We start from the raw sequence: 72,089 nt of genomic DNA, 5'->3' as shown, positions 1-72,089 counted from the left end.
ACCACCACTATCATCACCAACAGCAATAAAGAATACTTTATCAATAACTATTTCTTTAGATCTTAGTAAATCATTTAACAAAAAAATCATTCTATAATTGTAGACCATTATATTCTGGGGAAATCTGATATGAAAGGCAAAAAGTGCAAATAAGAGGTGAAGGGAGCTGAAAGCTGCCTATAATTTTTAATTACTTTGCTATAAGAGAGTGCTAAGATATTTCCATTTAATACAATCCTACATTCATGTTAAGTGTCTATTCCATGTGAAGGTCAGTTAGACTGCACAGTGGATAGGGTGTCTGTCCTGGAATCAGGAAGACTAATCTTGACTTCAAATCCAACTTTGGATACTTACTAGTTTGGGTGACCTTGGGCAAGTCACTTAACCCTGTTTGTCTTAGCTGAAGAAATGGCAAAGTATTTCAGTATCTTTGCCAAAAAAAACCCAAATGGAGTCACAAAGAGTTGGACATGACTGAAAAACAACACTCTGTGTGAAGGATTTTCTTTGACATTAGTGATCATTGTTTGACATGATGGTACTAGAACTAGCCCGTCAATGTTTTTGGAATAATGTGTTATAAATGAGGTATGAGAAAAATGTAATGAATGTGGATAGATAGTGCTATGGTCAGAGAATGGACAGTGTTATTATTGTGGGAAATGTGATGGGATTGATGTAGAAAGTAGTCTTGTAAATCATAAAGTGCAATAGCATGATTGATTCAGTGCTATGGTTTGTGGTCATGTGCAGGTATGGTATTCTGGAGAATTGAGTTTTTCCCTAGTTTATGGAACTGCGGAGAATGTCTAATAAGATTGGGTAGACACTGGTTATATAAACTGCTAGTACCTTGAATCATGAGATTGTGGTTGTGGGTCCTGCTACTTTTCAAAATATCTTTTGGGGAGCGATGAAGAAAGACCCCTAGCAAATTCTTTATTGGAATGGTACGGTCTGAGTTGGAAAAGGGAATATCTGAAGGTGTGGGAAGGGATCATGGATCTGAAACTTATTGACTGAGAAAGGGTTAATTTGTGTGAATGGATTTGTCTGTAACAGGGATTAGATAGTGAGTTGTGACACAGATGACTTTAAGGTTATGAGCATCAGAGATGATTTTATGACTCAAGAGATTTAAGGACAGTTTACTGGAAATACTAGGGAAGGGTACAATTCTTATTTTAGATTAGTTATGGATCTGTTATTTATTTCTGCTGTATTTTTGTTCTACAAAACCATAAGTCTTTTTATCAAACTGACCAAGTTGTCAGGTTAGGACTAGACTTGGTTGTTGTGTCGGGTCTGTGGGACTCTCCAACCAATGTTTCTCCAACAAATGAGACTGCCTCAGGCTCCCTCCCTACTTTAAGCCTTTATTTCGGTAACTATTCATCCTGTCTCTCCAGCTGTTTTGGGATATAGAGAAGACATGACCTCAGATGGTGATTTTTGAAAGCAGGAAAGAAAACTGAATGTAACACTTCAGAGATCTGAATTATCTTCTGGCTAAGCACACTACCCATGCCAAAGGTTTCTGTAGGATGTTTTCATTTCTAGTGAAAATATTTTCTCCAAGAAATAAGAATCAACTTGAGAGAAACAAAGGAAAAGACAAAAACATCTGTCCTTCACCAAACCCTCATCTCTCTTAATCCTTTTTTTTAAAAAAAATATTGCTTAATTTGCTGTAAAGCTATGTCTTCCTGACTCTAAGTCAGTATTCCATCCTCTCTGTCATGCAGACTCTCTTATGCTAAAAAGGATTCTAGATTATGGGCAGGCAATGCTGTCTATTTATATTCATTTCCTCAATAAATATTTATTGAGTAGCCAGCAGAAGAATCCCTTGCATGTATTTAGGACTTTATGGTTTATATTTTTTCAGTCTCTATTTCATTTGTACCTGAAAACATCTCTGTGTGGGAGGCTAGACAAGTATAACTATTCCCACTTTTCAGAGGAATAAACTGAGATGAAATGACTTGCCAAAAGTAACAGTTAATCAGCTCTAGAATCAGGACTCTGAACCAGTTTTCTGACTCCAAGGATAGTTGTTTTAAAAAATTTTAACATGCAGGGCAGCTAAATGGTGCAGTGGATAGAGCATCAGCCTTGGAATCAGGAGTACCTGAGTTCAAATCTAGCCTCAGACACTTAATAATTACCCAGTTACGTGACCTTGGGCAAGCCACTTAACCCCATTGCCTGGGAAAAAAACCCTAAAAATTTTAATATGCTATTTCACAGCAAAGCACTATTTTGGCCACTTGAAGATAAAAAAAAATGAACAAAACATGGTCTTTGCCCTCATGGAGTTTATAACACAATAATAGAGATTTTTTAAAAGCCCTACAATATAAAACATAAGTATATAAAAGAAGTACCAACAAAGTACTATGAGAATTCATAGGAAAAAAGATTATATTTGATTGGCAGTCATGAAAGGTTTCATAGCATTTGATCTCAACTTTGAATACTATGTCAATAGCAAGAGATGATAGGAAGAGGAAGACATCCCAGGCATCTTGGTAAGAGCAGTGGGGAACTAGGTAGTTGCAGTCGATGAAAAGCAGGAGTCAGGAAGACCTGAGTTCAAATGTAGCCTCAGACACCTACTAGCTATGTGTCCCTGGGCAAATCACTTAATCTCTGCTAGCCTCAATTTTTCCATCTATTGGCAAAGAGGAACAAGAACCTATGACTTTTTGGAGGTGGGGCAGCACTGCAGCAAATAGTTTGGTTGAATGCTAGGATATGTGAATGGGAATAATGGAGAGAGAAAAGGCTGGAAAGATAGAGTTAAATTATGGAAAGGTCTGAATGACAGATTGAAGAATTATATTCAAAGTCCAGACCACATGAAAATTCCCACCATTGCTGATCTCAGAATACTCTCTGCCTACTAACAGAGCACCCCCATAATTGTCCCAATAGAGCTTTGGTCAGCTCCCTTAGGATGTGCTTCTGTAGGAAAGTAAGAGCTACTGAACATTGTTTTGGTCTACTGAGAATGTATAGATACTAGTATAGCAATAGGAAAGAGAAAAACACTACTTCCTAAAGGTATATCATTTGAGGAATGTTCTAGTGCCTAAAACCATACTGGAAAGCATTATTTACATGACTTAATGGAAACCTCATGTTTAACAACAGGGTGTATCTTGTCTGGCTTCCCCTAGTGAAAAAACAAGAATCATATTAATTTGAAAGCATAAAGGGGGAAGTCACACTCTTTGGAAGTACAATCTAGGTATTGTACTTCCTACAGACCTAATCCCTTAAACACTTGGATTTATTTTTCCTATATAAGTAGTGGGGACTAGGGAGAAGGATTAACTCTAATTACACCTTCTGTTCTTTTACTCATGAGACAGAAATCTCAGGTCCCTTCAAATTCTCAAATTCTGTGGTTCCATGATTCATGATAACAGGACACTTGCAATGCTCTTTAGGCCTTGAAATAAGAACAAATTCCATTTTTAAAGCTGGTGAGTCAAGGAATCATAGCATTGCTGAGCTGAAAGATACTTCAGAAGTCATCTAGACCAATCTTATCCCTGAGAAGGAATCCTTCTCTACAAGATCCCTAACAAATGACCATCTAGCAGCCGCTTTAAAATCGCTGAAATTTCCAGGATCAGGAAATTCCTCTCCAGACAATGCTACCGTTACATATCTCTTTCCATCTTCTCTGAGGTTAAGTAAAATAAATCTAATCTTTCTTTTACATGACTACCCAGCAAAAACTTTTCTAAGCTCAACTATTATGTCTAGTCTGTTTTCTCTTTTGCAGACTGAGAAAATCTCAATTCTTTCCATTGATCTTGTGCAGCCTGACTTCAAATTCTTTCCTCATTAGCCTTGTATGAAAACATAAAATGTGGATTCCAGACATGAACCCAGTATTTCAAATGTGATCTGATCAGGAGAGACTATAGTAACACTTTAATGTCTCTCACTGTGAACTCTATTTTATCAAAGCAGCCCAAGCTATATTAACTTTTTTGACTGCCATTTATATTAATGATTGGTAATGAATTTGTATATCTTTAGGTCCTTATTTTATGAAACACTATCAGGTTAACCTATTATGGGTTGTTGTGAGTGAGGCATTTTGTAAACCTTCAAGCACTACAAAATGTAAGTTGATGTTTTCTGTTTCTTTCATTTTGAACTTGTGTAATTGAGATTCGGAGCCATTTTTATTAAATCTCATTTTCTAAAAGTTGGTCCATCATTTTAATCTATTGAGATCTTTTGAGGTCTTGAGTCTGTGACATAGAATGTTGGCTATCTTTCTTAGTTACTACTTCTTTGAAAATCTGATAAATGTCATTTCTGTCTTCATCCAAGTCATTGGATACAAATGTTGAACAGAAAAGGGCCAATCATGCTTCTTCTAGATATTTCCTCTTTTCTAAATTGGTATCAATAAAAAATAATCATCTTTTGCCTCACATGTTTAACTAGTTCTAAATCTTTGTTATTCTTCAGTTACATTCTATTCTTCAAAATTCTGAGGATCATGTTGTTCTTGTGACTTTCTTGGCAAAGATTGGAGGGATTTTCCATTTCCTTCTCTAGTAGAGGCAAACAGAGGTTGTGACCTGCCTAAGATCACATAACTAGTAAGTGTCTAAAGCCTGATTTGATTACACACTCTAGATTTGGTGCTCTATCCATGGTGCCATTTAGTTTTTTTGTCCTGAATCTACCTAACTGTATTACATTCAGTTTATATCCCAGCTTTCCCCAAAGATAACATTAAAGACTATCATATTATTTACTACAATCCAGGCATACTATAGTTAAGGAATTTCTCTGAACTGACAGCTTTGTAAACTTGTCAAAAAAAGTGATATTAACCCAAAGAGCCATGTCTTTAAGAAAGTCAAATGCAGGCATCCTAAATGTCCTCCTTAATCTCTAGATTAATCTCTACCTAGAAGCCCCATAATACTATCAATAGGAGCAATGAATATACTTAAGGGTAAGTTTTCATTTAGATAACCTTCAAAACAACACAATTTCATATTTTATTTCTAATGGTGGTACAAATTCTCTATTGGATAGAGCATGACACACTAGGTTATCTCTCATGCATTGGTGTCCCCCAGCCAGGCATATTATGATGGAAGTTGATTGTCTATACTATGGACATTAGCCCCATATCCCTTTCCTAATCTTTATACTAATGCTCATTCTTACTTCATCCTAATTTACTCATCTCATTTCTCAAGGATTCCCAGGCTTTTTTGGGCTCTTTTCCCCTTGTTTTTCACTAAACTTTCTTTATTCTCCAAATAATATGAAAGAAAATAAATTTTAGCATTTATCATGAATATGCATCTAAAAAACAAATTAAGAATGTTAATTTTATATTAAGGAAAACTTTGGTATATAACTTTTTAATTTGCCCTACTGTTTTTGAAATAGGATAATATGGTTACTTATGAAATATTCTCCGTGCCCCACTGACAAAAATATTATACACACATAAATACAAATTTACATATATATACATACATACATATAAACAACCATATAGATCATAGAGGTATATATATATATACTCCAGTTTGGGAACTCTTTTTCTAACCTATTACCAAGATGCATTTTGGAATCTCCACTATGTTTTCAAGAAATTCATATATATATATGATTTTTCACCAACACATTTTCAATCTTCTTCTTTTAAATAAAACATTAAATAAAAAATTAAATCGCATTAAATGAAACTGTCCTCTGAAGATATCACATTTATGGACACCTTTCAATTGGAATAGATTCTTCCCATAATGATAATTTATAGGACTCAGAATAGGGTTTGATAATGCTCCTTGCTTTATACTATTTGTTCTAAACCGTTTCTCTATCTGCACTGCCCCCTGCACCCTTAACTTTCTTCCTATGAAATCCATTCACTGTATACTACCCTCTTCCCTTTCTTATTGCTGTTATCTGCCAAAGTTCAATTCACCTCCCAATTTTCCCAATTTAGCGTCTTGCTTACAGTTTTCATTTCCATTCCATTCACTGTCTCTGTCATCATCACAGACTAATACTAATTTTGACAATTCCTTTAACAACCTAACCTCTCAATTCCTCATTTTCTTCAATTCCTTCCCCCCTGCTTTATTGGTTCAGTCATACCCTAAACCTTGCCGCCTCCTAGAATGAAATCCTGAGTTTTGAAATTCTATTGTCTGGTAACAACCTCCCATTCTTCTACTTTTGACTTTAACTTAACTTACTTGTCTAGAAAACTCATTTCTATTTTTCAGTCTCTTCCGAGATGCTTTAGTTGTATCCATTGACAATTTAATTCTGGACTTTACTATTTTAATTTTTCAATAGTTAGGTCTCTTGACTCATTTGCTTTCTGCTGCTCCTAAATTTGTAATCTCATTTCTACATACTCCTATTTGGTTTCTCTGCTACTACTCTTGGGCTGTTGAATATTGTGGAAGAAAATAAAAATGCACCTGATCTGAATTACTTCAAACTTTATGCATATAACCGAATATAGGCTTGTACCTGACAACCCTTCTGCATCTCATTCTTTAGTAACTTTCCCAGTCATTTCCCTTTCCTCCTAAAGGCATGTAATGCCTCAGTTTTATGCCAGATTGAACTAGCCTGTTTCATAGGGAAGATAGAGGCTATTCAGTGGGATTCCTTCAGTTTTCTTCCATTTCAGAAAGGAGCTACATCATTCACTTTTTCACTTTTCATTGTCTTAAAAAAAGACATTTGTACTGAATCTTGTATTTGAATCTTGTACTGAAATTAAAAAGTTGCCTATTTACTGATGCCTCAATTTTTGCTCATTTTCTCTTCATTACCCTGTCATCTGATTTCACCCCAACTATTCTACTGAAATGCCCCATCAAAAGCTGCTAATGACACCCAAATCATCAAATCCATTTTTCTTTTGTCAGTTCTAATATGAATTAATTTTTCTCCTGTCCATGGGACTGCTGACCATCCCTTCCTACTGAATAGTCTCTTCTCCGGAGGCTTAAGACACATCACATTCACCTTTTCATTCTAAAGACACAAACCGTTCCTTTTCTATAGTTTTGCTTCCTCTTCTTGATAATTTAAGATGGGCAATTACCTAAGGTCCCTAAATCCCTTGAGATTTTCTCCTTTTCTTCTTTGCAACCTCACACCCACCTTTGGTTCTTTCAGAATTTGATTTGATCAACCTCTATCACAGACCTTGAGTGGAGATGCTTCAGCAGTGAAAGCTTGAGAATGGGCACACCAGCACATAGGGGACAAGTCCTGAGCATCTTATAAGGTGCTCTCGTCGGTGAGATTAAAACCTCCCTCTATCTTTCTCAGAAGCCATCGCCATGCAGAGAAAGCCATAGTCAGATCTACTGCCTGTCAGATTCAGAAAGTTCCAACTCACACCCTAAAAGAGCAGTCCTTTTTTGCAGCCGTTTCCCTCCGACCTCTAGTCGGTCAGGCCCCTTGCCTGGTCTCCAGCTTGCTTTGCAGAGCTGTTGGTGCCCAGCAGAGGCGCTAGGGACTTGGGAATGACAAGTCAGCATCGCTCACTCGAATTCTCTAGTCTCTCCAATGGGGCTGCAAGTCTTGTTTTTAAAAACTTTTCTTTCTGTTTGTAGGGAACTCTTGGATTTCAACACAGTACACCGAAACATCTTCTGGACGTTCAGTACTCCCCTCCAATGCTTTTTAGATGTCCCTGTCTCCCTACATAACAGGATCCCCTCTCTTCCCCTCCTCTCCCACCTCCAGAGCATGAAAGCAAGTTTTTAATCATAAACCCTTGGAGACTCCGGGATTGTAAACTCCATTCCTTCCTGCCCCATTTCAGCCCAAGAAATAACCACCTCAATTGGGGCTGTCCCAGTTCAACACAAAAATCGTAGAAGATCATCGTGGTGTCGGAGACACGATTCACTTAAGTCATTTTTCTCATCTGTAAAAAATGGAAATCATAATCTCTGAAGTAACTATCTTTTGGAATTGCCGAGGACCAAATGAAAAATGCGAAATGTCTTTTTTTTTTTTTAAAAAAAAACTTTAAACTTTTACTAAGAGACATCGTAGTTGGTGGATAGACAGCCGGCCCCAGAAGCCAGGAACACAGGTTCAAATTTAACCTCCATCCTGCACTGACCATGTAATTTTGGGCAAGTTAGCCTCCTCCCAGGCGACTGGTAGAGGGAATTTCCTCGTGTGGGAGGGCCCTCTAGCATTGAAATCACAGACTTATGTTGTCAGATATTAATATTAATATTTACAAGATGGGGAACTGAATCCCAGAAGGGAGAAGAGCCTTAGGTAATGCAGTGAGTTAGCAAACAGAATCCAGGGTGCTAGAATATCGCCTCAGAATCCCCCCCCCCCACATTAGACTCATCAGTTACTCCCTCTTTCCGCCCTTCTAATGTTGAATTTTGTGACCCTAATTCCAGGTCTGAAGGGAATTTAGATTGTTTAGGCCAACTCTTATTTTTTTTTGATAAGGAAACTGAGAACTAAGAAGAGAAATTAAGCTAATCGTGAGGCTACACAACGGCCAGGAAAAGAGCACGCTGCGATAGCATCCTTAAGGAGAAGCTGAGTCTTTTGAGTTCTTTCAATACCTCCTTGACTGTTTAAAGTCCCCTTCTCACTCAACCCTTCTCACACCTCAAACATAATAATTCCCATTTGTCTTCTCTACCCCAAAGCTCCTCTCATTCCTGTGGAGGGTAGAAATGAACCCAAATGTACCAGGGAAGGAAACACTTTGCGTTGAAAGGTGAAGCACTGCATTAGTGCTATTACCATCAAACACTTTACATGTTTTTTAAAAGGACAACTTTAAATCAAAATAACCTTCTATGGAAAGGCAGAGAAAACTGGGATTACAGATGCCTGCTTTATATCTGAGGGTGAAGAATGGACGGACCCCGAAAGGGTATAGCGGCTGTGGAGACAGAATGGGAAGTTCTCAGAAATCTGTTCCTCGCCTGGCCTACCGATGGTGAAAAGGGGGAGCCTAGCAAAAGTGGGAAAGGATAATTCCCTTCATCTTGGCCCTCTCATCACCTCCTGTCGCTCACCTTATCTCTGAGTCTCGGAGATCTCCGCTCCTTCCCACACATTATCTTTCCTCCACCTTTCCCAGTGTGATTGAAAAAAAAAAAGGCATAGTGCAGAAAACCTTCTGTGTGTGGTGTGTGTCGGCTTATACAACCTGTCTGCTTGGGGCTGCAATGACCAGTGTGGTCTGGGGCGGGGTGTGGAGATAAAGAAAGGGTTGCTAGATGCGTGTGTTCGGGCTCTTGGGAGGAGCACCTGGGAGATTCTCTTCCCACCTGCAACCACTCCCCCCCGCTCCAGCTTCATTGATTTGGGCACAGCAGGGACCCACCTTGTTTGGCTGTGGACTTTTACCCTGAGCCACAGTTGTCCCTCTCCTCCCTCTTTCACCGGTTCCTCCTCCCTACTCCAATTCACCCACATGCACACTCATGTACAACCTTCACACACGTCCTCAGATACACACATTCTATACTCACACACGCAAACACGCGCGTCCATATACCTAAATTTCATCCTCTTCCGCGCTCTCGCGCTCGTCCACACACCTGCACGCACGCGCTCACCCCCCCCCCCACACCCTGTTGTATGGGTAAAATCCCAGGGGACTCCCGGGGCTGTGGCTGGGGACTAGCCTCCAGGCGCCCCTAAGTGAGTGGAATTTCCTGGGTGGATTTCCGCGCTAGGCTCCAGAGCAGCTCCACCCCCGCTTGGTTGCTTCAGTCACTTGTTCAGCTCCTCCAACGGGAAGAGTTTCGCTCAAAAACACTTTACTCCTCCCCTATCTCAGCACTCGCCCACCCCCCTCACTTCCCACCGCCCGCACCCTCTCCTCCCTCGCAGCCCTCCCCCTCTAGCGCTGAGGGGGGAAACCCCACGGAATAGCACAGGAAGCAAGCTCCAAGTGTGTCGGGAGGGAGAGGAGTTCTGGAGCCTGGCTTAGGGGAGGGGGTGTCCCCGCGCCCGCTCTACCCTGGGCTCTGCTGCTGCGGGCCCTTATTTTCCTGCCGCTCCAACTAGCTGGGGAGAGTCTTTTTTTCCCCCTTTAAACACCAAGTAGCATTTATTGAAAATATTTTTCCCCTTTTTTGAGAGAGGGAACGAGAGAGAGAAGAGAGAACAGAGAGGAGAGAGGAGAGAAGGAAGAGGGAGTGAGAAAGAGAGGAGAGAGAGAGAGAAGAGGGAGGGAGGCAGAGAGAGAGAGAGAGAGAGAGAGAGAGAGAGAGAGAGAGAGAGAGAGAGAGAGAGAGAGAGAGAGAGAGAGAGAGGAGGGAAGAGTAGAGAGGAGCGCTGAGGATCTCCAGGCGGTGGGAGACACCCTCCTTCCCCCGCCTGCCCCCTCCCCCTCCCCTTCCCACTCCCCACACGCGCGCGCACATTTCTCTCCCCCCCTAGCCCCCACGCCGGACCCCGCACCTCGGCGCCAACGGACCAGCCAGCCCAGCAGCGGGAGCCGCAGCGGGATGGAGGCGGCAGCCACGGAGCGCCCCGCAGGCTGGCCGGGGGCGCCCATCGCCCGCACCGGGCTCCTGCTTCTGTCTACTTGGGTCCTAGCTGGGGCCGAGATCACTTGGGGCGGCGGCGGCGGCGGCGCCCCCGCCTCGCCGCCCGGGCTGCCGCTGCTCTGGCCGCGGGGAGTCGCGGGCCAGTGGCCGGAGCCGGCGGCGGGGAGAGGCGGGGGTCTGGGGCGCTGGCCCCGGGAGGAGATGCCTTATCCCGGAGGTGGAGGCAGCAGCCAGGCGGAGGAGGAAGAAGAAGAGGAAGAGGAGGAGGAGGAGGAGGAGGCTGGCCGGCCGGAGGAGAGAGCGTCCTGGGGTCGCGGGTTTCTGGAGCTCGGGGGGTCTGCCCCAGCTGCGCCAGGAAAGCTTGGGGTTAGGAGGAGTCGCCGGGCGCAGCCCCCGGGCTCCCTGGCCCATCGGGGCAGCCGGGGAAATGCCCCGGCGGACGGATCGCGAGGGAACCGGACCCCGGCCAAGAGCTCCCAAGAAGAAGGGAGGGGGCCCAGAGCTCGGGGGGCGGCGGCGGAAGAGCTCAAGCTGACCAGCACCTCGTTCGCTCTGACCGGGGACTCGGCGCACAACCAAGCCATGGTGCACTGGTCCGGATACAACAGCAGCGTGAGTACCTGGCAGCCTGTCCGTCTGGGGGGGTGTGTAGTTTGTCCGTCTAGGGGTGTGTGTGTCCGTGGGTCCGTGGGTCCGGCCGCGCGGGTGCGTGCCTGGCTCTTCACCTGTCCACGGGCGCACCTTTCCGCCCGTGCTCCTGCCGGCTCCGCCGGCTCAGTTACCCCGGGACGCGGGAGGGGGAGAGCAGAGACCTGCTCCCCCCACTTTGGGAGAAGCCCGACTGTCCGAGTCTTTGATCCCCCTCTCTCTCTCTCCCCCTCCCCGCGCCCCTCACAGGTTAGCTGAATTGGAGGCGAGAAGGCGTGAGTTTGTTTACCTAGGACCCCGGGGTGGGGGAGTGAAGTGGGTCCGGAGTGGGGTGGAGGGAGCCGGCAGGGAGGGGTGTGTGTGCGCGCGCGCGCACGCGGATGTGTGTGTGTGTGTGTGTGTGTGTGTGTGTGTGTGTGTGTTTGTGTATGTATGTACGCGCGTGTGATGTGTGAGATGCGTGTGTTTCCCTGAGTGTGTGGAATGGATCTGGAGGAGGCAAGGCTGAGTTGTGATAGAGCCGCCTTTCCCTCCTTCGGAGGGGCAGGGGTCGTGGACCTGGCCTTCTGTCCGCCTTTCTGATGCGCCCCCCCACCCCCAACCCCGGCTCCGGGGGCCAGGGTCACTTTGAAGAGACCTACCTGCCCTAGACAAAGCCGCCTTAAGCGCTAACCTAGCTTAGGCTACTTAGCAGCAGGCGAGGCAGAGAATAAAAGTTTGAAACACAAAAGGAAAAATACCTCCAATCTTTCCTTCCTCCCCGGGGGGGGGGGAGGGGGGAGAGAAAGGCAGGAAAAAAAAGAGCAACAAGGAAATCTTTTCACCTTTGCTAATTCCTCTACTCTCCACCCCTCCCCATCCGCTTGTGGTACTGGGGTTAGCGAGGAGGGAGTCTGGGGTCCTGACCCGCCAGCCCCCTTGGCTTTTCTGCGATAGCTGCGTCTTGCCAGACCCTGTTAGCATCAGGAGGTGGCGCCATTGATGTCGCTTCTGAGCCCCCTAGCTCTGTCTCCCCCTCCCCCGCTCACCCCACCTCCAGCCCATCCACACTTCCCTCCCTCCGCGACAGCTGCAGCGGCCAGGCTGTGTGCTAAGATGCTTCTAGTCCAGAGGGTTGGTCCTCCCAGCATTCCCGATGCTTAGAGTAAAGTCTTGGAGAATCTGGGGTTCTCAAATTCTATCAGACCCCTTCAAATTACACCCCCTCCTCAACCTGACGTAGTTCCCCTTCTTTCTGATTTCTTGATAGTTTTGTTTTTAAGATTTTTGCGGATGATTTGGGGTATAAACAGCGTCTGATGAAAACGTTTCATTTGCCGATTCCTGTTTTAGGAGGTTAGGACCGAGACGTTTTTCCCCTTCCTTAAATTATTGACTGCTTCCTTTAGGATTTTTTTAAATTTATCATTTATAATTGGGAATGGATGGGGTTGTACTGTTGACAGGAAAAGAAGAGGTTCCGCAGAGATGTTTACTGGAAGACTGATTTCCTTTGGAGCTGGATGCTTAATGATATATAAATGACCCGGGTTCGGATTTATGAAACAAGTGCAGTTTTAGAAGGATGGTAATCAAGCGGAAGGTCATCTCAATCTGGGTTTCCAATGAAATAGTTGGGTGTTCCTTTCTTTTTTTCCCAAACAGCGCTATCAAGCTCTTTCTTGTGGGAATTGGTGGCTCTTGAAGTTCCATGCAGGCTAAATCGGTTTCTCCAGGGGTTGGAGGGGGGACCACTGGCTACTTTATGGCTCCCTGATAATGAGAGTTACATTGACAATCAAAGCCAGCGGTGGTTCAGCAGGAGGGATTGCAAATCCAAACTTTCCCTCTGTTTGTATTAGAGGGATGTGTGTGTCTGTGTGTGTGTGTGTGTGTGTGTGTGTGTGTGTGTGTGTAATGAGGTGTAACAGTCTCACATAGAAGTCTAACATTTAAGTGCTATGCTTTTGGATGTGCAGACTCTTCTTTTGGGGGTCTATTTCCCTTAATACCTCTCATTGGACAAGCAAAACTACTATGCTGTTTTTCACTCACACCCACCTACCCATTTTTAAAAGCATGTATTGTTATTGGTGGGTTGATAAAGCCTGAAGGACTGCCATTTATAGGAAATATTTTCAGAGAAGACTGATGAAATGCCATACTGCATTCTCTCTCTGCAGACCTGTCTATCCAGCTGTGTAGCTGGTTAGAAAAAAGGCAGTCAAGCAGCTAGCCTGCATCAACCTGGGAAACCACCCTGGGAGATAGTTTTTGGGTCCAGATGCAGACCAAGGGGAGAATTTGACTGGTCTTATCAGTGAACAGTTCTGAAGAGTTTTATTCATTATGTTCTTCCTCAGCATATTAGGTCAGGAAAAAAGACAGACAATCATAAGTATAGGTTGGGACCCGAGGCTTACTCACCTCTGGGGTCTAGGAGTACTACTTGAGATGCTTTCAAGTAGGAATATGGTTTTCTGGGTCCTGCTTTTTAGGTACCACAAGTGCATACTTGTGGGAGTCTACTGAGACTAAGTGGATCTGAGAACAGTAAAACTATTCCCTTGCTTGTGGTAGTCTTCAGGAAAACAAAACTGGAAAGGCTGATTTGGATTGTTTAACAGAGTTTCTTTTCTTGCTCCCAGTCAGGGGAAAATAGATACTGTAAATAAAAAATCACTGTGAGCTGATGGATTATTATGAACCCACATGAAATTGCCTTCCTCATCAATATAAAAGGAAGAAGGAAATAGCACAGCAGGAAGATATTTTAGCCTGGCTATTTTCAAAGGGATTTGGAGAATTCTAGCTTCCATTTCAGTATTCAATGAGTTAAACGTTTCCTTCTCCAGGAGTCTAATTTTACCAACTGTAGAGACCTTTGGCCTCACTGATTTGACTTCCCATCTGTAAGGTGGGCATTTTAGGTTCCATTGTAGAAACATCAGTGTGAATGGTCTCTGAGTGGAAGAGAGAGAGAGAGGGGGGGGGCAACAGAGAATAGAAAGGAGGATCACTGCTGAATCATTGCTGTAGATCACTGGAGCTAGTTATGCTGGAGAGGGAACCTCAAAACCCCAGGAGAGGGAGCCTCTGCTTCCATTATTCAGGGTTGGCCTCCATTTGGGGGTGGCAGGAGAAAGGAGGAACGGGAAAGGTTGGCATTTGAAGGGGAATGGCCTTTGGACTTGGGTCTTATTTAAAAAAATCCATTATTAATCTACTCTTCTAGAGGGAAGTGGGAGAGAAAGGGAAAAAGAAGAGAGATAGAGGGGAAAGAGGCAAGAGGAGAGGAAGAAGAGGAAGGGAAGAAAGGAGGGAAAAAGGAGGAAGGAGGAATGAAGTGATGAAGTGTGTGTGTGTGTGTGTGTGTGAGAGAGAGAGAGAGAGAGAGAGAGAGAGAGAGAGAGAGAGAGAGAGAGAGACAGAGAGAGAGAATCATATTAGCTTTGTGGACTAAGGATATGTCTGTAGAACTCATATGGAAACCAAAAATTCACATTTTCCTCTTTTCTTCCAACTGGCATCTTCCTGCTCTATGGGTTAGCAAGTGACTAGAGAATGGGAAGCTATGAAGGCAAGCTTGGCCTTCACCTTTATTTTTCTTCCTAAAAACATCCCTAGCATGCTTGTTCTTTCCTCCTTCTATCCCTCCAGCCCTCTGGTGAGATTGCCATATTTTTCTATAATCATTGACTCTCACCTCAATGATAGTTCATTTCCCATTGCACAGTACTGTACACAGCTTTCAATTAAGACACTGACAATTGCACCTTAGTGGTCAAAATAAAAAAGATATTGATAATTACAAGTTTCTGTCAGGCCTCAGTTCCTCCTGGGAGTAGTCTCTTAGGAAGGTAGAGGAGATACAGTTGCTCCTAGTCTCACACACTGAACTAATTCAGCTGGACTGTGCTCTAAAATATTTACTTCTAATGTGCAAAATAGTGACAAGTTTGATCAGATTAATTGTATTCACTGGGTGAATATTCTAATTGCAACTCCCAAACAGATTTTTCAAATAGCTTTTGGCTGGATTATCCAGCCCTCCTCGCCCCTGTGCACAGTACTGATGTCACAATATCTTAATGCATTTTCCTTCTTGGAGACTTAATAATGAAGCCTGCCTGCCACAGAAACCATTCTTCAAGAGTTTGCCAAAAAAAATCTGTTTTTAATTAATATTACAAGCGGAGCCATTTCAGCTAAGATGTCTCTGGGAAATAAAGTGGGATATTGCATCACTAATTGCTCCTGATAGTTGTCTTCCCTCTGGTCAGGCAGAAAGTGAGGGGAACTGGGGTGGGGGAGTTAAGGGGGTGGGGAGTTGGTCAAAGCTAGTATGTCCTCAGGGCTGTCAGTTTTACCCAATGTATTGGCTTAATTTGAAAACAAGAATAATATTTCCTCCTTGATTTCTACAGCAATTTTAATGCAAATAGAAGTTGCAAACTACTTTAAGTGGGAGTCCTTGCTAATGGTTGCAGAAATGGAATAGCTGGAATCAGCTACATTGCTGGCAAAGGAAGGTGATTAGAAAATGGTCTTTCCAACATTGTTGGGTTAAGTGAAGGCTAGAGGTAGGGAGGGAAAGAAGAAGCTGAAGGGCTATTTTCTTGGGACTTCAAACATTAGTTAAAATGACCAGAGTTATTCTGGTGCTCATTAATCTGTGAGATCAGCTTCATTCCAGAAAAGAATGAAAAAAAAAACAACAAATATTCTGTGTGGGGAAAACTATCTAAGGTAAGCAGCTTATCTAAGGATGAACAAGGACCAGGAAAGTAAGCTGAGGATTCAGTTCCTATTTTACCTGCTGATTTTCTATTTATTTGAAGTTCTCTTAAAGGGTGCACAGGCAAGGGTTCTTCAAATGTTTTTTCATCAGTTTTTGCAAAAGGTCTGGTTGAAGGAAAATTTGAAATGTATGACCAATGAAAGATTTCTGGATGATTTTAATTAACATTATTGTACTATCCTGTTTTCACATGGAAATTGAGAAGTGGCAGCAAATGAGACTGCCTTATGCTTACAGGTTTGAGGGAAGTCTTGTGTATATTGAGTACTCAGTCATAGAATCTAAGAGTTGGAAGGTATCTTTGAGGTCATGGATGATAGATTAATATCTAATACAGCTTTCTTCTGGTCAGTCAGTGGTTGATTGAAAATTACCAGTAACAGAGGACTTACTATCACATAAGGTCACTCATTCTTTTTTTGGCTTTCCCCTTTAAGTTGGACAGCTCTACTTATTAAAAAGCTCTTCCTTATACTGAGCCAGAACCTACTTCTCTGAAACCATTATGGAATATTTCCTATTTCAGATTGCTGGGGCCAAAAAGAATAAATTTAATCCAGGTCCTATAGTCCTTTGAATATATGAAGACTGTGATGATGATGATAAAAATAGTAACAATAACTAACATTTACATATTGTTTACTGTGTGCCTACTGCTTCATGTCATCCCTGGGAAATAGGTGCTATTAATATCCTCATTTTGGGGCAGCTAGGTGGCTAGTGGATAAAGCACCGGCCTTGGAGTCAGGAGTACCTGGGTTCAAATCCGGTCTCAGACACTTAATAATTACCTAGCTGTGTGGCCTTGGGCAAGCCACTTAATCCCGTCTGCCTTGCAAAAAAAAAAAAACCTAAAAAAAATGGTAAAAAAAATCCTCATTTTACGGATTAAGTTACTGAGGCAAATGGAAGATAGGTAAAATGCCCAGGGTCATACAGCCATTAAGGGTGTGAGGCTGGATTTGAATTCAGGTATTTATTCTAGGATCAGTGTCACCTAGCTAATTCCAATGACAATGTATTCCACAAATCTCTTTTCCAAGATATACTTCTCTACTTCCTTCAAACTGCAGAAATAAATCACTCATGAAGTCACACTTATTAAGCCCTTACTTTAATGTCAAATACTGTCTAAATTCTCCAAGTTGCATCAACCACACTGGTCACAGATTGGAGGTGATTCAATTGTTTAGGGCCTTTACTAAAGTATTTGTTGAATGCTACATCCTTTGAACATAGTAGGTCAAGTCAAAAAACATTGATTAAGTACCTTCTATATTCTAGGCATGGTGCTAAATACTGGGAAGGTCCTCGTTAAGTATTTTTTTTTCATAGAATGAATGAATTCCTTTAATCAGAGAAGATAAACCTATTAGGAAAACTTGATTTTCTGAAATCTGACTGCTGACATCATTATTAATCTGAAACTGCTCCCTCTAAAGGTAACAGTAGTCTCTTAATTGCCAAATTTAATGCTCTCCTCTCAAACTTCATCATTCTTAAGTTTTCTGCAATCTTTGGTTTTATTGATCACCTTCTGGATACACTGTCTTTCTCTGGCTCTTCTTGCTTTCCTTTTGCTGGTTCATGACCACAAAGTGTAAGTCTCTCCGAAGATTCTATTCTGAATACTCTTCTCTTCTACCTCTATATTATTTTACTTGGTGATCTTATTAGTTTTTATGGATTCAGTATATATATATATATATATATATATATATATATATATATATATATATATAATATTCACATACTGTAGCTATACAGGCTTAATTTCCTTCCAGATCTTTAGTTTCAAATCACTACTTACTTTTTGTATATTTCAGACTGTTTGTCGTATTCACATTTTATCCTGTTCAAAACAACTCATCTTTTTCCCCCAAATGCTCTATTTTTCCAAACAGCCTTATTACTGTTGAGGGCAGTATCCTCCTCCCATTCATCCAGTATCACAGCCTCAGAGTTATCTTGGATTCCTCTTTATTTTTACTTTGCCTATACCAGAAATGTTAACCATAAACCCCACCATCACTCTTTCCCAGATGAAGTGTGAACCAGATTAAAATATAATTGGGAAATACTTAATAAAATAAATAAAAATACAATAAATCAGTTAATATTAATATGTAATTTTCTAAGTCACTATGGAGTCCACCAAGATCATTATCTATGGCTTAGTGGCTCCAGTTTCTATTAGAGTTTCACAGCACTGCTGTACATAACCAGTCAGCTGCCAAATCTTATATTTCTACATTCATGAGATTATATTTATCATGTCTATCTTTCTATCTGTCTGTCTGTCTCATCAATCAGTCTGTCTAGCGATCTGTCTATCATCTTTATCTCCTCTCCAATCATGTAGCTACTACCCTAATATAGTATCTGTTTAAATGGATTTCTGTAGTAGACTTCTAACTGGTCTTCTTACTTTAGCCCTCTTCCCCATTTCACTCTATCCTTTACTTAACTTGCCAGAATGATTTTTCTAACATGTAGGTCTGACTTTTCATAACAAGTAGCATATTTGCCACTCATCCCTGGCATCATAAATGCCATTCTTCTTATTTTTTTTTTCTGAGGCTTCAAATGAGTTCTAGGTTTCTCCTGCTTTGGGGATCAAATCAAATTGAAAACATTTCATTTGTTCCAGGAAGTCAATCTTTGGACAAGATTCTCCTTTTCCTTGAGTTAGGGTTTTGACTAATTCCTTTTCCTTCACCATTGACACCAAAGTTCTCCTCTCCTGTTACTGGAGTTGGTTCAAGTTGTAAGAATTATGGTCAGGAGAGGATTCTGAGAAGATGGTAGAAAAGGTCATAAAACTTTTGGCTTCCAACTTTCCTCAACAAAAAAAAGAGAGCATTGCCTCAGAGGGAACAGAGACCAGGGGAAATAAATAAAAGTGAAGGTAAAGCAATTGTTATCTTGAGGTAACTTGAGAAGCCCCCAGGAAAGACCTGAACTCCAGGGGTAGACATTCAACCTGAATGAAGTATAAACATGTCCAAATCAATTCTGTGGAATCAAACAATAACTGAGGGCAGTTGGGGTTGAGAGGTAACTTCAGTCTTTGAAACTTTCATCTACAGTATGGGGTTCTAACTGATGAATAGGAGAAGAGTAAAGGACCTTCCACTGTCTAGGGATACCAAGAATAACTGTGCTGACCAGATGCATCCTGGGCTGGGTTGCTGCTGTTGGGGAACAGCTTGCACATAGCTTTGTAAGGGAAGTAGAAGAGGAGTGGGGACCCTGTTGGCTGTGGGAACTTGAAGGAGATCAGAGACCTTGGTTTTAATTCTAGGGCAGAGAGAACAGCTATAGTTTGGAGCCACTGTATTGACCCCCAGGGAGCAAAATCTTTTGGGGGCCCTAACCGTGGCTTAGGAATGGAGAAAAGGTTGAGCCCTGGGACAGACCTCAGAAAATACAGTGAGAAGGACCTGAGCCTTGGAGCACCTTTCCCTATACCTTGGGACTAAAACCTGATTACACTGATAGCTGCTAAAAATAAAATAAATCAAAAAATGAATAAGAAAAGGAGAAAGAACCCAACCATAGATAACTACTATGGGAATAGAGAAGATCTGGGTTCATATTCAAAAGAAAACAATGGAGTTCAAAAAGTTATTCCTTCTTCAATAAGAAATGATAAATGTCCCCAAGTACAAAAAGAGTTCTTGGAGAAACTTAAAAAGGACTTTAAAAAATCAAGTAAGAGAGATTGGGGGGGGATTAGAAAAAAAGTAGAGCAAGCCAAGAAAATTGATAACATTATAAAATTACAACCAACCAATTTGAAATAGAAAATCAAAAACTTAAGGAAGAAAATATTTCCTTGAAAACTAGAATTGGGGGGGTGGCTAGGTGGCATAGTGGATAGAGCATCAGCCCTGGAATCAGGAGTACCTGAGTTCAAATCTGGCCTCAGACACTTAATAATTACCTAGCCATGTGGCCTTGGGCAAGCCACTTAACCCCATTGCCTTACAAAAAAAAAAAAACTAAAAAAAAGAAAACTAGAATTGGTAAAAGTAAAGTTAATGGTATTCTAAGATACCAAGAAAAAAAAAACCAAAACCAGAAGAATGAAAAAATAGAAGAAAATGTGAAACAACTCATCAGAAAAAGCAACTGATCTGGAGAACAGAGCAAGGAGAAATTAATAGTAGGACTACCTGAAAATTTCTATTAAAAATCTTGATATAATATTACATGAAATTATCAAGGAAAATTACCCTGAAGTTCTAGAACAAGTAGGCAAAGCAGATATGGAAAAAAAGATCAATCACCAGCTGAAAGAGATGCAAGGAAGAAAAGTTATAGGGATTTAATAGTAAGGTGGTGGAGAAAATATTGGCAGCAACAACAAAAACTCCAATTTAAATATCATGAAGCTACAATAAAGATTAAACAAGACCTCACAGCTATTATATTGAAAGACTGTTCGTCTTGAAATAGTATATTTTGTAGAACAAAAGAGCTGGGCTATGAGCAAAGATAACTTATCCAGCAAAGTTAAGTATAATCCTGAATAAAAAAAAATGGACATTTAAGTTCATTAGGAAAAAAACAGCAGAACTTAAGGGAAAATTTGACATATGACATACAGGAGAAATATAATGTAAATATTAAAGATCAATGCAAAGGGATTAAATGTTTTCTTCTTTTATGTGAAAATATTATCAGTTCTTTTATGACTGTCATCATTATTTTGATAGTTTGAAAGAAGGACTTGGGCTGAGCTGAGAATGATGGGTGACTCTAAAAAATTAAAACTGCATAGGAAAAGATAAAAAAGAGTAATTATCTCATAAAATGAAGCATAAAATTAAAAAAAAATTGATACAGAAGAAGGTAGTGAAGGTAGTGGGGGAGGGCAAGTAATGCTGACACCTTACTCTCATTGGGAATGGGTTAGAGGCAATAACATAAATATCTAGAAGGGCATAAAAGTCTTCTAAATTCAGAGAGAAATAAGAGGACACAGAGGTAGGGTGGGGAAGAGAGTCTTAAGAGGGGTGGGTTGGTTAAAGAATGAAAGGGCAAAGTAGCTGGCAGAAGTAAAGTAGGGGAGTGAAGAGGGAAAAGGGTAAATAGGGTGAGGATAGTGAGAAAAAATAAGAAAGAGGAAAATACAAACCAAGCAATTACAGCTTAGAATGTGAATGGGATAAATTTACCCACAAAACATAAATGGATGACAGATTAAAAATTTGAATTCAACAATATGCTACTTTTCAGAAAACGCAATAAAAATGAAAGATAAAATAAAAGACAAAAGTAGAATTTATTATATAAAAAGGGTAGTGATCATGATCTCAAAATTAAACTAAAATAGATTTAATCAAAAGAGAAAAATAGGGAAACTACAATGTGCCAGCAATATTGTTCTATATTGTTTTAGACCATTTGAAATGACTAGACATCATAGAACATCCCTGCTAAAACAGACATAGAGACTATATGAACATAAACATAAATAAAATCAGATCTAAATATTTGAAGTAATATTTAGTGTTCCTTGGTAGGTAAAACCAATTAATGACAGTTTTACCTAATTGATTTATTTATTTGATGCCATCGCAATTAAATTACCAATAAAACCTTACTGAGTTATAAAAAAAAATAACAACAAAGTTCATTTGGAAGAATGAAAAAATTAGGAATTTCAAAGAAACCAGGGAAAAATGATGTAAAAGAAGCAGATTCAGTAGTATCAGACTATGAAATGAGAGTATTGATGAAGTGTAAAATGGATAGTTTTCATTTCTTTAATATTTTCTTGAATAAATAAAATCTGTAAAGCCAAGAATAAAAGGAATGCAGAAAACTGGGGGAAAAAACTTTTGACAATCTCTCAGATAAGATGTGATTCATTTGAAATATCTGTTCTGGTATAGGAAATGATCTGCTGGTTAATTTAGAAAAACATGGAAAGACTTGCACTTATGAAGGAAGATGCTATCCACCTCAGAGAAACAAATGAAAATAAGCATAGCAGGATCTTACATATATATATATATATATATACATATATATATATATACATGTTTATGTATATATATATATTGTAAATATTTCTCTCTATATATACATATATAGTAATTGTAACCTTCTTGGGTGGGGCTGGGGGGGACAGATGGGGAAATAAAGTAAAAAGTGCACAGCAGAGAACAAAAGAAAATCTGCAAAGAAACAAAGAAAAGCTAGGCTGTCTTGAAATGGAAATTTAAAATAAAAAAATGGTTAATAAAAATAGAACTATGATCTATACAGTGATTCATGATTCCAGAGGACTGATGATGAAGCATACAATTTACCTCCTGATAGAGAGATGATAGATTTAGGATGTAGAATGAGACATAAATATTTTTGAATACAGCAAATAAAGGAATTTGTTTTGCTTGACTATGTACAGTAAATAAAGGAATTTGTTTTGCTTGACTATGTATTTTTCTACCTAAAAAAATTTGTTTGTCTTTTGTCTCTTTTTCAATAGAGTCCAGTTACAGGAGGGAGAAGACATAGATTTCCATCAATTAAAAACTATTAAAAATAGAAGGGTGAATGAGGTGCTAAACATGCAGAATGTTTAATGCACCTTCAGATGAAGTCATCATCCTGTTAATTTTACTTTTTTGTTTCACTTTCTATAAATGTCCTTTTACAAAGTGGGGGAAATCTGGAAATGTTTAAAGGTAAAAACAAAACACATCAATAAAACCTTAAAAAGAGAGAAAAAACAAGTAGTATGTGGCATTATGGATCAATTATGTTCTGCTTATTGCATTAATCAACAGACAGTATGGTTTGAAGAACAATACCAGATAAAGAGTGGGCAATCTATTTCTAGTCCTAGTACATTGGATATGACCACCATTATGTTCTGTTTAACACTTGATTATATACTGTCATATGCTCCTTAAAATTTTGAGGACAAGAATTATACAGTATTAGATGATACTTATTTCCCTCACTGCTTCACATGATGAACAATCCCTCAATAAATTGTTGAGGGGGCAGTTAGGTGGCACAATGCATAGAGCACCTGCCCTGGAGTCAGAAGGACCTGAGTTCAAATGTGGTCTCAAACACATAATAATTACCTAGCTGTGTGACCTTGGGTGAGTCACTTAACACCACTGCCTTGTAAAAATATTGTTTAATTACATTTAATTATAAGGTTTTTTCATCAACATGTGTGATTATAGTGGAAGGAATAAAGAGGTCATGGTCCTCAAGGAGATTATAGATGACTTTTTAAAATTGTACTTTATATAGCTCCCTTCTTACCTATAACCCTCTGAGATAGATAGTGGAAGTAGTTTACACTTGCATCCCTTTTTTAAAGATAAGAGAACTAAAATCCAGAGTAGTTGAGAGATTTCTTTACCACCATGGCAATAACAGTCAAAAATCAATAATCAAAGCAAGGCCTTGACCTCAGGACTATGTGGCTCAAAGTGCAGAACCCTCTCCACTACACATGTTATTTCTGCTCCAGGAAAATTTAGACTATCAGGCTTATTATTTTATTTATTTTTTTTCTACTGAGACAAGCAGTAGTAACTTTGATGACAGAGAGAGAAAAGATATTAAATCACTGCCATATCATTACCTTTCTCAGTGGTTGGATACTGAAGTAAAATAGGACAAATATCCAGCTCAGTTCCATTTGTAAGGGAGGCAACTTAAGCCTGGAGAGGTTCTTGTGGCCCACAGGAATAGTCTACATTCATACTTTACTTTCAGTACTTATCTCTTCTACACTCTCTTCCTCTTCTTTTCTCCTTTTGAACTCAGCCAATCCCTATTTTTCTATATTCTTTTCTTTCTCGGAGGGTCTCTCTCTTTTCAAGGTGAAAAGTAATGCTTTCAAAATCATGAGGCTAAATGCTTTTCAAAGACTTGGCAAAAACTGAGATGTAGAAAGGGTATTTTCAAGTTCTTCAAGGGAGGTTATACTACATTCTTTTTTTTTGGCAAGGCAGTGGGTTAAGTGACTCGCCCAAGGTCACACAGCTAGGTAATTAAGTATCTGAGGTCAAATTTGAACTCAGGTCCTCCTGACTCCAGGGCTGATGCCAAATCCATTGCACCACTTAGCTACCCCTATACCACATTTTTAATTGAAATTTCCAAATTTTGTTCTTTGGACTGCTCTGCCTTTTCACTCCTGTGCTTAAATCTTCATATTTAATAAATTAAAATCTTGTTAGCTTGCTCACTGCTGCTAATGTGGGCCTTGTGTGAGTCACCTTGCTTCTTGAAGAATTGAGTGAATCAGGGCTGGTTGCATCATGAGTGTTTTGCTCATTTATTTTGATAAGTGAAGTTTGGGTTTAATTATTTATGGTAATGTTCCTCATAGTACGTAACTAAATGTCAATAGTAAATTTGGAAAAAATTATGTCTGAGTAATGATTTCTGAGTAATAGAGATTCTTACTAAAGGGTTTATCTATGAACCCTTATTGAGGAATAGGATTATGGGATGAAAATTATAGGAATATCTGCGTGGAGTCAGATTCATATGACTCAAGGTACTAATTGAACCTGATTTAGTAAACCTTGGTCCTTTGCTTCATACTGCAAGGATTTAAAAAAATTAGCCCAAGGAAAGAACTGAAAAGACAAGAGAAATGGGAAACTAGGAGATTAAAATTTTAGAGGTGCCAATTTCTGCAGCCCCGGCTGATTGGTTGACTGATGTCATGGAATTAAAATTTGTGAAGTGAAAGGAAAACCTTCATATACAAGTAAGTATAAAGAATTGATTAAGAACAAGAACAGATTAAATGAACATTAGAGATGAATGGGATCTCAGAAATAATTTCATTTGATGGAAAAGGTAACTGATGCCTAGAAAGTGAAGGTGACTTGCCTAGGTTTCACATGACTTGTCAGTGACACAATTGAGTCTCCTGACTCCCTCCCTCTAAACTATTCATCTATTTTTTTTCTTGTCAACTAAGAGTTTATATTCATTCCATTTCTTATTCAATCTGGCACAAATCATGTGCCCAACATTTTTCTAGACCCTATGGGGAGATGTAGAAGCATGATAAAACATACTTCTAATCCTCATGGAGCTAACAGTCTATTTCTAAAAAATCTGAAATAGAATGCATTTAACTTTACTTTGCTCTTTAAATTTTGCTGGAAAGGAAAACTGAAAGATTGGGAGGAAATCCAGGTTGTCCATCTTGCTTTGGGTATTCCTCATTGTAGCTCATCAGAGAAAGGTTTTTTTATGTAGGTGAATGATGATATTTTTAAAGAAAAGAAACAAATAAATAAAAATTGATTTTCAGGCTCCTTTGACAAGGATAGTGTATAGTTGTCAGCAGAAGACTGTAGAGATAATAGGATAGGCCCCAAAGAAACTATTTTTGCCTTTATTCATTTTCTCTGAGTTTTCCCTTAATACTTAAATATGAAATAGGGCTGGCATCCAGAACAATCTGCAGAATATATTTAGCCTACTGAAAGGGAGGATACCTGCCATACTGGCTAATTAGCTTTGGAGTAAGACACAACCCCCTTTAGCCCAAAGCTCAAGTTTTGCTCCAGTAGGGAGGGAGTATGCATGGAGTGTGAAGCTTCAGATCCTTGACACAAACACTAGAGGGAGTGTTGCCTTGGGAAAAGAAGAAAAATAAACAGAATAAAATAATAATGATAAAAGGAGGATGGCACTTGGTTATTTTCAAAAGAGAATGGTGTTTGTGAAACATGTTATGGAGTTATGTGTTTTATTGTATGCATAAATCTCTGCCATCACATAAGAATAAGAGAGAATATAATATAGTTATGATAAACTCTGCCCTGGTCAGACAAAAATTGGAACATCAGACTTAGTTCTGGGTTCCATATTTTTAGGAAGTACAATATCAGGCTTGCCTAAGGGACAGTGATTATTACTAGATAAAACTGAGGTGAGGTGGTGAGTCTTTAGCTTAGAGAATATAGTCTTAGGGGAAACATGAAACTGTTTTCAGCTATTTGAATATTATATGCTATAGGGAATAGACTTGCTATGCTTGGCCCCAGAGGATAAAAACTGAGCAATGAGTAGAAATTGAAACTTCTTATGATGGAAATTTTTGACAATACTATCTTAAAATAGAATGTGCTATGCTTTGAAGTGATAGTGGGTCCCCTCCCTCATTAGATATTTTTTAAACAAAGGACCTAGATAACCATTGGTTATTTATATTGTAAGAGGGATTTTTTGGTCAACTCTAGGTCAGACTAAATGACTTTTGAGGTCCTTTCCAACTCTGAGATTGTATAATTCTGACTTCATACCCAGAATGCTTTTTTCCTCACCACAAGCCTACCCGATAAAATCTTCCTAGTGATTCTTAAGATCATGGAAATGAATCTATCTTGTAAATTGAAAAGTGAATAGGAGAGTGTGTGTGTGTGTACATAAACATTTATGTATGCATGTTTATACATATATATGTATGTATAGCACACACATAAACATACATGAAGTTTCTGGATTAAGATAGGTATTTTTTTAACCTCTGCAGCAGATAAAAATAAATAGATGCTCCAGAACCTCGGACAGCTCCCTGTCTTTTTTTTTTCCCCTTTTTCCCTGAGGGTAGCACTGCATTTTACCTTTTCTCCCAGGACTGATCTGAGTGCATTTGAGATAAATAATATTGAGGTACTAGTTACAAAGGCCTAAATTTGAAACAATGATCCACTTCATTTCATACTAGATAATTCAGATTCTCAGATATTAGCATGATGTGGATGATTTCTTTTAGTTTTCCATTGTAGTATTGAATTTCAGTGTCCCTATCTCATCTCATTAAATTCAGTTCAACACTTACTATTCACTCAGATATCTGTGCATGATTCTTGGATTGGGGGGAGTTGGGAGATTATCATCCTCACTCTCAAAATTATATTCTTTTGAAAAACTTAGAAAGTATGGAACAATAAGATCAGTACACAATTATATTTACTCATCCTTTTACTATATAAAATGCTTACTAAGGAAAAGATACTAAGCTAGACCCTGGAGAAAATAACAAAATAAAATGATAGAGACTGCCCTTAAGAAGCTTATGATCTGATAAAATGCAATACACATAATAATCGCTAACGTGGTATTTTAAGATTTGAAAAATGCTTTACATATATTATCTCATTGGATCTTCATAACAGACTTGTGAGATAGGTGCTCTTATTTCCATTTTACAGATAAGAAAACTGAGGCTAAAAGAGTTAAGTGTTTGCCTAGGGTATTTCACAGCTAGTAAGTGTCTGAGGAAAAATTTGACCCCTATCTAAACTTGTATCCATTATGTCACCTGTCAGTTTTGTAATAGAGCTTTTTTTTTTAGGTTTTCTTTTCTGTAAGGCAAATGGGTTAAGTGGCTTGCCCAAGGCCACATAGCTAGGTAATTATTAAGTGTTTGCGACTGGATTTGAACCCAGGTACTCCTGACTCCAGGGCCAGTGCTTTATCCACTGTGCCACCTAGCCGCCCCGTGATAGAGTTTTAAGTTTAATGTTGTTAGGTGATAAAAGTAAGGATAACCCAACATGAAATATATTATGTGGCCATTAAAATCTTAACAACACTTAAGAAAAGAAGTGATTATAATAGGTGTAGTTATTAGGGAAGACTTCTTGGAAGAGATGGTTTCTTTTAGGTTCTAGCCAGATAGATGGAAAAGTGAATTGTATTTTTCTCTCCTCTCACTCCTTGTCCAAACTCAGGTACACACACACACACACACACACACACACACAAACACACAGAGGAGTTTACATTACCTGAGTCTTGACTGGGATACTGGCATACCTGATCTTCTGGAGGAGGAGAGATTACATTCAATATGAGGGAGCCCCTTGATATGCAAAACTCTACTCCCTCCTCCCTCTCCCCATCCAGGAATGTCTGTAGTACTTAGTAATTTGAGACCTTGGTTTTGAGAGCAGCTTTAAGAGTCATCTAGAATAAATACTAACACATATGAAATGCTAGCCTGAGGCATATAGAAGCATACTCCTGCAAAAGTGAGAGCATCAGGCCAGGATTCAGAAAACCTATATCCTTTTGGGTTCTACTCTTAACTTAATGTGTAAACTTGGATAATTCACTTTGATCCTCTGAATCTCTTTGTACCAAGACATATCTGGACTTAAGTGATCTCTGTGCTACCTCCCACCTCTAAGATTCAATTCCCTTGCCATCTACTATTCTTAAAATTCACAGGGATCTTTCCCTGAGAAAGCTAGAAGAGTTAGCCAATCACCTGGGCCCAATATAGATAATCTTTCCTACTCATTCCTTCCTACCATCTCTCTATAGCAGCCTAATCAGGTGCTGACTATGCCCAAATGCTGAGTATATTCCAGGTTCATCCAAAAGAAACTTTTGAGTCTTAATAGTCAGGATATAAATGTTACAGTTGAACTCAATTTCTGATTGAATGCTTACGATGTAATTTCATTTGAAGGGGGAGAAATGCAGGACTGGGGATTTCAGTGGTCCTGGCTGATTATTTAAAATATATTAGTTCCGATGAAATATTTAGCTTTTAAACAACAAATTTAATATGGTGAATTGCATTTTACTTATTAATGGCAGTTGCAAGGAGATTTGTAGGAGTTGTGCTAAAGTGCACTGTTGTGATATTGCAAAGTATAGTAATTACTGTAATATTTTGTTGAATTATTAATATCTACTATGCCTGCAGGAATAGCAGCCTCTGCAGCAGAATACGTTTTAAAATTGCCTTTTCCCCTCCTGGCTTTGTTTTGTTTTTTAGGCACTTATGAATTTTTTACGGTTGGATGGGAGAAACTGGAGTCAATTACATCATGCAAAACACCCCACATTCTCTGACAAAAAGACCTGGTACCAAAAAAGGTTCATGGTCAGTCCATCCCCATCCTCAACCAAGTCTTAGAGCAAAACTGAGATCATGTTTTGAGGTAAAGGCCAAAACTGATCTTAAAAATATTTTTGCAGCAGAGGGAACTGATAGAAAATTGTGTCAGTGAGGTGATAAATATATATGGGGTTCTGGGCATTTGTATGCAAAGTTGACAATGCATATGAAGAGAAAGGGATTACCCATATCCTGTGTTTTTTCAAGTATCAGGAATTGGCCCCATAATATTCCATTGATGTCTGAAAACCTATGATAGTCAATTTGGGTTCAATCAAATGAAAATTCAACCAATCTATACTTAGTATCATACTAAAAGGAAATTTGTTATACTAGGAAAGGTTTGTCTTACTATTAGAAAACCTGATTTTTGAATTCTAAATTGTATATTCACTAGTTGTATGACCCTAGGCAGATCACAGAAGCATAGAATTCGCTTAGGAAGAGAACTTGGAGGTCATCTAGTTTAACCTACATCTGGCGAGGAAACCCTAGTATTAATATACTGCAGGCAGGAGACAAGACTAATTAGCATCAGTCATACCAATGAATTTAATCAACAGGTATTTTATTGTGTGCACAGTATGTTAGGATATGTGCAAGTTCTGTTGGGGATACAATGATAATTGAAGTACTATATATTAAAGGAACTTTTGGTTTAGAGTAGACAAGAAAAGACATGTACAAGTAAGCAGTATGTTATGGATAAATATATGAGGTATGAAGATAGTTCTGGGGGTCATTGCTGAAGGGAGGACAAGGAGGATGGTGAAGACTCGGTATAGATGAGGTGGATATGATTTGAACATTAACATATTGCCCTTTCCAAACTCCTTTTTAAAAAAAAAATATTTAAGACAATGGGTTAAGTGATTTGCCCAGGGGCCTACAGCTAGGCAATTACTATGTGTCTGATATCAGATTTGAACTCAGGTCTCTTGACTCCAGGGTCAGTGCTCCATCCACTTCACTACCTAGCTGTCCCTCAACTCCTTTTTAAAAGTCCAAAAGACAATGAATTAATCTCCTTAGTGGGAATGAGTTTTTCAGAGCTGGGCCAAGAAAGGCATGCTAGCAGGTAAAGAAGAGAAGAGAAGTAATTGCAAAGGGGTACTAGTTTGGAAGAATCCAGAAATATTCGACAGCACATGCATTAAAAGACAGAGGTTATTAAAAAAAACAGCAGAAGTGACTTGGCTAACGTCAACTAGCAAATTGCTCATGGAAGCAAGACTAGAACCCACATCTTGGTGCCTTCCAGCCTTTTCCCCCAGACTTCATAAGATCCTGGTTGTGATTGGCTACTCTCTGAAAGAATGAGGGCATTGAGGTGATATGCTTAAACAGTTTTCCAGCTTCCTGCAACATTTCATAGTCAGTTTACCCATCCTTCTTGCCCTTATTAGAGTTTTCCTAATTAAATGAATTTATCAGAAAAGACAAAGGGAGAGGCAACAACATTTTACAAAAAAGGCAAGCTTCCAATTTCTCATATGAACTCACCCCCAAATGTCTTTGATGGACATAGAGATATTATTTTCTTAATTGCCATGACTCTGTCACTAGGCAAACTCATAGGATAGTGTGGAAAAGTGGATTAAGTTAACTTGTGGGCTTCAGAAGTGGGATTTACTTTTTGCCATGATAATGACAACCTTATATCTATTCAGTTTTGAAAATCTCCAAGAACTTAGAATTATAGAATCCTAGAACTGTAGGGAACTGAGTTCACTTAGTACAGTCCTTTTGTCAAGCACAGAGGTTTAAAGCCTCCCTGACAAGGAATTACTGGTCACTTAGATACTCACATGATATAGAAGGGGAAGAAAAGATGATATAGTTTAGGATAAAGTGGTCACCTAACTGGGAAGTGTCCAATTAATTCATTAATCCAATTAGCCCCTTGCTCTCTGAAATGCTTTCTGTCGGTTGCCCAGCAACCAAGATAGACTTTCAATGCATGTGAGCTGCTAGTGAATGGAGAAATAGCTTTTTCTTCCTACTGGCACTCCCACCCCTTCTTTCCTTTTTTTCCCCCTTTCTTTATTTTCAAATTCAAGTAATGATGAACGTCATCATTCTCTAGCTTCTTACTCGTTTAAAAATCTAATTTTCAGATGCACAATAATGAAGAACATCCTAATTCCCTCCCTTTCCTTTCTTCAGGCAGGTTCTTTCTAGACCTCTGAGACTGATCATCTAGCATTTTGTATTACTTTTATGAATTTATTTTATAAAATTGGAATTCTTTGTTTACCAAACTATAAGATACTTGAGGACAGGGACCTTGACTTATTTACTTTTGTGTGCTTATTATTTTATCTTCTGGACTCTGTGCTAGTACAGTGCATTTTACATAGGAGGTGATTAAAAAATATTTGTTGCACAAAGGACAGGATGTACTAAAGCTCTTAAAACATTTTCAAAGGTTATTCCTATGCCAAGTTTTTATAAGGATGAATAGAATACTAGAATTTTCAGACAGAGATGCATCTAAACATAATAATAAAATTAACCACTTTATACAGTGTGGGAAAGGCAAAGAAAAATAATATATGGTTTTATAAAAGCACTAGGGTGGGACTGGCTGGTTTGAAGTGGTACAGCTTTTAATAGTGGTGTGGTGGTCAACAAGGCAGAATCCAAGATATTTCCCAAAATATTCTTTAAACAAGACAATACCAAACTCCAGCATGAAGTGAATTTTGGATTCAAAGTGGGATGAGATGCTTTTTAAAAGCAAGAAGTAAAAAAGAAATCTGTTTAGGGATCTAGCATAACAATATACCTTCAGAGTATAGTGTTTCCTCCCAAAAGGGAGTTAAAAAGACCTCAGACAGTGAGACAGAGATGGAAAGGATCTTATGAGATTTTTGTTCAAGTCAGTAATCATTTAAGTACCTACTCTGTATCCCACTAAGTCCTGGGGATACAAAGAAAGGCAAAAAGTAGTCTTTGCCCTCAAGGAGCTCCCAGTTTAAGGGAAGGCTATGCAAAGATATGCAAGGGAATATGTATAAGCAAGATGTATGTATAAAATATTAAAGATATAATTAACAGAGGGAACGCTCTAATGTTAAGGAGGATAGGGAAAGACTTCTTGTGGGGGTTTTAACTGAGGCTTGAAGGAAATCAGAGAAGGTAGGAGATGCAAATGAGACAGAAATATAGGACAGTTCAACCTCTTGACAAAATTAAGCTCTGAAATTACTGACTTGCCTAAGGTCATACAATGAGTTCCAGAACTAGGATTTAGGAGTTTGATGACTTGTGTCTTGCAGGACTACTTAGATTACTCCAGATATGTTGTGAGCTGTGTATTAAATATGGAGTTACAAAAATATATAGTATATATATGTATATATATACATACATACATATATATATATATGTATATATGACTTTGCACATAAGGTAGTTTTATGGTTGAAGCAATGGTTTAATGATGTTAAGCGTCATGAGGTTCATCCTAGAATGTACCAATTAGCTCAGTTTTACTAGTCATAACTGATTCTTTGTGATTCATAATTTTGGTTCATGATTGGTTCCTAATCCTGATCCTAAGACTGAACTCTGAAGAGAATAACCCATAATTCTGGTTATAGATGAACATGTAAGCATGACAACAGATATCTCTAATCGTGACTGCATATTCATTCCTAACCCTGGCCTTAAGCTGCCACCTAAACTAAAAACATAGAACTTTAACACTGATCACAGACTATTATGAATCTAAACACAGAAAAATCATTAATCCTGTCCCTCTTATTTATTCTCCACTGTTGGGCTAGTTATCTTTTAAAAAATCCAGTTATCTTAAAAAATAATATTTGGTCCCAAGGGGAAAGTGCAAGTATTTCTATTGTCCCAAAGATGTTCATAACATTTTGTGTAACTGAGCGGATTAGTGGAATTAGTTTTGTATATCAAAGAAACATTTTCCATCCCGGCATGGACCAGAAAAGACACATGTTCAATCTGCTCAGTGGAAACTATTTTCTTATGATGTTAATTCATATACAATAGAGATGTTTCTGAGATGCCAGAAGACTAGAGACACTTGTATATATTTAGGAAGGGTGGCTTACAATTTGGTAACCCTGTTTCAAGAAGACACAGAAGGAGGGAGATGATGGGGACCGTGAGCAGGATGAAAATCTCAGAGCCTCCTGTGGGACACTGGGAATTAATCGACTCCCTTTGGCTGAAACGTGCCAGCTCTTTTGGCACAATTCTTTCCGGCTACAAATCACTCCACTGTCTCCAGCCACCTTCAGAAGAGGGAGCATCTCAATTGAGCTGCTGGTGACTGTGCCTCCCTCTCAAGGGAGGCTCTTTCTGATGGCAATGCATCTGTTCCTGCATTTCCAAGGACTTCGGACCAAGGTAGTGTTCAATTCTCCAACTACTGTTCCATCAGGCTATTTGATAGCCTCTCCCCCAGTCTCAGAAGGCCTTTCTTTTTCCGTAAGCCTGCTTGTTTCAGAGTAGGACACCTCCCCAAAGCCCAGTCCCTTGAAACATGAACCCTTCTGGGAAGGGTTTGCAGGTCAGTTTCTACTCCCTCTAAAAAGAAAATCTCTTACAGTTCTTTCCATGCAGGGGAGTTCTGGTGATGGAAGTAGCTCTCCAACTCATGGTCTGTTGATCCTTGGTGTTATTGGGATGTATTAAAAACTTATAAGTGTCCTGATTAGGGTCCTCAAAGAATACATTTGGATCCTCCCAGACTCAAGGGTAGAACTACTCTTTCTCTTACTCCCTGAACCTTACCAATGCCTTCTTGTAGGACCAAACTAACTGGTGTTGATTGGAACTTTGAGCCCCCTTCTTTTAAAATGCAATCAAAAAACCATGAAACTGCCCGAAATTCTTTTTTCTTCATTCTCTACCCTCAGAGTGCCAGTTTTCCATTCCCTGGGACAGGCCTACAGGGAAGCTCTCTCCTCACTTTAATCTCTGTTCAGGATGCATCTGGTGCCAGATTTCATTCAACCATATCACAATCCCTTCTTTATGACATCACTGTTCATCACCATGGAAACATTTCCAGAGTCACAGAGACTGGATTGTGGCATCATTGAAAGCATCAGGCAGTAGGAGGAGAGAAGAGGAAATGCAGAGAGGGGGAGATGAGGAGGCCAGCCCAACAATAATCATGCCACAACAGGGAAAATATTATTTTTCTTTCTTGATATTTATATATTGGAGCTTCTTGCCACAGCAAAGCCTTCAAGGATGTGAGGAAAGGGATGTCTTTAGAGTGAGAACTCCTGCCTTTTTTCAGTTTTGACTACAAGAGTTTACATTGGGTTGGATCAATATCCTTGCTAGTCAAGTAAAACTCAAAGGGTGACAGATTTAGTTTAGAACCACAGAGTAATAAAATATTGGCACTGGAAGAGACCATAAAGACTCTTCAGTTCAACTATTTTACAAATGGAAATGGAAGTCTAGGGAAGACAAGTGGGTCCCCTAAATTCACCCATTGAGTAGTAAGTAGCTAAGCTGGATCTCCTGTTTGTTTGGTCTTTTTCTGCTTCTATGGTTCCTGAATTCTCTAACTGTAGCAAATAGAAGTGATAAGGAAATTGGATTCTTACAGTAGGAGCTTGCCTCTGGCTTATAAGAATGTACTAGGTGAAAATGCCTATGGAGACTGAATGATGAAAGAGAAGAGTGTGGACCTGGCATGTTCTCTCTTCTAAAGCAAGGCGAATTGAGGAATGGAAAGTTTGGAGCTGCTTTTTTTTTGTTCTAGTATAACTTTTGGGAATCATCCTAGTTTGGGCCACACCCCATCAGATATATTAAAATCTTATGTGTGGATGAATTGGTAGTACTCCTTACCTTCAATAAAGTGGTGGATAGCACACTCATTTGAATATTTATTATAATTTTTATTAAAGTTATCAATTTATGTGTCTTGTTTCCCTTGTTAGTCCTCTGAAGACTGGAACTGTGCTTTCTTCATCTCGTGTTTTACAGATCACCTTATATAATAAGCTCTCAGTAAACGCTTGTTGAATTAATCAATTAAGTAATTAAACTTGTTCCTACTCTGAAGGCAGAAAGAGACTGGAAAAGATTTCTGAACTCTTGTCTCCATCACTTAAAATCTTTGAGGCCAGGAGCCAGCTTCTTAAATTTTCTAATTCTCAATTTCCTAATTTGTAAAATAATTATACTTGTAACTAGCTACTCATATTATTGAAAGGAAAAATTGGATAATTATAAAAAAAAGTGGTAGGCAAATGTAAACATTCTATTGAAATGTCAGCCATTATTAAGGGTCAGTGTTGGAGCACTGGTTTCCAGGGGTTTGCTCGCTACAGATTCCTTTGGATTCCACTTCCTTGAACCCTGTTTGTAAAAGCAAACAGACTCTTTTCCTTGAAGTCAATGAGATCTTCACTGACCAGTGAAGGATGTTGGCTTCATTATTTTCTCTGCAGTGTTGGCTATTAGTTGTAGCTCTTTTGGTTTGCACAGCTGTTCCTCAGTTTGGTGTTCTCTGCCATGGGGCCAACATTTGGATTTTCAGTCTTAATCTTAAAGAGAAAAGGCAAGAGAGCAAAGTCCCTTGTGTGAGAATGTCAGGAGGGGTGGTTATTTTTCTCAACCCCAATTGAAACAAGATTAGACTATAATTCTGAGGGGTATCTTCATATAGGGTCTCTATAGAGTCCCTGGGGCATGGTCCCTCTTTCTCCATGTGCTAGAATTCTGATTTACAACTCTAGGTAGAGGAAAGAAGATTGAAATTGAAGGAAGAAAGGAAAGTTTAAACAATATTTTTGTGGAAATAAGAATGGTAATCTATCTTGTGGTATTTTAGAATATCCAGGATGCCTCAATAACATTTACCAACCTGTCAAAGTTGTCTGTGGAGCTGGTGAGTGTCATTGTTGCATAAAAATATGCTGTGTGTGTGTTTGTGTGTGTTGTATGTATGTGTGTAGGGGTGGAAATGGGTTGAGGTCTGGGAGTTTACCCTAGTACTCAGACAGCATTCAAAATGAATAAGCATTTTTTAAAAATTAAACTAGCCTATGTAGAAGGGAACAAGAACTAAATTTTTGTGGCTCAGTGGTTGGAGCATGGGACTAACCAAAGTCTAATGTTTCCTTTTTTCAAAGCTCAACACAAATGTGGTTCTTCTTGGCCATCACTCGAACCTTTGTATGATTTTGTATTTGTGCCTCCAGCACATGGTACATGTATATCTTGTTTTTCAGTAGTATTTGATGCTTTGTGACTCCATCTTGGATTGTCTTGACAAAGATACTAGAGTGATTTGCCATTTCCTTCTCAGGCTCGTTTTATAGATGAGGAAACTGAGGCAAACTGGGTTCAATGACTTGCTCAGGGTCACACATAATGTCATAAATGTCTAAAGTTGGATTTAAATTCAGAAAGATTAATCTTCCTGAATCTAGGCCTCATGTTCTATCCATTTCACCACCTTGCTGTCTCTAAATGATATGTAATAAGATTTAACAAATAATTATAATTCATTGCTGATTACTCAGTTGGAAGTGATCTCTTCTTTTGACCTCCAGAATAGTCTCATAAATTGATTATATTCTAATTTTTATTAAAGATATCTGCAGGTACTTCTTTTGCCTTATTGGACTGTAAGTTCTTTGAAAGAAGCATTACATCCTATTCATCTTTTTTTTTTTTTTTGCCATCCAGTATCTAGCAAGCTCATGCCCTTGAGTGGAGAAAGTATGTAGAAAGTGCCAATTGAACTGAAGTTGCTGAATCCTATTGAGAGGCCTTATAGTTTAGTGAAATGAACAGCAGGACTCAAGATTATTTGGGGTTTAAATCCTAAATTTACTTCTGTGACTTTGGGGCTAGTCAGAAAAATTTTATAGGCCTTTGTTTCCTGGTAGTAAAATAGTTGATCTCTAACAGTTATATTGTCACTTTATCCTATAGCTACTTTAAAAGCCACTTAAAATGGTGGGAGACTGGACTAGAGAGCTTCAGAAGCCTCTTCCTGCTCAAGAATTCAGCCTATCCTTGATGTGTGACCACCTTCTTTGTGTCTGAAAGACATTGCTGGGCACTGTCTAAAACAAGTTAAAAAGACTTGACCTTTGTTCTCTATCACTTCATAATTCAATACTCATTACACTGATGCAAATGAAAAATGGAAGTAATTATAATAATCCTATACACTGAAATAGAGTATTCTAGTTGCTAAGTACTTTGTATAGGTTATCATAATTTACCTTCACAATTCTTTCTGAAAGGTATCTTTATATTCTCATCTTGTAACTGAGCAACCTGGGAGTTGAATAGGTTGAGTAACCCCAAGGTCAATGGTAGAGGGAAGACTAGAACCCAATTCTGCTGAATGCTAGTGTCTAGTGCTCATGGGAACTGAAGTGGGAGAGAATTATATAATATACGCTTGGGTCAGTTTTAGTCTTTGGCAATTCATGTTTTTTTTTTTGTTATTGTTGGCACAGTTTGATTTCTGGTTGTTAAGCTAGTCATCTCATAATCATCCCATAGTCATACCAATCTCCTCAACCTATTTTTTCACTAAACTTTTTTCCCCCTGGCCTGAATTTCATGTCTATAAAGGGACACTGCCAATGTTCTCATCTCTGAACCTTCTTGTCCTTCATTTGGGGACACTATCCTCCCAACACCAGTTTGTGCCCAGTCAGCCAGGACCTGCTTCCCTCTTCTTGCAAAATACTTGCCAAAAAGGCTCTGAGGGAGTGGATCTCTGAGTGCTCGGCCTTCTCTTAAGTCACTGAAGCCAGAGAGCATTCTGCTGACCTTCTTTTAATTGCTAATAATTATTCAGTTTTATGTAGCCTGGCATGATAAATATTCATAAATGGTGTAGTACATTAGTATTAGATCCTTTAGGCCATTGTGTTTTTAATTAAACTGAAATATGGAATTAAAAGCAATAAAAGGAAATGGTAAGATGAGACTATATATGTGAATATATATGTATCTCTATATGTTAATATCATGTTAGTCCTAATAAAGTTTGCCCTTGGATATGATCCACATCCCCCAAAAGGAAAATAATGTAGGTATACTCTAACTATGATCAAACTATGGACTAGACCCAGATTTTACACAAGCCAGGTATGACCAGATTTGCTACAATATGGCATTCACTCATAATTGCATACACACAGACACACACACACACTCACTCTTTCACTAATGTTCTATATCAGAATCTCATTGTGAAATGGAAGTAAACTTTAATTCTGAAACACAGAATCAAGTCTAGATCTTAAGTTGAAGAGGCTTCCAGTAGGAGCCTGATGCCAGTCCAACTTATGTTGAACTTCAATCTAGTTAAGTTTGGAGAATGTCATCAAGCTGGCTTTGAGGAAAGTAATTTTCCCCCCTTTGGCTTTTTGCATGGCAATGGGATTAATGACTTGCCCAAGGTCATACAGTTAGGTAATTATCTGAGGCTGGATTTGAACTCTGGTCCTCCTGACTCCAGGGCTGCTGCTCTATCCACTGTGCCACCTAGTTTTCCCAGGAAATTAACTTTGAAGCCATAGAATTCTTACAGTTTATTGGCTTTAATGGAAGGAGAGCTTATGTTCTATATTACTGATTTTCTTGCTTTATATCTAGAGTTTCTAAAGAACAGGCCAAATGATTCAATTCAATCAAGTTATTACTTATTTCTTACTGTTTGTGAACTGTGTAATAGATCTATTTGCTTAGGGGGTAGTAGTGGTGGAGAGGTAGATCATACAACGCTGACCATGACATCCCCTGCACCCAAGGAAAATAATGGGTTAGTAGAGGAGATAATTATGAATGAATCGTCTATAAATGCAAGATGTTGTTGTTTGACTTTCATTCTGGAAGACATGACATAAGGGAGGTAAATGCCATGATAAGCCTGTGCATTGAATTTGAGTGAGGGGGTGCTGTGTTAAGTCACCAGCCTCACTTTCCCCTCTGGAGACATCTGTATCCAGTGACTGCATGTGGATAAGGACAACTGGAGATGGCCCTGGATGTGAAGCAATCAGGTTAAGTGACTTGCCTAGGGTTGCATCAAGTGTCTGAGACAGGATTGGAATTCAAATCCTCCTGACTTCAGGGTTGGTTCTCTACCTACTATGCTATCTAAACAAAATGTAATAAGAGCGAGAAAAGAGATTCAATGTAGTGGATGTCAGTGGAAGAAGAGATCATAATGCACTGGAAACAAAAGCCTCCCTTTTTTGTGTCCCTATCCTTGGGAAGCTGGTGAAACCTGCAGACTTCTTTTCAGAATGATGTTTTAAATGCATAAAGTAAAATATAACTGCAAACCAATTATATGAAATATAGTTATCAAAATACACACACAAACATAACTAGAAGGAGAAACAGGTAAAACTTCACAAAAGGAGGCGCTTCAACTAAAAGGGGTCTTAGAGATATTTAAATCCAACTTCCTCATTTTACTGATGGGGAAACATAAGCCCACAGCCACCAGTAGTATAACCAGAACTCTAACGAAGGCCTGTTGCCTTCAAGTTTGATTTTCTTTCCACTATGGAGCCTTTGAGTCTAGAAGTTTAAGATGGATGGTTGGATGGATAGAAGGATAAAACAAAGCTTTTCAAAAAATTAAAACTATCCAAAAGTATGATTGGAGCCATTGGTTTTCCTTTTCTAGTTGGTCTTCAAACAAAGTCTGGGTATATTGCAGAGAAATTATAAATCCATTCTTCAACACACATATATGTTGCACTAAATGACTCTGGGATCATTTTCAACTCAGATTTGGTAATTTTTGTGCCCTTGCTGGGCAGAGATATGGTGGGACTGCATTCTCAGAGGAGTAAAAATTCTGAAAAGAGCCCTGAAGCAGAAAACATACATTGTGGTTGGAGGGTGGCATGTATATAGAAGTAGGGCAATATGAAGCCGGAATGATAAGGTAGGAGAAAAGATTGTAGTGGGTCTTGTATATTGGGATAAAGAGCTTGGATTTTATTCTTTAGATAATAGGGAACCACTAAAAAGATTTTTTTGCAGGGTAGTGATATAATGAGTGTAAGGGACTATTGTGTGTAGGAGTACTATAAACTTTCATCACCTGCTGTTCTTGAGTATCAGAGCCTTGTTTTACTGGTTGATTGTAGAATGCCATGGGAGTGGGAGTGGGCTAGGGACTGGGGAGAATATTTAAGCAGTTGTATATGGTTTAATAAACGGAGATCTTGGAGAACTTGGAGAAATTTCCATCCTTGTCTCCCACCCCTTCAACGTTCGCCTGGGTAAGGATAAGCTAGCCAGCAGGAACCTAACACATGCTGAGCAAGTAGTCTAACAGGAACTTAAAAGATCAGGGCTGTGCTATAGGAAAATTAATCTATTAGGATGGATTGAAAGGGACAGAGATTAGATGCAAAGGGATAATAGGAAGAATCATTACAACAATTCAATTGAGAAGTAATTAGGACTTCAACTAGGGTCAGACAGGAGGAATGGAATGGAGGGTGGATGGGTTGAAGGTAGAGTCTACCATTCTGTCTTTGTGATGCCTTCCCTTGGTCCAGGGATGCCAGAACAGTACGTAGTTGAGAGGGTTAAGTCTTTGTCCTTTCCACCAAGGGCCTCACCCACCAGGTATTTTCTGGGGGCTTGTTACTGAGATCTCTTTCTGGCATTTCTGAAGGGCCCTTCTGAGCCACTGTAGGTAATGAGCATTGCAAGCTGCAGGTGAGCGGCTGTCAAGATTTCTGAAATGCTCCTGAGAGTACTTAAGAAGTATCAGCAAGAGAGAGGGAGAGGTGGGAGTCTTAACAAATCCCAGCAGGGCACCAGTCCCCAGATCAAAGGGGCACAGCTTGGAATTTGTGGTACATCTGAGGGAGGGAGGCTGGGAGAGGGGAGTAAAGGGAAAAACTCCCAACAAAAAGCAGTTTTAAAGTCCCCTGGTGCCTCTGCCTCTGCCTCTAAAGCCATGAGCTGTTCTCTCTCTAGGGAAACCAGTTCCCATGTGGGTGTTATACCTGCTGTGACTGGTGGCTTGTGTTTGTGGTTTTAAAATGGGAGATGTAATTTCTTTGTGGTTACATGGTGAATACCTGGACCTGAGGGATTAGGATGGTGGTGTCTGTTTCCAGTTTCCCTGAGTTGCATAGTTCTTGGTTTGGAAAACACCTAAACAGGTGTTCCCACCATCACTTCTTTCCTACAGAGGACATGAGATTCTCTTGCTTCTGGTCATGCCTTATCAACCTCTTCATTATATCTCCCGCCCCTCCCCCCCACTCCTCATTGATTAGAGAATTGATCCTGAAGAATATTGAAAAGTTTACCAGTAATCATTAATTGATATTTTAGCTCTAGATCCTTAACCCTATGATTCTTAGGATACCATAGAAACTAGCCTTTCTGGGACAAACTCTACCCTGACCCAAGTTCAGCAGCACCAAGAAAGGGCAGGGATTGGTTGGATATGGATAAATGGTTTCTGCAACTTCCTGGAAAATCTTGTCTCTAAGGTAGCCAAATGAAGGATAATCAAGTTGTGGATATGCAGAAGGGGAAGACTATAGTATAATGTAATGGAAAGAACACTGGCTTTGGAACCAGGACCCCTAGATTCAAAACCAAGCTGATTGCAGCCTTTATGATTTTTCCATCTCTGGGAATTAATCACATCATATAAAATATGAGGGGTTTGGATTCTGATCTTTCAGGATCTTTCCAGCTCTAAAGCCTTAGTTACAATGATAGAAAGTCTGTAGTACAGCAAAGCAGTCAGATGATCAAGTCTGCCGTTGAAATCACAGAGGAGAGAGTTTGCATTATGCCAATTAGCTGAATTAACTGGCATTATATCACTTTAGGATTGCAGAATCTCAGCTTTGAAAGAGGCAGGAAGTTCCAACCTGAATCCTTTATCTTCTACATAGGGAAACTGGGACCCTGAGCAGTGATGTGACTTGTGTAAGATTAATTTAGGAAGTGTAGACAAAAACAAAATGACCCCGGGCCCCAAGAAGCTTTAATTCTGAGACTGTCAGCATATATATTGTTTAGTTGTGTGACCCTGGATAAGTCATTTAATCTCTTTTCCTTCAGTTTATCTGTAGATGGGGATAATAACACAGGGTTGTTGAGAAGATCAAATTAAATAAAATTTGTAAAGTACATAGCACTGCACATGATCTATAGTAAGTGATATATATATATATGTATATATATATATATATTTAATTACCATATCTATCTATCTATAAATTTTCAGCCATTTTTCAGTTGTCTGTTTCTTAATGACTTCTTTTGGGGTTTTTCTTGGCAAAGATACTGGAATGGTTACCATGTGCTTCTCCAGCTCATTTGACAGATGAGGAAACTGAGGCAAAGAGATTAGGTGACTTTTCCAGGGTCACATAGCTTAGTAATTGTCTGAGGCTAGATTTGAACTCAGAGGAATCTTCTGGACTCTAGGTCCCACACTCTATCCACTGTGCCTAGCTGCCCTAGGTATCTGTTTATATGCTTATATGTTATTTAAACAATACTGTAATATATTATTAAAATATATGAATGGGCAACTGTTTAATATAAGTATTAACATAAATGTGTAAAATAAATTATAAACACATATAAAATATATTTATATATATGTATAAACATATATATGTTTATACATATATGGATTTGTACATACAAATTGTAGGGGCCAGAACCCACATTCTTTATCTTCTGACTCTTTTCCCTATACAATGGAGGCAATGAGAATCGAGTCTGGGTCTAGTGCAGGATATCCATTGAGATTTACCCTGCCTCCAGGCAACATCCTTCTAGTGCATAAAATGCTGAACTCTGCCCTCATATGAGGAGAGGTAGTAGGGAACTTGGCATACCATGGATCTTTACTTTATCCTGGTGCTGAGTGCTACCATTTAACAGTTCTTCCTATCCATAGCACTGTGTCATTTCTCTTCACTTACAGCACTACTAAGACCCATCTACTTCAGAAACCTTCCTGGTTAACAGTCTGACAGCAACCTCCTTCTCGACTTCCCTCTTTTCCTGTCTAGTTCTCTGAGATGAGACTTGTCATGGACTGGATTGAGAGTCTCCTGAGCTAAAAGTGGGTCAAGATGGATCTAAGACATTCTTGTTCAGAGAGAGCCAGACTAAGATATTGGTCTTGTAGAGTAGAATTGATTGGGTGTTATACAAAGTATTTAGCTGAGGGGCTAAAAGATTGGCCACATCAGAAGAAAGTATAAGTGTCAGAATTTAACAGTCTGAGTTGAACTGACAGATTTTGATACCAGGTTCATGGTATAGGATTTACACAATTTATAACACTCAGGTTCTTTTACTTATTCACTCAATTGCAAATATTTATTAAGTATCTGCTCTAGCTGGATGTGTGCTACATTTCAATAATCCTTACTATAGGGGAGGCTGAGCCTTGGTAGATCTATTAGCCTAGGAATTCTGAGCTTATTAGGTGTTCAAACTAGTTAATATTATATGGTTGGTCCCCAAGAGTACAAGATCTCAAGGCTGTGAAATAGGACAAACAGATACAGGTTGGAAATCAGTGATGGCATTATTCCCATGAGTGACTGATATATTTCTATCCTGGGGTAAGAGAAGAAGACCCCCCAAAAAGTACACAGCCATGCAAAAACACCCTTCCCTATCTCCTAAGTGCAAAACAGTATGCTAGTTCCTAAGAACATAAAGATCCAAATCTTTGATCCATTGAGGGGGAAGCAACATATATGCATTTAAGTAAGTAAAATATATTCCAAGTAAATGCAAAACAATTTTAGAACAAGAGAAGATATGAGCAAATGGGAGAATCAGGATCACTATCATATTAGAAGTGGTATTTAAGATGATATTCTAAAAATGGTACAGAGGGAGAGAGGTAGGATTGGGAGAGATGAGAAGAGGGAAGAATTGATTGTTGCAGGGGCAATCTGCTGGACAAGACTGGAGGATAATGAAAAGGTTGTATCTTGAATTGGAGGTGACCTTGGTAAGGAAAAGATCACTTCATCAAAGACTGGAGAAAAGGAGAAGAAAAGAGTTTGACTTATATGTAGAAAAGAGAAGAGGAAACAGCAAAAGAATCTTATTATTTATTTATTTATTCATTTGTTTGTTTATTTGTTCATTTGTTTATTTATTTATTTATTCATTCATTTAAGTTTTTGCAAGGCAAATTGGGTTAAGTGGCTTGCCTAAGGCCACACAGCTAGGTAATTATTAAGTGTCTGAGACCTCATTTGAATCAGGTACTCCTGACTCCAGGGCTGGTGCTTTATCCACTGTGCCACCTAGCAGACCCCTGACTTTTATTTTCTTGGGTAAAATATGATCTTAGTTTTTCTTCTGCGAAGAAGTAGCATAGTAGGCATGAAAAGAAGCAACAAGTTTGTAACAACTGCTTACTAAGAATTCTAAAGAGGGTCAATTACAGAAGAATAAAAAATATGTCTTTCAGCAGTGAGGACTCCATTGAGATGGCATAAATTTATGTTGAACTCAATCAAAACAATTGCATGACTTTATTTAGTACTGTTTAGCAGCACCTGCATGGGATTGCATATGATGACTGGAAATACAAGGTGAGGGTTGGCAAAGTAAGAATAGCAATGGGACAAGAAACTGGGAAGGGGAAGAGATTTGGAAGCTGAAAGCTGGAAGACTTGAAGAGGAGAGAATGGAGTAAATTTGGAGTAACTGAATATATGGTATCAGGAATGTGAATCAAGAAAATTGAGAAGTAGTGTAGGGGTGATGATCTGGAAAAACACTGAAGAATAAAGGGATTGTAGATCTTTTTTTAATTTAAATTTATTTTTTATTAAAGATATTATTTGAGTTTTACATTTTTCCCCCAATCTTGCTTCCCTTCCCCCTCCCCCCCACAGAATGCACTCTGTTAGTCTTTACTTTGTTTCCATGCTGTACCTTGATCCAAATTGGGTGTGATGAAAGAGAAATCATATCCTTAAAGAGAAGTCTAAGAGGTAACAAGATCAGACAATAAGCTATCTGGGGATTGTAGATCTTGATATGAGGACAAAGAATGGATTTAAGAGAAGAAAGACATGGGGGAAGTGGGATGTTAGGAGGTCATGATTGGATAGATGAATTTCAGAATTCTTGATGGAAGTGGAACCTCACATGATAATGTAGAGGTGAAGGGTATGGTCATCCACTGCAGGGAAATAGTTTTGGGAATTGAGGATGTTTTATGATCTGGGAGTCCTGAGTATTTGATGAAATATCAACATGCATGCTGGAATGGGATCCCTGACATGAGGGTGGGGTTGTGATGAAGAGGGAACAGTGTACTAGTTAACAAAATTCTTTTAGAAAAGAGGGAGATTGATCAGGGAACTTATAGATAATTACCCCAAGAATATGGAAAGGGTGACATATCCATTGAGTGTGACTCTCAAAAAAACAGAGGGGTCAGTGAGTGATGGTGGAAGAGAGAGGGTCTGTTTTGCAATAGAAAGTAAGTAGTATGTTAAATCCTTTTTGGGACGGCATGAGATGAAGTGTCTTCTGGAAATAGATCTCTGTGAGTCCCAGAAGATAGAAGGAGCATGACAAGAAGATGGAATGAAGTTTATTAAGGTAGATCAGTTGACCTAGAAGACACAATGGAAAGAGTAGACAACGTTGGATAGAGACATATTAGTATCACCATTACCTAGCACAATGCCTGGAACATTTTGGGCTCTTGTTGATTAGTTGTGTAAGAGAACATTAGGACTGCTGTGAATTCAAAAGAGAGAATTGAAAGCGGCAATATGGGGGGGAGGTGGTTTCTGCTTAATCAGGAATTCTGAATCACTGGTTTTCAGAGAATTACTAATAGAACGATGCAAGACATTTTGACTGCAGCTTCTACCTTATAAGTTCTGTGAATGGCAGAGTTCAGAATCAATCTTTACAAGTGTTGAAAATCAGAAGGTACAGTGAGTCTGATAAGGTACCCTTCCTGAAAATGAAGTCCTGCTCTGAAGATATTGGATATTTCTGTCTTTAGTTTTAGGCCATGTCCTTGAGTCAAGGACCTGGTAATTGGAAAATCTGGTTCTGAAGGGCCTGGTACTGGTACTTGGGGTGTTATTCCTAAAATTGAGAGATCTGGTTTCAGAGGCAGACCCTTGTTTGTTTTATACTTTTGGGCACAGCCTATTTCAGCTTAGTCAAAATGAGCTGCAGTTCCACCATTCTGTACTGCCAGTGCTAACAATATGGCCCCCCAAATAGTAGGAAGCATGGCACAATCATTTTCCTATTAATGCCCTTGAAAAGTTAATATTTCACTGGCATCTACCTTGTCAAGCCCAAGAGCTTGCAGATAAATAAATAAATAAGAACAAATGTAAATATATTTATATATAAATACATGTATATGTATAGACATATATATGAATATACATATGTATGTATATATATGTATATTCTAAATACTTCTCTGAAAATAATTCATTCTATGAACATTCCCCAAGGACTTATTCAATTATTATACAGGTGAAGCAGCGATGAGTAGGGACAGATTTCTGAGCTTACTGGGGAAAGCTAATGAAGTTGTAGCCAGAGTTGGTATACTGTAGAAAGAATCAAATTAGAAGACCTGGGTTCTAATTCCCAATTTGGTTATTTTTGCTGTCTGAATTAATATGAGCAAGTCAGAAAGTTGGACAAAATGATCTCTAAAGATTTTCTAGTCCAAACTTCCATAGCTAATTAAAATTCCATTTATTCTCTCCCTACCCTTAGTAATTTAGGCCTCTCTATCATTAATTAGATCCCTCACCTTGTCAGGAAGCCAGGAATGACCTATTTGAAAGGTAGTCATGGGACAGAGGAATTAGTGTATGTTTGACCCCAGACAACAGAATCATGAACAACAGGTAGAAATTGGAAAGAGGAAAATGAAGGCTTGTTGTCAAGAAGATTTTCTAACAACTGGAGCTGTTCCAAAGTAGAGTGGGCTGCCCAAGAGTCAATATTGGAAGTCTGTGAAGAGAGACTAACTGGACTACTTAATATATACATTAATTGGAGTGGGTGTGGGGAAGGGGTGATTCCTTTCAGGTAGCGTCTGGATGAGATAACCTCAGAGGTGCCTTCTAACTTCAAAGTCTTGGACTGATGATTTAGCTGAACCATTTTTTCCTTCTCCCCTCACAGTTTTATTCATCTTACCCGCCCCTTACCTACCAACTCTGTCTTCAGGGAACCAATTCTCAAAATTGAATTGTCCCTTTTCTCCTGATCTTAGCTTTTGCATCTTCTTCATCATGCTTGGTCTCACTGAGAAAAATGGGGAAGGGCTAGAGAGAGGAAAAAAAGAAAACACAAAGACAAGAGAGGAAAAGTTACAGAGAGGGGAGGGAAGGAACACTTGATAGAATGAAATGAGAGCAACTCTGTCTATGACACCAAAGAAAATCTATTGAATGGAATCCAATCTTTTATTTAACCCTCAGGTCTTAGCTTCATAGCTGTCTCTATTGTGAAAGGAACACAAAGGGAGATGGCTCTGTCTCCCTCTGATGATGCTCAGAGAGGACTTTGAATTTCTCGGAAAAGGAATTTGTGGTTTTCTCTGTGTCTTTATGACCTTGTGTCTCAGTCCAGGGGCACAGACAGGCTGGTTTCCCAACTACAGGCATGAGCCATAGCAACCCAGGAAGAACAAGTGAGGTGGGAAGTCATGGAGGCAAGGTACTAGCTACAGGAGACTACAGAGGATCAGATGATCTTAGCTGCCACTCCCCTCTCCCCAATCTCTCTTTCTCTCTCCCCCCTTTTCCTTTCTCACCACTTCCACATCTTTTTGACTGCTTTTCTGTCTTGTCTGTCTCTCTCCACTCTCTTTCCTTTCCTATCCTCTGTAAATAGAAGAACCAAAAAGCCTCATCATCTTGAGTTCTGGGAACACCCACAGTTGATAAAATTTCGATGAGATGAAAAGCTAATCCCACTCCCCTGTGAGAGCATCCTTACTTTAGTGAAATGTCTGTCAGAGATTTTGGGGTCTTCTGATCAGGACTTCAACAACTCTCCTGGCAACTTAGGTTATCAACTGTTTTGGAGAGAATAATAATAAAGCATATTAACACTTGAAAATGTAGAAAACATTTTTCTCAGTCTTGGGAGATAGTGTTTTATATTCTCATTTCACAGATGAACAAAATAAGGCACAAAAAGACTTCTAGATGGTCATGTAGCTAATAAGTGACTGGGCTAGAGCTCAGACCTGGGTCTTATGACTCCAAATCTGGACTTCCTTCCAGTATACCATGCCAGAAGAATTCCCTACTCCCACCCCCCCAAAACTCCTACTCCTTTCTCAGTGTTAACTTGGGTTGGTTGCCTAAAGAAGAAATAATTAATATGGAGATCTTGTCATTCTTTTTCTTCTGAAGCTCTGGGGGAGGGACATATTTAAAGCACTTGGTCTTTAGAGAAACTGCCATGTAATCAAAGCCCTTTTAAATAAGGAGAAAGGGGACTGGTAGGTGAGCTGCCCAATCCATGCAGAAATCTTTTCTCCCTTTGGTCCTTTGTTTAATGCCTCAGAGGAATTTTTGCCTTGCTTCTCTTTTTGCTGATGATGTAGCTGATTTGGCTTAAGTTGTTTCTTTATTTTACTCCCACCTTTGGCATAGTTTTCTCCTGAAGGAGCTGGGGGTTGGCTTGGGAAAGCCATAGCAGGAGGAGAGGAAATCCCTATGTTCTGTTATAAACTGAGCTTTCCATGGAAGGAAACACTGTTGGCTTTATAACCTTCCTTGCTCAGAGAGGTTGATGACAGAATTAACCTGAAGAAGGAGATCCAGGTTCAGGGAAAGTGATCCCAGCTAACAGAGGGGTGATAGTGATGGTAGTGGGGATGATGTCACAAAATACTTTCCTCCCCTTATACCCAATCCTGCCTAATCTATAAGGCTTGCAATCCATGTCAATGCTACTCACCTAGCACTTAGCATAGACTGTTGTCATTAGTTATTTCTGAAACTATTAGTTTTATCTATCAGTTATTTTTTCATTAGTCAGTTAGGTGGCCCAGTGATTAGAACACTGGACCTAGAACCAGGGAGACTTGAGTTTGAATCTTGCCTCAGATATTTTATAGCTCTGTGGCCTTTGGATAACTTGTTTCCCCCTACTTGCTTCTTCATCTGTTATATGGGGATACTAACAGCACCTACCTTCTAGGTTTATTGTGAGGATAAAATTCAATAATATTTGTAAAGTGCTGTGCATACCTTTCAGTCTCTCTATAAATGCTAGTTCTTCATCATATCATTATCATCATCACCATCATCATCATCACCACCATTAATCCTTAAATATCACTTTAAGGCTTATGAAACACTTAACATATATTATACTATATAGTTCTCACAACAACTTCCATTTGCCTAAATGGTATTGTGGTACTGAAGCCCAGGAGAGAGACAAAGGCTAAATATTTTGAAGAGGGAGCCATGTTCAAAGAGATGATAATTCAATTCATGGAAGATTATGTGATAAATAAGAGTGTAGAGAAAAAGAAGGTGTAGGTCAGAGCCTTGGTGATAGCCCACAGTTGGGTGGTATGATATGATATAATGCATCAAAGGAGATTGAAATGGAGCAGTCACATAGAAGGAGAGCAAAGAGGGAATAATGGAATACAAACCCATAGAAGAGAGATGGACCAGAAAGAGAAAATAAGATCAAATATTGTACCAGCCTCTTGAGAAGACATAGGAGGAAGAGGAACTGAGTGCCTAAAAGGAAAGAGGAAAGGCTCCATTGAGGGGACAATAGGCTCCAAAAGGAGAGTCTATGAACACCAACCCTGCTACTCTCCTGTATGAGTTCTATGGTAAATTTTTTACTGAGTCATTAGTGAGGCTTTGTGAAGTTGAGCCAATTGCATTGGATTCCTTTGTAACCTTAACACTGGGGGAGAGAGACAGTTGTTTTCTAGGGAAGAGAATGTTGTTTGAAAGAACTGAATGAATGAAATGGGAGGAACACAGATTGCCTGGAAGAAACTGTCCTTGAACCGTAAGACTGGATGTTGTTCTTGCTCTGTTTCTTCTGGGTCAAGAACTTTTATAGTTCACTGAAAACTTTGAAGATGAACTCTAGGCTGAGGTATCCACAGAACTGTAGGTGACTGGCAGGTTGCACTGTGTGGGAGACAAGTTCAAGGAGAAGTTATCTTCTTGAACTTGAGGAGAATGAAACACATTGTCTTGGAACCATAGAATTTCAGAGATGGAAGGTTCCTTAATGATCATCTGGTTCAAATTTTCACTTTATAGAATGAAAAATGAAGCTTAGAGAGGCCAGATGATTTGTCCATGGTCCCACTATTAGTTAGAATAATGGGTATTAGAATCTATTTCTCTTCTCAGTCTAGAATTTTCCATTTCCATCACACTGCACTGCTGTGTATGTGTGTGTATGTGTGTGTGTATTTGAGGGCAATGTTCAATCCTGATATGGAGGGAGTGTAGTTTGGCAAATACAGAAAGTGGTTGGAAATCAGTGCATTCTGTGGCTCCTGCCAGCTGGCTGTGGGTAGAGGAAGGGTAGCAGTATCTATGTGGATACATAGCAGGGCCCAGTTTACAGTGGCAAGAAAAATAAAGCAGGAAGAGCAGTGGAAGGTTTTTTCTCCTCTTTATTTCAATTCAGCTCAATAAGCTTTTAATAAAAAGGGTACTGACTGTAAGATGATACCACTTCCTCACTACCAAGGCTTTTCTAGTCTGGCTTTAACTTTAGTTCACTCTCTTTTTTCCCCTTTCTCTTCTCCACACTAACCTTTTGGGGAGAACTTTGGAGTGGGAGGGTTTCTGACACATTGTTCATTACCTGCTATATTCACTGTGTGACTAATGGACAGTGTTCACAGTGTGCTGCTTCTGTCTGTCTCTACATTCTCACACTTGGGAGCCAAGGTAGGTGGTGAGGAGGATGTGGGATTGTCTTTTGGGAGGTAGATTCCCAGAATTTTCAACCAATGTGCCATCACATTAATACCCTGAGGTATTAGAGCACAGGTATTACCTCTCCTGTTGGTTCTATGTGGAAAGAAACTCCTGTTCCCTTCAGAAGAGGCAATAGTAATAGTAGCGGCAATAATATGAATCCATCTCTTCTATATAGATGGGAATGAATTTGGAGTAGAGGTATATGGAATAGAACTTTCAAGTTCTCAGAAGTAGGAAAGCCTCAGGATGTGTTTGGGAGTTAGTGCGAAATTCAATGTTATGTGGAGCAGAGCATTCTTAAAGGGGAGTAATAAATAGTGGGGGAATAAGGAGGGAAAAGTAGGATGGAACTGGATGATAGGGAGTCTTGAATACCAGATTAAGGATTTATCTTGCTCATGGGGCTTTACATAGTGCCTTGTGATACCCTTGAATACTTCAAGGATCTATGATTTCATCTATTATGTATTCTTTCCATAGATACTGATCAGACTACCTATTTGTTGTTGCCAGTCATTCTTTGAACATTTATCGAGTACCTGCTTGGCCAAAAACTGTGTAATAAAACACAAATGAAGCAGTCCCTGCTGTCAAGGAGCTTATGTTCTCCTGGGGAGGAAACAACAACAAAGAAATACAACACAAATACAATGTTGTTTGAGAAGGAGTGAGGGAAAGCACCAACACTTTGGGGAGTGGGAGGAAGTCTTATTTAAGATTAAATGAACATAGATAAAGAGCTAAAAGAGACCCCAGCAGTAGTCTTGAAGGAAGCAAGATATGGTGGTGAAGGTGTTGAATATTCCAGGTGTGTGGGACACAGCCCATATAAAGGCAAAGAGATGAGTGAGTGATGGGTTGCTAGGTGTAAGGAACAACAAGGTGTGGCCAGTTTGACAAGACTGGTAGAGTTGAGAAAGGGGTCTAATGTGTGAGGAGGCTGGAGAGGTAAGCCATAGCCAGATCATGAAGTGCTTTGAAATCCAAATGGATGAGTTTATATTTCTTTGTAGGGGAAGAAGGAAGTCAGTGTAGCACATTGAATAGAGGAGTGCATTTAAATAACTGACAGGAAAATGCAGCCATCCTTTTGGGAATGAGCTTCCTTGTATTTCGTCTTGTCTTTAGATGTCAGACACAAAGACTTCCACTAGACCTAGGACTAGTTTTTTCCCCTCTTGGTAAGGTCTGCTGAAACTTGCCCTCTCTTGATATTACCTTAGAAAATCTAATGTCTTCTTTGTGTTAAGATGAGATGGAGATTGTACATACACAGGAGCTCAATAAATTCTTTGTGATGGAATAAACCAGAACCTGCTGAATATTAAACACAATAAAAAACTCAATTTAGCCTGTAGGATTCTCAAGGGTAGGGATATGTCCCACATGTTTTGATGTTCGTCACATTTTTCAAGTGCAGGGTCTTGGACATAATAGATACTGAATGAATGAATACCTGCTGAAAAAATAAATGAAAAAAGCAGTAACAATGGGGAATGAAGAGAAGACCTTGAGAACATAAGGAGAAAAATTATTCTATTCTTAATTCAGGTAGCTTTTCCTATGAGGAAATTTGGATGCTCTTAAGGTCATCGCCTAAATACCACTATTCCACTGACATTTTGACAAGAGAATCTATGGGTCAACATAACTATGCTATTATCAGTCATCCAGTAGTATCTGAATTGAATTTTAGACTACAGAACAAGACTTTTACAAGCCAAAACTTATAAGGGCATAACAGCTCCTATAGAATTGCATATGCAGTGGTGGTGAATAGCTTACAACTTACTTACTTTGGTCAGAGGTAAATTGTAACACTGAAAAACAAGACTAATATCATGACTAAGGTCATGGGTTTGATCCATTGTGGTGGGTGGCTAGTCACCTTATTTTTGTTTCATGACCATTGCCAGTATTTTGTTGCAAGGGAAACTAGGTGAGAAAGTATGCTTTGCTCAGGGTCGGTCATCCCCACTGCTGGCAATAGAATTGAAAATCTGTAGAATACTTGGTTGTCCCTCTTACATATGTCAGATGATATGTTCAGTAGAGTCCCCTCCATGGAATGTAATTGCTGAGGGAGATTTCTATCATTTGATTACCAGTCTTCCCTTTGCAAAGAGAACTTGTTTGCTTCTCCATGGACTGGAATGTTTCTGGTATTTATTTGTAGAGATAGATTAAGGGATTGTCTTTTTTCTTCAGGTTGGTGACTCAGTGGAGGGATTTGGCTGACATTATGTGGCAACCACCCAGCAATGTTGCTGTCATTCTGACTTGGTAGCAGACGAAGGAGGGATTCCATGGGAACAAGGCTAGTGAACATTCATGCCAAGGTGTTATGGCAACCAAGCTAAGGATTTCCATCAGAATTGTGATCCCTCTGTCCACTTAGATGAAAATAATTATACACTGGCTTAAGTCCATCTAGTCAGAATTAGGTCTTTTTCCTGTATTGTGAGGCCCTTCAAAGGCAAGAATCATGCCCTATATTTGTTTGAAGCATATAACCCAGCACTGAATTGAGCATCCATGAAATTACTGATAATTATTAATGAAGTACCCATAGTCATAGGACTCAGGTTCTGGTTATGGCATTTATTGTATCAACTTGGGACTCTATGTGACTCAGTTTACTTATCTATTGATTATCCTCAATGACATCTCAATCCCATTGAGTTAAAGGGATGCCTAAACTAGATATGTGAAGACTTCTCTTGGTGGAATGGGCAGATAAGAACAATTTATTTCAATACTACGAGTTGACTGAAATAGGCATTGTGTTGCTTGGTCAGATATCTATCAAAGACACCAAAGTTATCCATCAGATCCAGGCCATCACCTTTTATCTTGCCATGGGACTTGCCTCCGTTGACTTTTACCTTGCCACTGGACTTCAGTGACTAGAAGAGAGAGTAGACAACTGAGAGTATAGTAATATACTATAGTAGACAAAGACTGACAACTTTTGTACTACTCTGCCTCTCTTAAATCCAATTCACATGCAAGTCAGCACATGCTTTCAGTAATCCTCTTCAAAAACAAAGGATGAGCAACAACTCATTTGTAAAATGAATGTGTTGGATTCAATGACTTCTAAGGTTCCTTCTAGTTCAAAATCTATGATCCTTATGAAGGACATAGAATATACACATATGAAACATTGTGTACCTTAACAGGAAGCATATAACTCAATGCAATTTAATCAACTAATTTGTTAGGAAGCATTTTATTATAGCTCCTACTATATGCCAGAAACTGTGCTAGGGATTGGGAATAGAAAGACAAAAATTAAACAGTTTCTTCCCTCAAGGAATTTATATTCTCTCAAGAGAGATTATATTTATATATCCATATCCATTATCTATATCATCTTTATCTATATATTTCTATCTCTATCCATATCTCTAAAAGTATCTACAAAATAAAACAGAGAACAAGAATCCTGGGATCTAGGCATGACCTAGGCAAAACATTTCAGTTCTCTGGATTTCATTTTTCCCTTTGAAGTAATGGGTATTGTTTAGACTTAAAAATCTTTAACTAAGATCCCTTCTACCTTCTAATATTTTAAAGTGTTAAGATTCTGTGATCTCTAGTTTGAAGAGGAAAGTTTTGACTTGAACAAGAATTGGAGAAATCATTTCAAAAAAGTGAAAAAAAAGGAGTAAAATTCCTTCTGTTTGTACATTGCTTTATGTTTTTTCAGAGTTCTTTCATGTCTATCATATCATGTGATCCCTGCAACAGTACTGTGAGGTAGGCAGATAAAATGACTCTCTTGATTTCCACTCTGTAGAGGCAGAAACTGAGACACACAGTGTTTCAGTATCTTGTTCAAGGTCAGTGTCACAGTGGGACACTGGTAGAGCTAGGATCTAGGCAGACACAAACAAGCAACATGCAACTAAGTGCTATTTACTCTAGTACAAATGGAGTGTGGTGTTTTGCATGTTGTACATGCTCTATTGATCCTTATTGAATGAGCACGAGTAGGCAGAGATTCCAGGAGAGATTAAAAATATCTAGAACCATTGAATTTTAGGCTTTGAAGAAATCTAAGGAAGTCACAAAAACCATCCCTCTGCCTCCAGGTAGAACCATGATGCCAGGAAAATGACAGAGTCCCAGATTCATAGAACTGATAAGAGTGTTAGACTCAAAGAACTTTGACCTTAGTCAGTACTTAGAAAGCATCTTAGAAACTCTTTTCTAATTCCCTCATTTTAGAAATTACTATACTTTGGTGAATTGGAGTGAAATGACTTGCCCTAGCCACTTATCAAATCTGTGACAGATATATTTTCAATGAGTTTCTTATGAACTGAATCCCTTCTTAGGTACAAATTCTGTGATTAATTTCTTAGTATCCTGGAATTTGATTGCTGGTAACAGTCTCAAAAGAGAGTCTAAGTCCTATCTCAAGCTTCAGTCTTTCATCTCCCCCCCCCACGATGCACATAACCTTTTATGGGGGAACCTAAGCACGAATTTCAGATCCAGAGAACTTGCCCTTAGAAGACAGGAAAGTGACAACTCAAGACTTTTAGACTTTTAAGTTTTAATGTCATTGAGAGCAGTCAGTTCCCTGCTATGTTTATGAAATGTGGTATAGGAAGTATGATTGCTCTTATAAAGAGTTTGAGGGTTACACATAGGTAACTGGCATCAATCATAATCATTCCATTAGGCTCTCTGGACTTCAAGACTTGGGTTTTTGGAGAGAGGAAAAACTCTTTTGTGGAGTTATTATACTTGTGGGGTGTGGTGAAGATAAGAAAAGGATTTTATTTTAAAGGTAGTACTCATTCATTCACCTGACAGAGGGACTTATAACAACCCATTCCCATATACTATCATCCCATTTCTTCTGATTCTTTCCATTGCAGTTAGTTCTGGGAAGAAGAGAATTCTTTCTCCTTCTTCCCCTCCCCTCCATATTCCCAAACATTTATTCCTCTCTGAACCAATTTTTTCCCTATGGTTTATATCTTTGGTTGCTTATTATTGGACATGAAGAAAACAAATGTAATAGAGTAAATAATTGTTTTCAAGCATGCATTTGAAACTAAAGATTTATTCAATTGAGAAATACAGGCTAATCAAGAGAACAAATTGACTGGTGACACTAGATAGTTTAGGTATGAGACAGATGTACAGTGCAATGGATTTGGAATCAAATGCATGTTCCAATCCTGTCTCAGATACTTATGAGCTGTGTGACTCTGGGAAAGTCACTTAACATCTCTCTACTCTTGTTTTCTCATCTGTAAAATGAGAATAATAATTTCACCTCTCAAGATTGTTATGAGAATCAAATGAGATAACATATGTAAAGACCTTTGGAAACCTTAAGGATTTATATATAAATGCTAGTTTATTATTATTATTATTATTATTATTATTATTTATTAGCTAAAGTAATAGTAAGACCCCTCCCCCTACAGTCATCTAATTATTCATGTTGGCTATTGAAAACATCTCTTTGCCCTCTTTTTCTTTATTATTTCTTTTTTTTGGTCATAACTTTCAGGTAGCTCAATAATTTTTAAATTATCTTTTCTGGATTTGTTTTCCAGGTGAATTGTTTTTCCAATGAGATACTTCACATTTTTTCCTAGTCTTTCATTCTTTTGGTTTTTTTTATGGTTTCTTGATTTCTCACAAAGTCATCAGCTTCCCTTAGTTCCATTCTTCATTTTAAGGAATTATTCCTTCAGAGAGCTTTTGTATCCCCCTTTCCAATTATGCTTTTTAAGATATTCTTCTCTTCATTGACCTTTTAGACTGCTTTTTCCATTTGACCCAAACTGGTTTTTAAGATATTATTTTCTTCAGTAGGTTTTTGTAATTCCTTCATCAAGCTAATGACATGGTTTTCATGATTTCCCTGTATCACTCTCATTTTTCTTCCCAATTTTTCTTCTACATCCCTTACTTGATTTTCAAAATCTGTTTTTGAGCTCTTCCATAGCCTGAGACTGATTAATATTTTTCTTGGATGCTTTGGATGTAGGAACTTTGACTTTGATCCTCCATAGGATCAAAATAATTGTCTAAGGTTTTTTTCTTTTGTTGTTTGCTCATTTTCCTCACCTATTACTTGATTTTAACCCTTTGTTAAGATGGAGCTCTACTTCCAGGGTGGAGGACACACTGTATCTGAGTATGGTCAAAACTGAAGAGTCCTGCCTCAGGGAAAGCAAAGTGACCTCTGCAATCTCATCCCACCACCTTACCATCCATGGACTAAGCACTCTGGAAGCAGCTGTTGGGTAAATCCCTGCCTGGGGGGCTCCCCAGGCCTGCTCCTGGTCTCCCAGGGTTGGGTCTGCACTGAGGCTTGCATACATTGGGTTCTGCTCTCACTCTGGTGGCAGAGTTTTCCTATTGACCTTCCAAGTTCTTGGCAATCCCTGGGCTGAGAGATCTGGAACCTTCTGCTGCTGCCACTGACCCAGGTGCCCTGAGATCTCTTCCTGAATGAATAGAGTTGGTTTGTCTGAAGACCCAGGCTGTGCTTGAGGACCCTTTCTAAGCCTTCCACAGATCTTTCAAGTTGTCTTGGTCTGGAAAATTGTTTTGCTCAATTTTTTTCTGTTTGCTCAATTTTTCTCTAGAATTTGGTTAGAGTCATTATCTAGAGGTATTTGGAGTGGTTTGGGGGAGAGCTCATGGGAGTTCTTGCCTTTACTCTGCCATCTTGGTTCTGCCCCCCCAGAAATATCTCTTTTAAAGCAAACTGGTAATTTTTTGGGATGGTCATATTTTGATATCAATTACAAGAGAAAATCCTTCTTTCTTTCCTGTTTCCTGGATGTTGGTCATATATAAATGTGTGGAGAATCTGGCCTCCACTCTACCGGGGGCATGGCTACATTCTGCAGGGTGAATTTATTTTGTCTCAGTTGGAGTCTCCTCATCCAGGGCAAATATCCCATTGTTTGCTATACTACTGCTGGGCTTAATAAACATTACAGAAAATGAGAACTCTCCAATGTCCTGTAGGATGCTTGACTGCCAATAGAACTAGAGCTATTTGCAATTGAAATAGGTAGACAATTGCAATTGGAATAGGTAGGCAATGAACTCCCTCTCACTGGAGATCTTTCAACTGAGGTTAGACAACCAATTGTTGGTCATTCTGTAGAGAAGATTCAAACTTTAGCTAGAAGTTGAACCAAAAGATCGCTTAGGGTCTTTCCATTTCTGAAGAGCTGATAATTCTGTGCTTCTAATAGAATAAAAGACCATTTCTATTGTCTGTTCTCCTGTACCCTTTATCTATAATTGGATTTTGCCTGCATGCTGGTGATTGGATAGCATGAGAGTTTCCCACTTTGTAGTCTCAGGGCATGGGATCTGATCTGTGAATACTTACTGATGATCACAGTGCCATTACCTAGGACTCTAGAAATTTTCAATGGATGTTTCAGCTTTTGCAACACAGGGAGTCTGTTCAGAGGGAACAGGTAGCATCTGTCATTTAGGGACTATATGTCCTAAGCCTCCAACATGTAAATAAGCCTTGAGAATGATTATCTATGAATAGTTAATATGAGAATGGAACTAAAGAACAATCTTAGACACAGCAGCTGATCTAAAGCCTCATTAATGCATCTAAATGAGGCATCCTGTATAATGATGCCTCCCTGCTTACTGTTTTATGATTTAATGCTATTACAAAGGTATCTTAAGAAACATTGCTTCTTCCATTTTTTCTGCATTCTGCAGCTGACTACATGGCATTGGCATGCTTCCAGGATAACTTTATGAGTTTATTTGAGGTTGAAAGGAGCTATCCATATATCTTAGGAAGATCTCTTTTCTAAGAATTAGGAGACATGGATTCTAGAATTGGTTCTGCCTGGCATTGTTGCTCTTCATGCTCAAAGAGGACCAAAATGACATCACTATCTCAGGGTCAAAGTAAAAGTTGTCTGACCAATTGGTCCAATTAGAACAATACAAGTTCAGAGGACTTTGTCACAGGTTGGGTATAGATAGTTAAAGTAGAAATCTCCAAATTTGTATATCTTGTATTTCTTTTGAACTACTGCAATTCTGCTTTGCAGAGCATAGTGCCTTCTTTGATGTGGGCATGCTATGCTTGGTGGTCCTGTGCTAGGGAATCCTATGTCTCACAATCTATTCCAAAGTTCTTCAGACAGACCGTGTTCTTGTATTGCTTCTCCTGACCTCAATGGAGCACTTGTCTTAGATGAATTCTCCATAAAATTATCCTTTAGACAAATGTACTTTTGGCATTTGGACAACACTGTCAGACCATCAGAGTTGTGCTCTCTGCAGTAGAGTTTGAATGTTTGAAAGTTCAGCTCCAGAAAGGTCCTCAGTATCTGGTACTTTATCTTGCCAGTTGATCTTAAGAAGGCAATTCAGATGGGGATGATTCAGTTTCCTGGCATGACATTGCTGTGTATCACTAACATTGGTGTACAACAACAATATCACTGAAAACATTAAACTATAAAAGCATGGGAGCAAGCATATAGCTCTACTTGTGACTGGGAAATCATGAGAGCATTGTCTAGTATCTGAAACCTATGCAAACATGCTGTCATGGGACTGGCATACAATACTAATGAATTTCTCTGGACAACCAAATTTTGCCATAATCTTTTCCAAGTCTTCATTATTGCCAGATCTCTATTCTGCTTCTGGCATTTCTCCTGGAGTTGCTGGCCAGTAAACATCATATTTCTGAAGCCACACTGTCTCTCAGGTAAATACTATCTTCTAGGTGAAGGATAAACTTATTAAGGAAGACTCTGGCAAGAATCTTTCTGGCAGTAACTAAGAGAGAGAACCCATTTTGTGACCAACATGGGACAACCTATTTCCTTTTCCTTTGTAGAGATGGGCAATGGAGATATCCTTGAACTTCTGGGGGAAATAACCCTTGCCATATAACCCAAAAGATTTCAGTCAACCTTTGTATGAGTAGTATACTTTCTGCCATATAAATCTCAACTGAAATAGAAGCAGCACAAGGCACTTTGCCACTGGGCATTCAAAATTTCTTACTGGTTTTGAAGTTTGGCTAGAGAGGTATTGATTTCAACTTGAAGTATGAGATGAATGACTCCAGCATTGGTTGATGATGGTCTGTTGAGAATGTTATGGAAACATTCTGCCCCCCCACTCCAGGATTATGACATAATCCCTAATCAGTGCAGCTCTATTAGTATTGAGTAGTTGAGAAATATCATAAGTATTTGACTTATAAATAGCCATCAGGGTATCATAAAAACTTTAGATTGTTATTTTCAATGTAAAATACTTTCATCTGTCTTCTTAGTGACCCAAGAATCCTATCCTGCATCAAGCTTTCCTTGTACATTACTTTTGATAGAGTTAATGGAGTACATTACTTTTGAAGGATTAAATGCTGCCTTCTTAGAGGTGAACTAACACTCCCACTGGCTAGCCTTGTGAAGTTCTCATTTTTCATTTAGTAGCTTCTGAATTTTTTCATCATTTTCATCAAACCAACCATGGTATTTGGGGATGTAAATGTGTCCTGTGTGCCAAATCTCTGAAAGCTCTCTTTTTTTGTTCCACTGTTGTCAATCTTGTGTTGAGTTAGCTTACTCTCCAAGTTAGCATCAAATGTTTTGCCCACTGAGAAGCCCACTCTAATCTATTTACATTAAGTCTTCTGGTAGTCATCTTGTCTGTGGTTATGCTTTTGATGAATGCAAATTTTTAGCTTGGAGAGAGTCAATGATTGGTACAGCACTCTGTGCCCCACATCATTTTCATAATTCTCACATCCTGTTGGTCTTTTTTCCTTCTAATGCCATAGTATATTGAATACCAATGTTTGCTGTGAGAATGCATCCACAAAGTTTTATTGTATTTAGGTAAACGGAAGAGAGTGTTTGTGATGAGAAAGTCATGAACCACATATGTTTTAGTAATAAATGGTCATTACTATTACTATTGCTGTTTCTGATTCCATTCTTCCCAAGGACTCCTTACCAAGTCTGATAGTCTGTGCCTTCTTTGGTATTAAAGTCACTCAGAATTGTAAACTTGTCCTCTTTTGGCACATTGAGGATGAGGATCTCTAGCTCTTCATAATATGTTTCTTTGATTTCCTTTGGGTTCATCATGGAGAGTCATGTGCACTGATTGCTGATGGTGACATGATTCTTTCCTGCAAGTGGCAATAACATTATCACAATCCTCTCATTCACTCCCTTGGGGGAGACAGTCAAGCTTGTCAACTAACTTAGTTTTGATTTCAGAATGAACACCAGCTTCATTATGCTCCCCATCACTGTGACCTCTCTAGAAAAATATGGATTCAGTGCAAACTTCAGTTACCTGTTCTTCATTTCCCAACTGTATCTTACTTAGGGCTGTTATTTGGATATGATATCTGCTCTGCTGAGATCACTTGCAAAAAAGAGTCATTTGTCTTTCAAGTCTACTGGCTTACAAGTTGTTGATTAACTGTGCATATATTCCATGTATATGGGTGGGTAGGTGGAATCATCTTTGAAAAAATTTTTGTATAATTTTTTTTGGCATGTGTGTTTTAAGCACAGTATCTCTCTGACTGTTGTGGTGAGCAGACCAGTTTTAGATTAGGTAAAGCAGACAATTTTTAGGGCATTCTTTTTAGTTTCTTTCTCACAATAAGAGGTGAGCAGTACAGTCCTTAAAAAAGACTACACAGACACCCAGAGGGCTGCCAAATTCCAATGCTGCTTCAGAACAGTGAGAAGATGAACTTTGTCCTGGCTGACTATGAATAGAGTTGTCACACAACTCTTAATGTATCTGCGTTGTCACTTGCTCATCACCACAGGACTTTGTGTAAATAAAATGGTAATATGATGTGGGTGATGTCTTTTTATTTTTGAATAAACCAGATTTAAGTGAGGCAGAGTTGTGTGAAGTTGTCAACCTTATTCTCTCTTCCAGAATCATTAAGTACAGTGGCAAGAAAAAAGTCAATTCAACTGGGGATGATACAGGAATAAACTTATGACCTTGCTGTCTTTGATGTCTGAACAAGCCCCAAATGTTTCACAGTATTTGCTTCTGTTGCCTCCATGACCTATTGTTACAAATTGTTCACATCCACTTCTTCTGCCAGGGTAGTCTTCATATACTTGGAGTAGATACCTCTCCCTGGTTTACTTCTGCTATAATGTCTTATCAGGGTTCAGTCACTGCATATGCTATAGCTTCTTGAAGTCACAAGTGAGAGTTGGGTAGCAGATAGACACTAAAGGAGGAAAGTAGTCCTGAAAAGAATTGATTAACTCTCACACTATAAATATTAGTCTTCCATGAATAACCATATGTCTCCTTGGTTCTGCCACTAACTTACTGTGTGACTTTGCATTAATCCTTTTGCTTTTTGTAACTTCAGTTTCTTCTTCTGTAAAATAAGGGGACTGGACTAGGTGATCATTAAGGACTGTTCTGACTCTGGGATTAAATGATGGGGGCATTTGAAGAGAAGTCTTAATTGTCTACCATCTTCATAAACAGATTGATAAAGTAGTTATGGAGAGGGCATTCTAAATTGAATGAAGAGAATGAATCTACAAGCATATGAAAGGAATAGTGAAGAGGTCAGAGTGACTGAGAATTCAGATTTATCCACTATGGCAGATTTATCCACTATGGCGGATAAGGCTAGGATGGGAAGTTGAGACCAGATTGTGGAGATCCATGAATACCACAATGAGGAGCTTGTACTTTGGACCCAAGCCTGCAGTTAGTGTAGTGAGGAACAGGTGGTCTTTTAGTACCATAAATAACAGGGAATTAACAAAATTTTTTCCCTCCAAACCAGCATAGTTTTAAAGTGGGGGTGATACATTGAATAACAAAATATCTGTCAGAGTGATTGCTGAGGGATGCCAGAAGAGTCATTCTAGATAACACATTCAGAGATACCTGCAAATTATCTATTTTTTTCCCCTCCTAAAAATGTGAACAGCATTTATCTGTGTCTGGTGACAATAAGTACAAACTCCACACACCATTTATCTGTATATTGCTTGGAATGCATGATTAATTATTGTACTGTCAATTCAATTCTTTTCATATTTCAAAGCACCTACTATGTACTCAGTGAGAGGTATATTGGTTTAATGAATGAAGCTATGATTTTGGAGTGAAGAAGTCCTGGGTTTAAAAATCAGCCTCTGATTTTAAATGACTGGACAATATTCTAAGACCATAAAGTGGAGGGATGTTTCTATTCTAGTGTCAAAAGTATGTGCCAAAAAACTGCCCAGTATATGCAATGCCATGTGTTAGAAGCTAGGGCAAGGATAAAAAAATGCAGTTCCTTCTCTTGAGACATATGTAGTTTTGTAAGTTGAATGAGACAAACACATATATAATAACTAAATAAGTTAAAATGTGATAAGTGTAAGGTTTGAGTGCCCAAAGAACTTTCAGGAAGATAAGATCACAGGGGACCAGCTGCAGGGATCAGGAAATATCATTCAAATATCTTGAAAGAAGAAAATTTTCTATTGGCAGAGATTCCGAGGAGCCTAGGCCAGGAATAGAGAGTGGCTTGTGTCAACGTTTGGAGAAAGAAGTCAGAATGAGATTGGGAAATTGAGAGTAGTTAGTTCATTTTGACTAGGATGTAGAGACCTCAAAGGAAGTAGTGTGATATAAGTTTGGAAAGTTAGTTTTCAGTCAATTTGTGGAGGGCCTTGAATGCAAGGCATTTAGGAACCACTGAAAGTTTTTGATGTGGTTAAAAGCCTGTTACCTATGACTGTTATCAGTGTGAAGGATGGATTGAAGAGAGAAGAGAATGGAACCTGGGAGAGCAGTTAGAAGTTTATTTCAATAGTTCAGGCAGGAAGTAATGAAGGCTTCAATTAGAGTCGTTGTAACAGGAGTAGAAAGAAAGGGGACTAGAGACAGAGCAAAAGTAGAATTGATAGAATTTTATAGGTAACACTCCTTTATTCAATTCTTCAAGAGCTATGAAGTGCTTTAAAAAAATCCTGTGCAGTGGGCAGGACAAGTTTTACCATCCTTGATTTATATAGGTGTGGAAACTGAGGAACAGTTAAATTAAGGTTCAGGCAGCTAGGAATAATAGTATCTAACATTCATATAGTACTTATGATGTGCCAGGCCCTATGATAAGTAGGTTACAATTATCTCATTTGATTCTATCATAACCCTGTGAGAGATAAATGTTATTATTATCTCCATTTTACAGATAAGAGAACTAGGTAAGGCAAGGGTAAAAATGACTGAGTGGTTAGTAAGAATCTAAGGTACTCTATTCATTGTATGACCTAGCTGGAAAGTGTCAGAACTGGGACTAGAATTTAGGTTATAACTGTGTTTAGCATCCTTTTTGTTTTATCATGTTTCTTCTTGAATATGAGAAGGGGTAAAAAGAGAGAATAGTAAAGGAACACTTAGGTTTAGAGCGTGAGTGATTAAAGGAATGCCATCAATAGAAATAAGGAAGGTTTGATCAGGGACAGGGTTTTTTTTTTTTGTGGAAGAGGAGTATGGTATGGAGATGAATTCAATTTTAAGCTTGTGGAGTTCATTGTATATAAGGGCAATTTTCCTAATTTATCATCACCAGAGAATGGATTCTGAAAGCTATTTCTAATAGAAAGGATGGATATTCATGGAGCTATACATATTCTTTGGTTTATTCTTGTGAGCTGGAACACATACATACATACATACATAGTGAATGTGAACTGGCTATCTCATATTAGAGAAGACTTATGATCATGGACCAATGCAGAACTTGTTCTTTTTTAAAAAAAATATTTAAGGCATTTAAGTTAAGTGACTTGCCCAAGGTCACACAGCTAGGCAATTATTAAGTATCTGAGATTGGATTTGAACTCAAGCCCTGACTCCAGGGCTGGTGATCTATCTACTGTGTACCTAACTACTTTTGAACTTGTTCTGTATGGATTTTTCTATACTTTCCACTTATATTCTTGGAAGTGTTTTTTTTTTTTTAAATCAAACTTGCAAATGACATAAATTGAAGAGAATTGAAACTAATATTTTGGATAATATAATCTTGACAGAAAACATTTTATTATGTTCCTATTATTGAATTGAATCTATTAAAGCTTACTGTATTGGGAGTAGTTTTTAAGTTGTAAAATTATTATTTTTGTCTTGAAAATATCTTCACACTTAGAAAATGGGAGAGAGGTGGGTAGGCAGAAGTTTTTCTGCAAAGGATCTGGGGGTGGTTTAGTGAACTTCAAGGTCAGTATCTCATTATAATATGACAGTCAAAAACAGTGAATATGATTTTTTGCTAAGTACTAGAATGAGAAAAATGAAAAATCCCATTGTACTCTGCACTGATTGAATCAGCTTTGAATATTATAATGGTTACCAAGAACATTTAGAAACTGGAGAGCATTCTTAGGAGGGCAACCAGAATGGTGAAGTCTTAAAATGATATCTTATTAGGACTGGTTAAAGTCATCAGTGTTTTTAACCTGAGGAAGATAAAACTTAATGGTGTGATAGCAGTTTTCAAGTATTTGAAGGGCTGTCTCATGAAGAAGGATTAAGCTTGTTTTGTTGGTCTCAGAGTGCAGCACTAAGAATAATGGATAAAGGTTGCCAAGAGGCAGATTTCTACTCAGTGTAATGAAAAACTACATAATTAGAGCCATCCAAAAAACTGCTTTGGTAGGCCATGGATTCTTTTTCATTAGAAGTCATTGGACAAAGGCGAGATGTCATGTTGACCACTATATTGTAGAGAAAATTCTTATTTAGCTAGATGGATGGTCTAATTCAGAATTAAAGGTTCTCTGATGCTCCCTTATCACACCAAGCTGCTGAAGTCATGGGTGGAATCCATTTTCCTTAATATAGAACTTCATCTAGTTAGTATTATGCCTGAAATTAAAGTCCATCACTTAGGCTTTATTAACACAAGGCATATAATGTCTTAGAATTTACAATGCTTAAAATTACAAATGACTATATATACGTATATACATATACATATATATATGTATATATATATATATATATATATATATATATTTATAAAATTTTTATTTGATACCACAGCCCTTTTAGCTAGTGGGGCTTGTATGTTGATCTAGTAATGGACAAGAACAGAGAAATAGAACAAATGGCTTGCTCTTAAAATTTCAAAATTAGCAAGTGGTAGTACTTAGACTTGAACCTACCTCTATTCTGAGAACATCACTCTTGTCATTGAGGGTCAGTATTTGAGTTAATAATCAATGTGATTGACCAATGTTATTAACATATGTATGACTGTGGACAAGTCAATTTTCTTATAGGGACCTCATTTTCCTTATCTGTAAGAGGAAGGAGTTGTTTTAGAGGTGCTTTTCTCCCTCCTCTCCTTCCTTTCTTCCTTCCATTTCTTGCAACAAAGCTAATATAGAAATATGTTTTGTATGACAGTATAATGGATATCATATTCTCAACTTGTCTCTGGGTGAAGGAAAAACTTCAGGAAGGAGAAGAATTTGAAACTCAGAATTAAAAAAATGACTGTAAAAATTAATAAATATCATTTAAAAAAAGAAAACCAGTTCCTAAACCCTTTAAATTTTTTTTTTAATGGTGGGGCAGCTAGGTGGTGCAGTGGATAGAGCACCGGCCCTGAAGTCAGGAGTACCTGAGTTCAAATCCGACCTCAGCCACTTAATAATTACCTAGCTGTGTGGCCTTGAGCAAGCCACTCAACCCCATTTGCCTTGCAAAAACCTAAGAAAAATTTATGGGGTTAAGTGACATGCCCAAGGTCACATACCTAGGCAATGATTAAGTGTTGGAGGTCGGATTTGAACTCAGGTCCTCCTGACTTCAGGGTTGGTGCTTTATCCACTATGCCCTCTTGCCACCTCCTCCTAAACTCTTAATTAGCAGGCTAGGCTTTCATTGTCAGGCCTCAAAAGTTCTCTTTGACTATCTTATTCTCTCTGATGTGACTAAATACCTCACTTGCAGAGCTTTTATTATCAGGTATAGATGCTAGATGTTCTCAGAAAAAGCCTTTCTGAGATGATAAATGAATGACAACGCATGCTATTGTGGTTAAGTGGTGCAGTGGATATGAAGACCTGAGTTCAAATTTGATCTCAGATAATTATTAACTGTAATTAAGTAACTGGGTAAGTCACTTAACTTTTTGCTTTAGTTGTCTCAATTGCAAGATGGGGTTAATAGCAGAACCTATCTCCTAGGATTGGTGAGTAGCATATGAGACAATTTTTGAGTCTGACATAAATGCTGATTCCCTTCTCTTACCCCCTGCTCCATCTTGGTCTCCATTATTTTTTGGTACCCAAATCATTGGTCCATTCTTTTTCAGCATATGCATATTTATTGTAAGTTCCATTTCTTTAGTGTCTGGCATGATCTTGGAGTAACACAATTTCATGTACATAATATACATTTAGAGTTTTTTTAGGTGTGCCTCACAAAAACTCTTGGTAAAAGTTATTGCAAGGTTGTTTGTGGCTCCACTGGAATAGTGGAAAAAGGAAGAGGGTGCAGGCAGCTACATTTTATATTCCCATTTTGCAGCTGAAGGGAAGAAGACTCAGAAGTGGAGAGGGCATGATTAGAATTAGGGCAGAAGTTGGAAAATGACTTGGCACCTTGGAACCTTCAAGTGATTCTCAAGTAATTTTTTTCAACAGTTAGTTTGTGCCTTTTCACATTTCCATGTACAATTGCCATTCACAACTAGCACCTAAAACATACTTGTCTAATGGAGAGTTCATTCAGATCTTTTTGTAAGCCCTAAGGATAATAGCTCAAAAATCATTTAATTAGATCTTGGCCATTTGACCAAACAGAATACTTTTTCCATTTATTTATCATTCTGCATTCAGCTTACACTTCGCTATTTTTTTTTCTTTAAAAAGCAAAAGAGAGAAAAGGAAGTTTGCTATAGATTTTCTACCAATTGCTAATCCTAAATGTGGTCATTAAGGTGATGTCTATCTGGTTTAGGGGTTTGGACAAGAGTGAATATTACTGACAAGAGGACTCTATGCAGACATCAAGCATTGAAGAATAATTAGTTTTTTGAGTTTGTTAGATTATAGAAAAATATCACTCCAGCTGTTTAAACATCCTCAGGTTTGTTCCTGTTATCTTGATTCCTTTTGTGGCTCCACAAGGCTCTCTTACAAGAGCACAACTGAAATCTAGAGGGCATGGGGGTGTTTTGGGCTTTTTCCCTTTCCTCTTCTTTTCACATCACTTTCTAAGGGAATATCATTTGGGGGGGGGAGGATATATATATGATAAGTATCAAATAAGATAATGTGCTATGCTTTGCAAATCTTACAACTAAAATTTGCTGGTTATCCTTTTTGATATTTTTTTCCTGTGGAAGTACACTTGGTAAAGAAGACTGCATGTCTTGGTGTTGTTATTTATCTTTAGTTTTCAAAGACCATTAGCATCAGAAAACCAATTATTTGACTTGTAAATGAATTGCATATAAGTGAGTCAGGGCTGTGCAGAGTTATCAGCTCTCTCTTCTCCAGAGTCATAGTCCAATGGGAAGAGCTTGGTTTTCCTGGAGATAGTCTTGGATGACCTTGGTCTTTTAAAGCTAGGTCTTTTCCAGCTCTTAGTTTTTCTGAGGCAATGCCCATTCAGTATTTAAAGGTTAGGTGAAAAATTGAGGCAAAAAATGTTCTAGTTTGCCTTCATAAAAGATCAGTCTGGAAAGGAAGATCCTCAAAGTTTCTCACCAGAACAGAAAATAAATCCTATTTACAATGATTCTGAGTTATCAAAACCCAAACAATGAGTAAGTGAATCTTGGGCTAAAATCCATTATTGGCCATCTAAGTTGGAAGATATGTTGGATCTCCACTATTCCTTGGTTATAGGACTATTATCTAGAGATGTTTAATTGGTTGTTATGAAGTCCTGAGTAAAAGACATGATGTTTAAGAGCAGAGTCTTGATAATAATAATAATAGCTAGCATTTATATAAATTTTAAGACTTGCAAAGTACTTTACAGATACTCTTTAACTTCAGAACACTGTTAAGTAAGAGCTGTTAAAATTCTCATTTTACAGATGAGAAACCTGAGACAGGTTTAGTCACTTGTCCAGGTCATACAACTAATAAATGTTTGAGGTGGAATTTGAACTCAGGTTCAATTCTTATCTCTTATCTACTGGATCACCTATCTTCCTATTAGAGGAACAGCATTTACCAAGGACTTTTGTGAGAGTCTCATATCTTATTTATTTCTGTTATCTGCCAATTAATCAATAAACCTTTACTATGTGCCAGGTAATATAATGGACCCTGAAGATACAAAAACTAAAAAACATGGTGCTGATCTGCAAGAAGCTTCTATTCCATCAGTAAAAACATCACATACACATTTAAGTTTATACAAAATATATAAAAAGTAAATGTAAGTTTATTTTAGAATGTGGAGGGAGACACTAACAACTGGGGCAATCAGGAATTGATACCTGAGCTTTTTAAAAATATGTATTTTAATTTTTCCCCTATCACATATTTTTTTAGGGTTTTTTTTTTTGCAAGGCAAATGGGGTTAAGTGGCTTGCCCAAGGCTATATAGCTAAGTAATTATTAAGTGTCTGAGGCCAAATTTGAACTCAGGTACTCCTGACTCCAGGGCAGGTGCTTTATCCACTGGGCCACCTAGCCACCCCCCTATTACATATTAAAACAATTCCAAACATGTTTTAGGTTTTGAATTCCTAAATTCTATCTTTCCCTTCCTTTCACCCTCCTTCCTTCCCTCCCCACCCTGCCCGATGGTAAGCAATTAGATCTAGGTTATATATGTATAATCATATAAACTTTGAAACAAAACTTGAAGGAAACTTGGAATTCTAAAGATTGAGTGCATTTGTAGGATGGGAAGGGATAGCCTATGTAATGGCATAAGGAGGGGGGCGGTGAAAAGTCATTTGTGAGGAACAACAAGAAAGCCTGTTTACTTTGACCTAGAGTTTATGAAAAGGAGTGATGTGTAAAGGCCTGGAGTCTGGTTGTAAAATGTGAATTAGAGGGGTTTGTATTTGATTCTATACAAATAGGGAGCCACAGGAGTTTATTGAGTAGAGGAGTGACTTGGCCAAACCTTTGCTTTAGGAATATGATTTTGGCAACTGTGGGGAAGACAGACCAAATTGGAGAAAGAGAGACTAATAAAAAGGATATTGTAATAGACTAAGTGAGAGATGATGAAGACCTGAATGAGGGAGATTGAAATTTGAACGGTGAAAGGGGGATGGTTGAAAGAGATGCTTAATGGGTAGAATCAATATTAGTAAATGATCAAATAAGTAAGGTGGAGAGCAGGGGAAAAATAAAAGAATTTCTGATATTTTAAGCCTGGATGATTGGACCTTTTATATAAATAGGAATGTGAGAAAGAAGGATGAATTTAGGAAGAGTTTTATGATATTTCACACTTTATATGCAAATTATCCAATAGATTACTGGTGACTAGAGCTCAGGAAAACCTCAGGTTAGATATTTAGACCTGGAGATTATTTGTTTAGAGATGATGGTAACCAATAAAGTCACTAGGAGTGTAGAGAGAAAAGAGGGTCCTAGCACAGAATTATGGTGCCGCTATCTTTAGGAGGCAAGGCATGGATGATGATCCAGGGTATGCATCTTTCACTTTCAACACAGGACCTTGTGTACATAGTGAGTTATGAATGAATCAAGGGATACAAAAGGATACAAAAAACCAAAAAATTGCTGTCCATATTCTCAAGAAGTTTAAATGTTATTGGGGAGACTATCATTTATCTAGCTAGCTAGCTAGATAAATCATCTATCTATCATCTGTCTGTGTATCTATTTATGCATCTAATCTATTGATCTATCATTCTATAATAAATATATATTCTATAATATATTATCTATAATAAATATATTCTATAATATATTATTTTAATATAATAAATATATATTCTAAAATAAATATATATACATATACAAAATATATAATTTTGTGGGACAGAGGGAATAAGCACTTTTTATTTATAAATATTGTCTCAAATATACATTACTAGATTTGATTCTGGGGAAGAGGAAAATCATTAATAGCTGGGGGGATGGGATAGCAATCAGGGAAGGCTTCACAAAGAAAGTGGTTCTTGAGCTGAGTCTTGAGGAAAATAAGGGTTTCCTTAAGACAGCAGTAAGAAGGGAATCCATAAAAATGCCTGGGTGAATGAATGAGGCAGGATGGTATGTTCCAGAGTCAGAAGACTTTGCTTGAATACTGTTCCTGCTATTTATCTATTACTTGTGTGACCTTGTTGCATTGTATCTCAGGAGATCTATTTCCTACATTGTAAAGCAAGTGGACTAGAGGATGTGATCCCTAAGGTTCCGTAAGTAAACCAAACCCTAAGAAATTGGCAGTTTATTGATTGAATACTAAACTTGGTCATTTTTCTTTTGTGGTGGTCTTTTGTGATCTTATGTACATTGCCTCTTTTTGAATCTTACAACACCACCAGTGGGTTTTCCCAGGACACTGATAGGAAATAAAATACCCATGACCAAAGTTTCCTCGGTGCTTTCAGACAATGAAAGCTCCTGACTCTCAGCTATCTCAAGGTCTGATGGGGGAAGATTCATTGGAGTTCAGCTTAGCCATTTCATTGACTGAAGAATTACAATGAGTTGATTTGATTAGACTTGGGGTTTGGTGGGGTTAGAAGGGTAGAAATGAAAATCTAGTATCCTAAAGATATTAGATATAAGGGTTTTCTTTCAAGTGGTCCACTTGTGAAATGAGGGTAATTTTCACTCTTTAGCTCTAGTTCTAGAGAGATATATCAATACACTGACTAGGGGGAGGCAGAAATAAGTATGGGAGGACTCATTCTGAAAATGTTGTCAGCAACCAGCTGGAGGAAAAAAAAAGAACTACACTGATTACATGGAAGTTCCTGGAGGACACAGTTGTATATCAGGGAAACCTAACTCTCTGGGACTTGGGTGGTTTGACAAGCTACTTTATTTATTTATTTTTAGCATGCTGCTTTAGAAATAACACAAAAAAGTAGAAATCTTCTTTATGTGTGACTTTGGAATTTGATTGACTTGAAT

The 72,089-nt window shown here is 38.6% G+C and overlaps 1 long non-coding RNA gene across 2 annotated transcripts; it reads right to left on the bottom strand.

Moving 5' to 3' along the window:
• Nucleotides 1-35,123: 35,123 nt before the first annotated feature.
• On the bottom strand, nucleotides 35,124-48,805 carry LOC141521309 (uncharacterized). Of its 2 annotated transcripts, none has more exons than XR_012477891.1 (4): nucleotides 48,605-48,805; nucleotides 47,951-48,029; nucleotides 47,162-47,274; nucleotides 35,124-35,481 (listed from the first exon to the last, which is right to left on the bottom strand). It is a non-coding gene; the product is annotated as an uncharacterized LOC141521309 (long non-coding RNA). The 2 variants fall into 2 exon arrangements; XR_012477893.1 differs by lacking the exon at nucleotides 35,124-35,481 and adding an exon at nucleotides 44,870-45,576.
• Between the last annotated feature and the right edge of the window lie 23,284 nt (nucleotides 48,806-72,089).

Source organism: Macrotis lagotis, chromosome 4 (assembly GCF_037893015.1).
Source record: "Macrotis lagotis isolate mMagLag1 chromosome 4, bilby.v1.9.chrom.fasta, whole genome shotgun sequence".
Lineage (NCBI taxonomy): Eukaryota > Metazoa > Chordata > Mammalia > Peramelemorphia > Peramelidae > Macrotis > Macrotis lagotis.
The sequence above is the reverse complement of the archived record's forward strand: the minus strand, read 5'-3'. Positions and strand labels throughout refer to the sequence as shown.